At 26.7% G+C, this 72,089-nt stretch overlaps 1 protein-coding gene, 1 long non-coding RNA gene and 1 pseudogene across 7 annotated transcripts; 2 read left to right on the top strand and 1 right to left on the bottom strand.

Annotated features, from left to right (window-relative positions):
- Positions 1–7,469, bottom strand: part of LOC112591949 — a 9,082-nt pseudogene extending 1,613 nt beyond the window's left edge.
- Positions 7,470–10,872: 3,403 nt separating this feature from the next.
- On the top strand, positions 10,873–13,975 carry LOC112591941. 3 transcript variants are annotated; one of them, XR_003114534.1, is made up of 6 exons: positions 10,873–11,046; positions 11,202–11,386; positions 11,453–11,531; positions 11,593–11,717; positions 12,464–12,704; positions 13,773–13,975. It is a non-coding gene; the product is annotated as an uncharacterized LOC112591941 (long non-coding RNA). The 3 variants fall into 3 exon arrangements; XR_003114536.1 differs by having other exon boundaries at positions 11,160–11,386; XR_003114535.1 differs by having other exon boundaries at positions 11,217–11,386; positions 13,773–13,974.
- A 15,379-nt stretch (positions 13,976–29,354) lies between these two features.
- LOC112591939 (myelin regulatory factor-like protein) lies at positions 29,355–56,737 on the top strand. 4 transcript variants are annotated; one of them, XM_025335900.1, is made up of 21 exons: positions 29,355–29,384; positions 39,894–40,210; positions 42,014–42,110; positions 42,679–42,882; positions 42,959–43,032; positions 43,132–43,311; positions 43,433–43,594; positions 43,712–43,901; positions 45,456–45,549; positions 45,616–45,794; positions 46,453–46,666; positions 46,785–46,985; positions 48,656–48,877; positions 50,049–50,202; positions 50,752–50,896; positions 50,965–51,042; positions 51,181–51,343; positions 51,721–51,829; positions 52,887–53,079; positions 54,519–54,738; positions 55,644–56,737. In XM_025335900.1, the coding sequence occupies exons 2-21, from the start codon at positions 39,970–39,972 to the stop codon at positions 55,731–55,733; spliced, it is 3,210 nt and encodes a 1,069-aa protein (XP_025191685.1). In that variant the 5' UTR covers positions 29,355–29,384; positions 39,894–39,969; the 3' UTR covers positions 55,734–56,737. The 4 variants fall into 4 exon arrangements, with proteins under 4 accessions (XP_025191685.1, XP_025191683.1, XP_025191686.1 ...); XM_025335898.1 differs by lacking the exon at positions 29,355–29,384 and adding an exon at positions 30,028–30,328; XM_025335901.1 differs by lacking the exon at positions 29,355–29,384 and adding an exon at positions 30,029–30,328 and having other exon boundaries at positions 46,453–46,657.
- The last annotated feature ends 15,352 nt before the right edge of the window (positions 56,738–72,089 follow it).

Here is a 72,089-nt window from a genome sequence, read left to right as displayed (position 1 = left end):
AAAGTAATCTTGATCTATATTTGTGATTCAATCTTTAAATTCAGGTTCATCTAAATGTAAGATATTGAAAATGAAAAAAATATATATAGAAATCTAATAAAACATTTGTCAAGTACAATACTTACAAAATTAAAAAACCGAGGATTATATTTTTTTGAAATAATAACATTGGCTGTGCTGGTCGATCATCATTAAATACTTTGATTGTCTGTATTGCATCAATTGAAAGTTCTGAAAATTAAATAATGTTGAATGTGAACCATACAAATAAATAATGTAAAAAAGGAAATTGAATGCTTTGTACGTAAACTTGTTTTATTAATTTCAACAAGCAAACATTAATTTGATTATTTACCTTTAACTAATAGTGTTTTTCGATAATTAATTTAGTAAATTTTCAATCTTGGAATGCGACACAGATCAGACAATTACTCAGAACGCTTCTGTCGTTTACGCACATTCCAGTGTAGACATTCAGCTAATGAATCAAACCAATCAGATAATTGATCTTGAACACATATCGATGGTAATGGAAATATAGATGTAGTTACTGTAAACTGCAAATAAAATATTTGTTAATCTAATCAAATATAATATAGAAGGAAGTTTAAGCATAATTGAAAGCAAATATTCATACAAATTAATGCACATGATCATCATTGTCATAAGTCCTAAAATTATTTACATAATTTTTTTGTAATATGGTTAAACGATTGAAACAGTTATAATAATAAATGTGTATGTACTTAATAACTGTTACATTTGATATAAAAGTATATGCAAATAAAAAATCATTGAAGTCTTATTTATTAGATACACCCAGGTTAGGTTAGGTCATTGATTAAATAATTTATACACTAAAAATATAATTTTACTGTGCACATTGCACCTATTATTCATCACCAAATAATAATCTATATTTTTTTATTGACTGACCTATCATCTGCACACAACTCCTGTTGATTTTGGCCGTCAAATGAAACCTAAGCTGTTGATCTCGCATCCGGACTCAACATAATCTGCAAACAGTATTCAAATTAATTATAATTTAACATTGATTATCATCATTCATAAAGCCGTTTGACTTACGTTTCAATAAACATAATATATAATAAACTAGATTTAATTAAGTTTCTTAAACCAAAATAGCATCAATTTTAATACTCAAATGCTCATAGGTATATATAAATATTTTTAATAAATATTTCAATATTTAGGTAACCATATGCACTTTAAAAGTATTTAATATTATTTTCAAAATTAATATCTTTATTATTGAAACATAACTTACAATACATATGCAATATAATAAGTTATTTTATATTTATCTGTAATTTAGTTTAAAATCTTTTTTGTGAGTTAATCATAATTAGTTTTTTCAACTGCTATGAAGTAACCTAAAATATTGTTAGCAACTGACTAAATATTACAAATTATGTAGAACATTAGAAATAGATGAATTTATTATTCATGATACTGGCTTTATTGTAAGAAAAATCAACAGATAAAGAACAGCTAAGGCCATATTTCCTAAAAATGAGTTTATATTACAAGATTCCCATTTTAAAGTACGTAAGTAATTATAATTAATTACAGGGGTGACCACTAACTTTAACTTTGGAAGCGACAAATTTATAAAGCTTATTTAAAGTGAGCCACATGTAAAGCAATGTTTAATAAATGAAGACACATTTTTCATTTTAAATCAAATGAAGGAACATTTATTTTTTAGATTACACAAAAGATTATTTTTAATATCATCATTGTTTTACTTATGAGAAGTGCTTTTATGAGTGTTCATTTTTTCTTTAAGTTTTTTGAAATCTAGCTGATGATTTGTAAGTACAGTTTGCACAAGTTTACTAATATTATGTTCATCTGTTAGTTCAAATCGCAATTAAGATTAATTAAATGTAAGCATTGAATACAATGATTCACACACATAATTAGTACAAAAGATAGAAATAAGTCTCATATCATAGCATACATTTTTGTTAATGGGTATTTTTCTTCTGGAACATTTTTCCAAAATTCTAGGTCGAAACACACTATGACTATTTTTGACTACACATACTAAAAGCACTATCACCATCACCGTGTCAATCTATACCTAATAATGACTATAATGATAAAAAAACCGATGGAAATAAAAATAATATCTAATAATTCTAATAGAGTTATATATTTATTAATTTTAGTTTAAGCTTAGTTTAAGAGCAGTATGCGACTTACGAGCTACATTGTGGCCACCCTTGCTATAGTTCTTATAATAAATTATATTAGTGAGTAATTTTGCAATTTTTGAATAATTATAACTATCAATATGATTGTAGATATATAAAAATCTTCTTTAATTGTTGAAAATTTATAGATATACATAGCCAATTAAAAAATTATGAATACAAAATAATTTGACAATCCGGTCATATTCTTATTATTTGATTGTTTAGTTACTTAAGAAAAACAAATTATATAAATATTTGATAGCTTAAACAATTTCTATAATACTCGGTTTAATCTAATGAACCAAACTATTTAATCAGATCCAATATTTTTAACTATTCAAATAATATTAAATTTAATAATAGTTGAACTGTTCAGTGATCCATAAAAATATTCTAATCAAGTATTTGATAGTTGCACGATGTTAATAGTACCTATTATTAACTTAATTATAAACTATGTGTAGGACTTAAATAAGTATTTAAAGACTAATTTAATGTTTTTGAACAAAATCCAATCATGTTAAAAAGTAAGTAATACTTGATAATGTTGAATTTAAAACTGCTTGTATATTTTTCATCACCAAATGTGGAATTATTTTAAAATAATAATTTACTTTTAATTCAACTCCAGCTGGTACTACTATTGGCCTGAAAGACAATGAATGAGGACATATAGGTGTCACCATGATGGCTGGAACACTTGGGTGAATCATTGATGCACCTGCCACAACTGCATATGCTGTACTTCCCGTTGGTGTTGAGACAATCAAATCTAATAACAAAAATTATGTTTTATTTAATAAATTATAAAAATTTAATTTAAATATCTAAAAAGATTAAAATAATAGACATATTTTTAATTAAAAAAAAATCCCTTAAAATTTCCTACATACACAAAATATACCTTAAATTTTAAATGTGTATGTGTTGAATTATTTAGTTTCAAATAATCTATTTTTTGTTATACTAGTCAAATGAGTATAAAAAAGTTCTTAAATCTGTTTATTGGTAGTTTTTTTTTTTATACTAAAAGTAAACAATTATCTTAAATAGCATGGTATATGTAAAAATAGTTTCTAAAAAAATTTAAATTAATATAAATTTTAAAATTTTATAAATTGTTTAAAATATTCATTTTTTTTTTTTTTACAATTTATTACAATAGTGATCAAGGACGATTGGGCCATTGGGAAATTCCCAATGGGCTGTGTACTAACTAAACAATGGGTACACTGCTCGCTATATAACCTTCACTGCTGTAGTCTGTTAAAAACTTATTACGATTAGGGATATACAGTTTTCTTTATTATTAGTATTTAATTTAATTATTTTTATTTATCATAATTTAATTATTTTTCATGGCAATAATTGCAATTTGTAGAACAGCAAACTAGAAAGCAATAGACTAATATTTTATATGGCTAATAAATATTAGTATAACGTAACAGCATAACAGAAATTCAATAATAAACTATAATATAATATAACTATATTAACTATAATATACTGAACAATAACTCTAATCAAAAAATTAACTTCCGTGGACAGTAGTCTATAATACATTTTATTGCTAATAACGTTTTATACTGGGCAACATTGTATTATTATATTGTTGATATTGTCTATAGATACTCTATAATATTTCTAATAATAAAATATGTATTTTAGTATGTAAGTAAATAGTAATATTGTAGTATTTTTCAAACAGTATATTAGTACATTGTACATATACATTTAAAGTAAATTGATTTTTAACTAAAAATTACATCTAATCACAACTGAGTATCTATTAAATCTATTTATATGTAAACCTCATTAATATATTATAATAGGTATAATAATTTTTATTAAAACAATGAAAACACCATAAATTATCAATAAATAATTTTTTGCACCTTTAAAGAATAAAAAAAAAATTATCATCTTCAATACACTTGGTATACTTGCGCTTAAACCCCCAACCCAACAAATGACTGCTAGTACAGGACCGGTAGAAAGTTATTTTCCCAGGCTAGTTTGAAATTCCAATCTGTTCCTGATAGTGATTATTGTAGCTATACTCATTTAAATTTAAGAAACATACTCAGTGAAAACTAGTTTTTATCAAGTGACAGCTAAATAATACCTATTTGTATCACTCATTGAATCAATTACATGAATGGCTAACATGTATTATCTTGCTTATAAGTTAGCTACAAAATGTTTCTTTAGTTAAATAGAGTATGATATATCTTAACATTAAATATTACAAATTTTGTAACTCATAAATAATTTAAAAGTTATAACTGTATGTTAATGTAAATGTTGATAAAATTTAATATTTCAATAATATAATTTATGCATTTAATATATTATACATATATTAGTATTTTATTTAATAAAAATATATTCATTACCATCTCCTTGAACAGATGTTATGTACTTTCCATCTAAAAATAAGTCAATGTTTGATAGATATGACGATGGTCTACGGCCAATAACTACTTCATTAAGTACCAGTAAATTTGATTGAGGTTTTTCTTCATTTTTCTTAACAATTATATACTGAAGTCTACTGCGTAACATTAACGTAAAATTTCCTTCAAATACATTGGTCACTTGCTGTTGGAAATTATCAAATTTAAAAGGTGCTAAAAAACCAAGGGAGCCTAAATGGAATGCCATAGCTGGTGGTACGGATTGCTAAAAAAGAAAAAAAGAAATTATTTAATAAATAATAATAGAATTAATGTAGAAATATTAATTTTGAAAATACTTGAAACAAATGACTAGCGTAGAGCAAAGTACCATCTCCACCTAAACAAAAGATTAAGTCTATTTTGTCTGGTAGATCATCTTTGCCAATTTGGAAAGAGTTTAATTTCTCTTGTATTTTCATGAAACTCGAGTTATTAGAAAGCATTGTATCTTCTATCACAGAATGTTCCACAAATACTAATGTGCTTTTTTCCTAAGAACAAATAAAATGGTTTTAAAACAACAATTGATATTATCTTCCCCAAATACCCAATTAAAGATATTAGTACTTGTATAAGCCATCTGATAAGTTCTATGAATGGTGGTAAAACAGACATGTCTCTAACTTTTTTTATCACCAATACAGAGCATGTCGAGCGTTGAATGGCTAGATTTTGAATTGTTCTGGACAAACAGAAAACAGAAAACAAAAAATATAAATACATGACAATAAATCATACAACTAACACACTAAAATAATCAGTGTGTTTTATCTCATTAGTTATTAATTCAACATTGTTAAGTTTCTTAAACATTAAACTTTATTTTACATTATAATTGTCTTATATGACTATATGAAAAACATAAACTATGTGCATGATGTCTGTTGCAACAATACAACAAATATAATAAGAGACGTTACAGTGTTATTTATTTACTTTATTTTTTTTTAAATATTTAACAGAAAATCGTATAAATATTATTTAAGTTATACAATTTTAATCTATACCTAAATAAACAGAATATGACAAGAAAATGATTATTGCTGACTGCAACTTAAATCAAAACTAAAATAAAATATCATTCTACTATATATTATAAAACATGTTTTTATAATAAGTAAATTTGTACTTGTATAATTAGCTATAACTCATATCTAACAACTTTTTTTACTCTACAACCATATCTAGTTACAATTTTTTCATTATTTACCATCTTGTCATGTTCAACTATTTCATCACTCTTTTCACTATTAATACTCTTTCTGTCTTTTTCTTTCTTCTTCATCAAATTCATTTAAATCCTTATAATTTTTTACTTTTTTAAGAATTTAATATTTCTTCTCGCTTATTTTCTTTAATTATTTTTTAAAAGATAAGACATAGGATATCCAGATTTTTTATTATTGTACCAGGAAGTCAAATTTTAGTAAACAGGTTTTGTAACACTACTTCTCACTTGGAAAAAATTGACTAACTTCTTTCCCAGCACAGTTTGGTTATAATGTGCTATTTGTTTATCTTTATTTATACTAATATTATTTTTAGTAAAAACTACTTCTGCTTTTAAATATTTTTCATTGTAATTACTAAGTATGTGCACATTTTATTATTTTTATTTCTTACAGTAACTTTAACTTTACTTAATGATTCTATTTGAGGTCCACTAAATGGTCTAATTACCACTGTACTTTTTTCCCAAATTCTTATTTAATTTATTAAATTGTTTTATAGGTGCCTAATACATTTAGTAGTGCTTCTGTTTCTAATTTTATTACCATTTCTTCATCATCAACTTTTACTATATCTGTCCAATTTTTACATTTTTCTGTTTCAATAGTATTCAATGTAAAAAACGATACCTCTTTTTCCTCATTTATTTGTACCTCATTAACAATACCCATCTTACAATTTATAGTAAAATGATTTTTTTTCCATAAAAGTTACAATTTTGGACATTGATTTATACTGATGATTTCCACATTTAAAACAAATAAACATTTATTTATTTACATTTTGGTCTACATACCTATTATTACTTGGATTTTCACTGCCATGACCACCTTGTCTGTATTTTTGAATTGTTTGATTCTGTTTTATATCTTCTCCTATTTGATCAACACTTATCGTTTTCTTTTGTACCAGGCGACAATTCGGTACCTCTTGCTCAATTGTTTGACAATACTTAATTACTGTTGCCAGTGGTAGATCTTCACGCAGTAACCTTGTTTGTAATTTTTTGTCTTTAATTCCAAGAACTACTTGTGTTCACAGAAGTATTTCTTCACATTTACCGAATGAACATGACTTGATGAGTTCACGTAGGTCAGTATAAAATTTGTCAAATGATTCATTGTCATCTTGTTTTCTGGTAAAGTATTTGTAATGCTTCATTAATTCATTCTTTTTAGAAACACAATATTCTTCGAAGAATTTGAAAATTGTTTCAATAGTTAAATCTTCTATATTAAATGTGTTAAACAATTTCAAACCATCTGGTCCTAAAAGGTTGAGTAGACGTGCCACCTGAACTTCAATTGGTTTTTGATATGTTTCAGTAGCCATAAAGTAAATTTCTATTTCTTGTTTAAATTTTTTAAAATTGTAATTTAAATTACCGATCAATTTAAGGTTTTTCGGTTTATTGAATTCATCCATTTTCAATTTTTTTTTTCAATATGAATTCAAGCACTTAGACAAATATCACGTAGGATGTAGGTACTTTTTTAACTTCAAAGACTGCGCCACGTTTTATCTTGTTAATTATTCATTAAACAATATCATTAAGTATTTTAAATATTCTTTATTAAACTTTAATTTACATTATATTATTCAATTATTGCCTTATATTATGACTATAATATGAAAAACATAAACAATTTTAATTTTTAAACAACTTGCACGATGACGATATATTGATATTGGATGCCTATCGCAACAACAACAAATATGATAAAAAACGGTACGGTTTTAAAACAACTACGGTCCTGATTGTAATGCGTTTTTGATATTTTCCACCTGGGGACACTGAACCGGCCAAAAAAGAGACTTATCTAATACGGAAGCAGCTTATAAACAACGTGATAACAATAATAAATATAAAATTATGTAATAAATAATAATATGGATATTAGGAAAAAAAGTCTCTCGTTGCATTTAAATAAAAATATATAAAGTATGAAATTATAATAAATTAATTAAAAATAAAAAAAATAAAAATATCTTATAATAATATTTTTTAAAAATATAAAATGTATTTATTCAGTTATAAAAGATCTCTTTCTTATACTTTGATCTATTTGTTTTAAAAAATTAAGAATAGATATCTGCAGATTTATCTTTATAAAAATGTTGACATAAATCAATGTTCAATGGAACCTTAGTTTTCTTTACTAGCTTTCGTTTTTTTTTCCGATTAATTTCTCTTACTTCAACCAATTTCATTCTTGCTTTGTCCGTTTCAACTTCCTTACATATTTTTGTTAGTAATGTTTAATGCGCCAACGAGAGTGGAAAACCCATTGTTCCATCCTTCACAAGTATTGTTAGTTCTATGCGGATTTGTTGACAGAGTTTATTCGCACTGTCGAGCTCTTTTCTACTTATATATTAAAGTTATTTACTTTAATTCAAATGATGTGTACTTAACTGTAAAAAATGTTCGGGCGCTAAACCAAAGTTCCTATCAATAAACCAAATATCGGCAATTGCTTACTGTTCTAAAGAACTATTTAACACGAAAAATAAATATTATAATGCGTTAATCTGACTTTGGAACATTATCTTTCAACAAAAATTTCTCATTCCCACAACGTATAGAATCATCTAAAGCCATAATAAAAATAATGATGAATTTTAATTTATTTTCCTGTTAGTACCTAATACTCTACATTATATAAATTTATTATAATTCATATCCCATATAGGTTTAAGTATTTTTTTTTAAATTCAATACTCGAATGCCTTAAAAAGCTGAAATGGTAACGCTAATAACATAACACGTTAAAAAAATAGCAACAGAGTTACAGTAACGCGTTAGTTTCATTACGTTAGGTACCTACTATTCATTACCCAACACTGGTAATAGTGTAATATTACCTATATTAAGTTTTTTTGTTTTAATTGTGTGATGTGATAATTATATACCTATTAAATATTATATTAATACAGCGCCGTATAGAGAAGTATTTGATGAAATTAACAACATTTTGATAAAATATATTAGTTAAACTAAACAAAAAATAAAAATATTAAATCAAATAATTTTTAATTTTTATTTGGAGACTGATCATATCACCGCCGTTTGCGACCATCGTTCACTGGCTCTTGAACCTGGAACAGAGACCACATATTACTTAGGCAAGGTGCTCTGACTTGCATATCGAATTAGGACAATAGAACCTACTGAAATCTGAATGCTGATATTTGCTGGTTTTAATTTAAATTTTCTTGTGTTTTAACCAATTATCATAACCTACGATTCAGTTTTAAATCTTTGCCGTGTAATTTTTATTTTTTCTTATTTTATTATGTTCAATTAGATTTATTAAAGGTTTTGGAAAAGGTAAAATATATTTTTATACCTAACAAAATATAATAGATATACATAATAATATAATACCTACTTATATAGGATATAAAAATTGGTTCTTGATTTGATGATTTCATTCTGTTTTATCTAATATATTATATAGTTAAATAAGAGTTTTAGATTTTTCAATAATATTCATAAATAAAGAAAATACCTAGGTATATATAGGTTTGATAACCATATTAAAATATTAAAAAGAATATTACATATAAAAAAAGTATATACATATATATCTGTATATATGAACGAGACTGGACTGATTCGTAGTCAATGCAGAGCTGAACCTATTAGAGTTATCGATTTGAAATTTTGAGGGTAGATTAATATTATAATTTCATTATGTTCTTAGAGAGGATTTTAAAATTTTTTGATTTTAAAGGGTTGAAATTGGAAAAACAAAATTTTACGAGTAAATTGTATACCTATTTATACCGATTAGTAAGCACTTAGAAGCCGTGAGCCTTTAGCTCACATTTTTAGACTCTTTTTCACACGCAGGACAATTTTATGTGGCATGCCCTAGAATCAGTACGCCTACAAGTTTAAAAATGTTGTGCCAAATGACAATACATCAAAATGTAGTTAATAAGGAAGTTTATGATAAAACTGTTGTCATAAATTATTATTTTTTATTATATAAGTACCTACCTATTAAAATTTCGAAAGCAAAGCTGTGACTAGTAATCCGCTAGTACGTATATAATATATATTTATATATGCATACAATTAATTATTAATTATTGTAGGTATAAACTAACGTAATAAATAGAATATAAAGATACCTATGTAATAAACTTTATATACATAATTATTTAAACTATTACATATTATATATGTAGTATTTTAAAAATTAAAGAATAAAAAAATATAGAGTTTATTTAGGTACCTAGGTACTAGGTACAATATAATATTAGGAAAATAGGTGCAATACTCGTAGTTATGCTCTAGGTAAATTATGAATTTTGGTTGATATTATTATATAAATTGAGTTTTTTTTTTAATTATTTTTTTTCTATGCGATCTTTAAGTTGTGCCAAATATAATTTTATTTGGCTTATACTTTTTGTTCAAGTACATTTTAATACATAACATTTTTCCATGAACAATTGAGAGAACGCAGATAACTCTAATGCGTTCGAGGTACGTTTGTGAGTTGTATGTACTTATGTAACATAAATCGATCCGCGACTACTTTCCATTGTTACTTTTGATTATAATTTTGAGAATGAATTTAGACTACGTTGTTTGTGTCTAGGTTTCGGATAAATAACTGATATGTATTGTATAATATTTATATATAATGTAATAGCATAATTGAAATTGAAATTTTATAATTTTTATTACAATTCCGTAATAATATATTATTCTATAATTATAAATTACTATTAATTAATCTTCTATGTTATACAGTATCACATATGTACACTCTTTGCTCGAAAAGCCGCTAATATTTTTATATAAAGTATGTGATAACACTGATAACTTATAATTAAAGATAACATTTTTGGTACCGTAATTGACTGTACTTATAATGACCTCCAGTACAACTTTACTGTTCCAATGATAACCACACTTAATGATAAGTTGATAACGATGAAAACAGAAAAGGGACGACAGCTATATAAGACGTTCAATACGCGATGTCAATACTCGTTCAACTTACTGGCCAGGGTGTTTATAAAGATCCTTATTTACTATAATATATTCAATGATTAATATAGATCTTGATTCTTGTCGACGACGACGGTGTTTAATACTTATCGTTCTATGGGAGGTAGGTATATCGTGACCTTTTCTATTATTGTTAGGTAATTGTACGTTTCATTTCATTGTCAAGTTGTTGATTGAATTGAATATTAATTGTTTAAAATATTCAAATTATCGTAGTTTTAGCAGTTGTCAATTATTGTTTCATTAATTTAAATGCAGTTCTATTTTATCAAGATCTGTCACGCTGATATACATTTGCGATCGCCAGTGAAGAATACAACTAGAATTGAATAATGATTTATTAAGAAATAGTATCATGGACTGTGGAGTCTTTGACCTGGAGAGTGCAGATGCTACAGACTACAGCATGATAATAGTATTTGTTGCTGAAATCAAATTACAAAGTTTGTGATAATTACTATTTATTGTACATTGTATCACATCACTATATTCCTGTATTATTTGCATAGATTTGTTGTTCGTTGGTTGTATATCAGATCATATCATTGAAGTTGAATGACAATTCTATTCATCAATGAAAGCATCAAAGTAAAATCTGTCTCATGACTTTTTTCATCATGATACTAATTCGAGTTAAATTGTTTTTCAGAGCCAGAAAATTGTTTGGTTGAAATAAAATTTGAATTAAGAAAAAGGAAAAGGAAAAAAAAAACACTTACTTACTTAGTGGCGTTGTAAACAAACCTGCCAATTGTCAAATACAAAAATTATTGGGTAGTTGAATAGTTTCAATACTAGAACAATGTTTATGCTATTAGATAAGTATACCTATTAATATTCAAATCCAATCACTTTTTATGGATAGTTGCTGTAGTAAATAGGATATATTGTGTAAAGTTATAACATAAATAATTTAAATAATGATAAATATAATATTTATATTTAATTATTGAGAAGATAAAAAACCACATTAAACATGTTGTGAGCTACAAAACTTAAGTATATATAAATATATAATAACACATTGTGATAATACATAGCGTATGTTGAGATCGATCGAAATATGTTATTAAGTTCACTATTTTGGACAATATACTTCATGTTGTACAATGCACACGTGTTGTTGATTAAGAATCAAAATGCATTATCAAAGTTACTATTTACAATCACAATTTCCACATACTCTAAGGATACCTGCAGAGTGCAAGGCAACTGATTCCTTGTATACAAAAGCTCAGAGAGCAGCAGTGGAAATGTATTAAAATAATGAAATAAAATACAATTAAATTTGTTGTTCTATAAAATTCTTAAAATAATTTTATATATATTAAACTATGCTTTTAAAACTGTTTTTGTTCAAATATGTAAATTATACATTCTTGGTCATTAGTTATTATTTATTAATAACATAAAAATATATTTTATTTACTAATATTAGATCTGAATTTGAACTATTAATTGTAATTATATACTTATTATTATTATTATTTTTTATTCATAATTTATTTTTTTAATTACAGTGAAACCTGACTTAATAGATATCTCTCTTAACGGATTAAACGATCAGATCATGGCAATAAGATATGTATCTCAATGTATTTCGACCTGTTTATAATAGACACTAGTATTACGGACACGGACACTAATATTTATTTTGGTGATTTCAAAACGAACAAAAATCCTAGTTCAAATCCAAATGTTCATGTCATATATATGTACTAACTACAAAACATCGTCAATACGGAATGCAATTAAGTACAGGTGAAAACACAGATTACGACCGATTACATTATCGTTGATTGCAATAATATTAATTGCAAGCACCTATTAAATTTATGAAGTTGAAATACATACATACAATTTAACAGAAATAAATCCATGTATAAATTGCAAATATGTATAAATGATAATCATAAGTAAATCTAATGATTTTATTCAGTTTCTATCGGTTTGCAGTTGGAGTTGTACATATTTTTTTTAGCAATGCCACCTCCCGCACCGCATAAAGCTTTTAATTTAAAACAAAATGTAGACATTATTTGTTGTAAAGACTTAACTTTAGTATTTTGTACTTATTATTTACAATATTAATAAAATGTAGGTTCAAAATTTTCATTTTTCATTAAATATTTAATGTTTGTAGATTAATTTTATTTTTAAAACATTGAAACCTGTTTATAATAATTATTTTGGTCCCATAACTGTCTGTTATATACAGGTTTCACTGTACTAAAAAAGCTTTTAACATTATAATCATTATTAACTATCAACATGTTGACTGCCATGTGATAATCAAGGGTCACACCAATATATATTATCGACACGTAAAATATATTTTTTCTTCATGTCATTCCTAATTTGTGTATACTATTTTATTTTAAATGAAAAAGCATTAAAAATTTGTTTATTGTATCGAAAAAATTGTAATTATTTCTGTTATTCCATTGCACTTTTTTTTAGTATATTATTGTTACTGTAGTGCTATTGAAAAGTTAAAAATTTAAGATTGTATGTTTATGAATAAAAACATGGTACGACTGTCAGTATTTGTAAAAGTAATGGTTTTTTAATTTAAGTTTAAACTTTATTAATTTAATTAGGTGGTCTGAGTGATAATAAATTCTAGTAAAATGCAGTTTTTTTTTCTCTACAAGCATATGACAAATTTTATTTTATAATTTTATATAAAGGTAATTTTTTGGTGAAAAAACAATATTTCTTATAATAGTACTATATTTTTGGCGTATGTGAATTTAATAATAGTCTAAATAATAAAATAGAATGTTACCTATTTATTTACTAATGTCTTAAATAATATATATATTTCAGTATTTATCTCTCAATGAATCAACCTACAATCACAGTGGATTCAAAATAAAACATACTTTCGTCAAACATCTTTATACAGCAGAAAAATTGTTTGACTAAAAATAAATTTTAGCTATCAAATAATATTAATAATTAGTTGTCTTGTCTAAATATTTGTATTGTAGTTAGTCAAATTGAATGGTTTTGAATATGTTATGTAAATACATGTTGAGTATGTTATATTAAGTATAGAAAAGAATAAAAAAGATTAACTTTTAATTATTTAGAATTGTTCATTTTATTTTTCTATTAAGTTTATCTGCAAGAAGTTGCTCACTGTTAATGTATTTAACTAAGAACCAATGAAGTTAAATTCTTGCATTTTATCTGTATGATTAACTGTTATTTTTTCTTAATATACTATAAGCGTAGAGCAGTGGTTTTCAACCTTTTTAACAATGTAGCACACTTCTTCTTCTACAAAATTTTTGTGGCACACCAATTCATATAATACGTGAAGCATATATTTTTATATATAATACATACATATATATACATATATATATAATTATATATACACACAAAATTAACTCCATCAATAGATTTATCACGGCACACTTCAAAGGCGCTCGCGGCATACTGGTGTGCCGCGACACACCGGTTGAAAACCACTGGCGTAAAGGATTAAAAAGTTGTGTATTACATTTTTTTATTATTTTCAGTATTATATAGGTAATTACATGTAGGCAATTATACAAATAATATAATGTATTATTAGGTAATGTAATGTATTTAATACATTTTTAAACTAGGATTTAAAACAAAATGATTAACGCTGTAAAATTTAACAATATGTCCTAATAAAATTGAATAACACACCTTATACCCCTTATAACTTATAAACTAAAATTTAGTGGAAATAGATTACATAAATTCTAATTACTTTTATCTTCTTTAAATACTACAATGCATATTACTTAAATATATGGCATTTATTTTGGATAGGTAAATAGTATGTAGGTACTTTTTTTATTTTATTAAATAAGTAATTAATAAAATATATTACCTCTTCAAAGTGCAAACTAGAATCAATTTTCTATCCAAAACAACCTCTAAAGTTGAAAATCGAAGCTTTTTCAATTACTTATCTTGTACACAAACACACACACATACACAAAGAACAACTTTGTAAATTAATACATTTATTACTCATAATCTAAAACTTAAGATTCGATTTTTTCTTTTATCTGGTCAGATTAACCATTGAATGTTTATCACAAATAAGACTCATTTACCAGGTTTAGTGTAACTAATATATTTTAAACTAATATTATTGATAAATCATATAAACGTTTAAAAATTACCTTATTATATTTTAAGGGTTAGATGTGTAAGTGCATAAAATTATTCCACTGTGTTTGTATGCACAAAAAATAACCAAATATGCATGCATTTATGCACTAAAAATACCGAATTTGCATGTAGGTAAATAATTTAAAAATATACTTTATTTAGGTATTTATAATATTGTCAGTTTTTATAGGAATAAAAAATCGTATTTGAGATTTTAATGATACAAGTACTAGTGAAATTATCAAGTGGTATCTCTTGAAAATAGTAATTTGTTTTATCATTTATTATTTTATTAGTCTAATAAATGTTTATTTATCATAAAATATTATACAACTAATCCATTAACACGAGACTTCTATAGCGTTAAAGTTATTTATTTTTACCTAACCTGTTGTAAAGACTTAAATTTATTTCATAAAGTGTTTAAAATAATTTTAAAACTCAATTTCATAAATATATATGTAGTATATAATATATATAATATATATATATTATATTTTTGTGTTTATTTGAATTGTTAATTAACTATTATTACTTTATATGTGAATTTTATCTCGTATCAATGTTTCAATTTTCTTTTTATGGCCTGATAAATTGAATGATTTTTGCTTGCAGTTTCATCATTCACATGTCTATTGGTAATTATTTTTATTCAGATTGTTACTACTTGGTTGTTACATTCTAATGGATTCTATGCTATATAACTTAATAATTATACTTAATCTATTTTTTGTTCATTGCATAACTACCATATAGATGTGCTCAACTTTTGTAGACTTACTCCTAAAACAATTATGTTTCATCTATTATATCATCTGATTATGTTTTGGTTTTTTTTTTTTATTATATAGTTAAGTTATTATTATATATTACTTTTCTTATTATTTATTTGATAGGTTTATCATATATGTTATTATGAACAATACCAGAATCAAAAAACTTATTGATCAGTCATTTATATTATTTGAATGATTCTCCTTGCTCAATAATTGTATATTGTAATTCTGATTAATTAGTTAAAAAATACCATATTTTACGTTATTAGCAGTCTTGATGAGTATTCTAATAGGTAGGTACTTTAAAAATAATTTTTTTTTTGTATTTTTTATTCTAGAATGCTTACATTTTTTTTTTTGTTTTATTATTGTATTTCAACTTATGATTCTTATATTTTACTATTTCAAATTTTTTTTTCAAAATAATATTTTATAGTGATTTTAAAAATGTTTAATTAGAGCTTTAATCAAATCATTAGAATAGTTAAAAAATATACAAATAGCTGAAGTTTAACTTAATGTGATTGATCAATATTTATATTAAAATAATAAATATCTGAAATTCTTGAACCTATTAAAATATGTATCTATTAAATATTTAATTTGAATATTTATAAACAAGTTTTAAAATATCTATTTATTGAACGTAAAAATGTATTAAATTAAACAAAAAAGTATTTGTGGAGTATTTTGAAGACTATTAATTAGCGTTTTTTAGCGATTACAAATATTTATTCTTGGAGATTGTTTATAACCAAATTGGCACGGAATTTAATCGTTAAAATTGTATCAATTAAAATATTAAATGTTTTGAAAACCACAATGTTTTTAAGATGATGTTATACCCGCATCTATTGTTATCATCTTACTAATGTCTAACAAGGAACTTTCTTTTCTGTTTTACTACTTTTACTGTATAATTTTTAATACGTAGATAGGTAGGTACTTATTACAGTATTTCATATATATTGACTTTAAATAAGTTATAAACATTTTAAAATTTACAAAAATCCCGAATCTAATGTCAAAAATATTAAATTTTAACAGAGATCAACTTTACTTATAAAAATTGTATTAAAAATGTTAAATGCTGTGCATGTGTGTCATGTATTTTTTTCTCTCTGATATGGTGACCACTTGGGTTATTCTATATCAATATTGTGACTATAGTAATACATTTTTAAATAATATTTCATAGTTACGATTCTAATCAATATAAAATACACGTATTTAACACTACATTCGATTTGATTTTTAGACATTTGAATATTGTGCATACCTATAATAAATATTTGATTATTCAGTTTAGGTACGCCATAGCCCGTAGATACGATGGTTTTAATTCAATTCATATAATGTGTATTTTGTTTATGTCCAAAATTATGTAGATGCTTATTTTTTTAATAGCATGGCGTGACGTTTATATATGCAGGCATAACCTACCTAACTTATCCATATAAAAGTAGATTAATGAAGTATTACACACGCACACATTTTAGAATTTATTAGCTATGACGTATTTTAAAGAAATTTTATTTTCTATTTTATTCGTTAAAAATAACGAATGAGTTAAGCCAGGGCATAATATTATAATCTATTTATTGCACGAAAATGTTATATATTAAGGTACAATTTACTGAAATTACATACATTATTCTTCCTTCGAGTTAGTAGAGAATAGGACTCTAAATATTTTGTAGGTCTGAAAAACGACAATGCAAAAGAAAAAATAATGTCATTATTGAATACTTCACATAAAATAAATAGGTAAACCGCATATTTCATTTTTAAAGTGTCTATCAAAAGCTTTCTATACGCTCAATAGATAACTGGCCTATTTAATATATTATAATATTATTGTGTAATTGAAAATTACAGGTAAATATATCACGTGCTTGCAGTTTTAGTATTTAAAAAGTGTTAGTATAGCTGATTTTTTTTGTTAATTTGTCTTTATTATGGATTTGCTATATTATTTACATTAATTTTTCATTGGTATATATATATATATATATTATATTTATAACTTAAAATGAGTATGGATTGCACTAAAAACACGAAAGAAAGAAACTATATCTCTATAGACCCATTAGACCCGTGTGTCTTACGAATTTTGACTAGCACATTATTATTAGAATTCAATCTTAAAACGTAATGATGTTAATGTCAGCTGCATTCATATTTATCAATAGTGATTGAGAGTAGAGTTTGAATTTTCAAAAATAGATAAAGGTTTCAGATTTATCTCAGCTCAAAATCGTATTTGTATGCTATGATTTATCATCGAATTTAAAATTTACGCTTATCTCTTTCTGTACAGCACGGTAATTACCTAATTTCCCCTTTTTTAGTTATAAATTACTCTTATATTTGAGATATTGAAATGAAATAGTTAATTTTTAAATTTTTTTTCAATAAATTTAATATAATTATTTCAATTATATTTATCAATAAATAATGGTGTACCTATTGTAATTTCTATTTAAAAAACCATAGTACCTATTAACTTTTTAATATAACTACTCGTAAATGCTATTCAATTGTTTTTTGGAATTTCGATGTTTTTATTTTATTATACGAACAATAGTTTATTTTTATAAAAAATGTATGCATTATTATTAGACAGTTATATTTTTTATTATTATATTAGACTAGTTAAAATATCAGTATTTAAATAAACACAGAGAAAGTTTTCGATGACAATATTCCATAATAACGGGCTAGGAAATTGTAACATTTGTATTTTATTTAGTATAAACACATATCTAATACAAAAGTGTTTACATTAAATTTTATTTCACGTTTTTCTCGGGATCGCATTGAAATATGTTTTTTGATAACTATGATATAATTTTTGTATTTTATAAAGTTATATAACATAATATTATACTATTATTCTTGAAATATTATACAGTATTATTTTTGTTTTTTATTCATTCTATATGAAAAGTATGGAAATAAAAAAAAAGTAAAATTATCTTTCTATAACTTATAACTCCATTGATGAAGTTCTTAGAAAATAAAAAATAAAAAAATTTTAATTTTAATTATTTTTATTATCAGAGATGATGATTGTGTAAACACTATACAGGATAATTTTAGCTTTTCTCAATGTTTTTTATTTATTTATCGTCTATCATGTCAAAACGAAATAGTATGTACCTAGGTACTTATTTACTGCAACTGCGAAGTAATAAAATAATGTAACTATAATTTAAAAACGTTTTCGTTTATCTATTTTATGTATAATGGGCCTATCTATATCTAACACTGAATAACTTTTACAATGTAATGCATACGAGTACGTTAAAGTATATTATATTATGTATTAAGATTTTAAATTATTATATACGAACATCATATAATATGACAGTTCATCAAATTGTGTGATTTAGTCTTGAAATTCACGTAGGATTATAAAGGTAGGTATATATTTCATGGAGATTTTATTTGTTATGTGCGTGTGTGCCAATGTGTATATAAATATGAAGTTTATATTACCTATGAATTTTTAAACAAGCGCCATCGTTATAACGTGTAGAACACATATTATTATACATTATAATATTTATTAGATTATACGTACTTAAATTATATTCATACGCATTCAATATAATTATATAAGCGTGAAAATAATATTTTATTTAGTAATTATATTATGATATAGTATCATATAATGCATTGTGACACAGGATTGTAATGTGTAGGTACTAAAAAATAAATGACTACAAATTCTAATATTTAGTTTTAGAAACAAAGATTAATAATTAAGTACCTAACAATTATTACACGAATTTTTTTAAAATATATGTTCGTAGATATTAACTATAGATTTACTATAGAAATACTATACTTATACAAAATATCCAAGAATATGATACAAGAATTTGATTTTAACTGGTTTGAATACTCAGGGGGATACAGATGTTATCGATTTAACTTTCATGTACCTACGCAAATACAACAATTATTTTATATTAGACACTAGTAAGACACTACCTAACTAGATTCAATTATAAAAAGTTGATTAAAAATTAGAGAATTTAAAAATAAGTACGATATTGGATGTATAAAAGTCGATATGATGTCTTATTATGGTTTGAACTCTATCTATTTTTTTGACCAAGCAATAAAAATATATAAAATAAATGTTTAAATATCTGGACAATAAATAAAACCGCATATACATTTATTATAAACAGCTTATGCCTATATCAATACCTCTCCTATAAACATAAAAAATAAATTTATTAGTTATAACACAGTTTATACACGCTTATTATACTCTACAATATTCACCCTAAATAGTAAAATATAAAAATAATATTGTATATTATCTACTTTGTTTACGATCATAATAGTTTTTTTTCTAATTAAACACGACGACGAAGTTTATTGTATACTGCTTATTTGTTTTGTTTTATTTTATTTTTTGCTGCTAATTCGTTACGCACGCATCCCCTCGTTTCCGGATCACCTACCTCATAGAAAAATGCCTGTTTGCCGTCATGTGTATACGAAATCGCTCCTATAATACACCGAAACATTATTACACGTGGCACATCGCCACGATAAAGGGTTGACGACATGTTTATGATATATATGTGATATATATGATATATATATACGCGTGTGTGTTTGTGTATAAGTTACAGTTTTGGCATAATATATTAGTGCGTGTATTATATACATATTATATAATAATGCTAATAATAATGACAACGTCGACGCGGCTGAGGTAGAATAACAGCAAACGATAATATGCTATTAATACTTAGGTACCTACCCATATAATAATATATCATGTACATTAAACATGTACCTATCAAACTGTAGGTCGCATTTCGTTACTCTCCCTCCCCGGCCTAGACATGCACCCTGACGACCGTTTTGCCGATTGATCAAACATCCTTCACTATATTTTATTTTACGCTCTCACCCGCGCCCCGATCGAAGTGTTTTTAGATACTGGGTCACCCAGGTCGCCTATAGACTCAAACACACTCACATGCTACACGTACGTACATTGTAATATTTTAGTCCATTTATATAGATTAAACAGGTACTTATAGACTTGGAGACGTATGGTGTAGGCGGAAATCACCCCACTTTGGTGTCCAAATCTATTTTACAAGCTCGAAGAAATATTTGAAATTTTTGAAATATGACAAAATGATTTCTTACAAAACATTTTCAGTATAGATTAACATAGGCTGTCATAACGGGTACGTTTATCTGACCCCAATTGTACTCTAAACGCTAAAAAATTTAACTTGTTTTGATTTTTACTGTTGTTTAGGCGATAAATGATAATTTAAATAACCTAACTTGCGCGACCATGTATATAATGTATATTTTATTGTAAATATTATAATTTATGATATACATCATAACATTGAGGAAATGTGGTAGAGTTACATAGCAATGGCGTTTACTTCACTGTAAAGACTTTATCGAAGATGTAATATTTTTTCGAAACTAAGTTGTTCATGCAGCTGGGGAGGGGGGGGTGGTGGTGATCTTTGCAATAGAAAACGTGAAGAATGAGAATTTCCTAATAATATATCATTGTTATTATCTGCGTCATGGTTTTTATAGGTATCCATTATCCAACTATATTCTGTGTAGTGTATCTGTGTTATAATGTGACTGCAAGATTCCACGGGGAAACTTTTTATGTTTATATCTATAAAAGAAATGTATAGGAATTTTTTTTATGTATGACTAATAGAATAAACAATTAGGTTCAAAAGTTCTGAGATCAATGTCTTGCATGATCTTATAATCCATATACTCTAATATATGCTGTAAACTTGCATATATATATTATACAATATTAAACTATAATAGAAATCTAAATCAGGTGTCTATAAGATGATTAAATCGTAGTGGAAATTTGAGAAATAGATTATTATCTACCATAATATGTACGAACACCGAGAAACACGTCATAAGTTTTTCGAACAAACCATGACTGACTATCTTGGCGTATGAATTAATAAAACTAATATTTAATTGAACAACACAAATAAGAACACGAAACATAACTATAGTAACTACGAGTATATCGTAAATATGTTATATTCGTATTTCATAATAACTAAAGCTAGGCATCAAGTATGAAACGTGCCTAATACCTATTGATAGATATAGATAGGTATTATACTCGCTGACAATACTTAGGTAGGTAGCTCGAAAATTAATGATTCGAAACTATCGATCCCCTTCAAACCGTCAAAACTAATAAGCCATTATGTAATTCGTTGACACGAAGTTCTCGATGATTCTGATTATTTTTTTATTTTCCTTGAACTTTAAGTTGCCGAGGGTTATTGAATGCCATTTAGGTTGGGTAAATTACTTTATTCTTTACTTGTAAGCAATAGAGTAAAATCAAAAGCAACTTAATTCAATAACAATAACTATTTACCAATTTTATTTTTGAAAAATTAATGCAAAAAAATCGCATAATTATTATAATATAAGAAAGTTAATATACCTATGATATAACTAATACACACAATATGAATAAAATATGATATTTTAGATATACTTAACTAACCTATGTCATAATTATCAGTTATCACACGATTAATACAAATTTAATATTGAAGATAATGTGTATATTATATATAGTAAAAATAAATATAAATTATCAACTATAAGAGTAAGCATGCGAGATGTGACTGCAGATTTTAATGATATGATAGGTACAATAATTACGAGAAAATGATTCACAGAATATAAAGGACCGTAAATTATGTACAAATCCATCTTCAGTTAATAAGTTTTATAAATTCAAATTAAGTCGATAATTGTTGTTTTGTTAGAACATATTATGAATTGTTAAAAAAAAAAAAAAGGTAGTAAGTGTTTGAAAAAATAATTACAAGACTTAGATTTATGTCAATGTTTGTGTTTATGTATTTAAATAATATTATTAAATATTAGTTGTTTATTTACGTACGAGTATATACAATCATAATATTATTGCTGCTATGATTGTAACTATCGTGCTTTACTACCATTGTGTGATTGCGTGAGTCTGGCCTAACTCGATCTATAGTCTATAATAATATAATATTGCGTATAAATGTATAAAAAATACTACGCTATACTAAATAATATTTAATAGAGAATAATTTTAATTTAACCATATTGGTATATTATTACTAGTATACTCGTTTGTTGTATAATATGTGTGTATTATAATCTTATGGGAAATATTTACCAATATGTATTATAATAAAATAATTATACTTTTAAATGAAAATAAAAAATAATATTATAATTTTAATCTTTTTTGAAAAAAATCATTATTTATTTTGAAAAATAAAGCATTGGAGGAATTCTGCTCTCATATTCTCCTCTCACTTTCCGAATTAACATTAAACCCCTGATTATAATTAATTAAAATATTCAATGTAATTTAAAGTTGTTTAGTAAAATGATTATATTCTATCTGTAATATTTTTATATATTATCAGAATATGGTACGATATTGAATAAAATAGGGCTATTGTCATATTAATGAAATGGGTAAATTAATAAAAATTAAATCATAAAATTGGTAGGTAATTAATTATTTTATAATATTTTTTATGTCATCACCATTATTATATTAACAGTTTTAGAAAATTAATTTACAGTATGATTTAATAAGTCGTCAACTAGATGAAATAAAACAAATAAATACTTAAATATATAACTCAACCATTAATACAGTTTTAATTTTTTAGTAAAAAACAAATTTCTATGAATTATATCATTAAAGTTTTTATTTTAGAGATATGTATAACCTATTTTCTAGAAAGCAAAATATAATCGAAATGTCATCAAAGTTCAATTCTTATGTAGAATGTGGCACTAGTAAAATATATTTGTTAAAATTTAACAGATATTTTTTTTATATAAGTCCTAATAAAATATTTTGCAGTAAGATACTAAAAACTTTAATCTTAAAAAAGAACCACAGTATAAAATCACGTTTAAAGATAAAGTATTGTATTATATGTATAATTAATATATTTTGAATTTTTATCACGTTGAAAAAAACGATAATCAAAGACGTTTCGATGTATATCGTCGATGTGTTTGCATAATATTATTAAACGCATTTTATAAAGAAATTTTGATTTATACTTATTAGTGATCCAATGGTCTGGTATCTATAGTTGTATAACCACATTTAATTGTTGTGCAATAACGAAATAATTATCGTTCGAAAAATACGTTTTCACTTTCATTGGCGGTTGCCAAAAAAAGAACATTCATTCTTTACATATTTAATCAATTTTTTTTCTCTACAAAGAAGAGAGGAATAATTAATCTAGATTTATTCTCACTAGGCGCGACAGCATTAAATTAAAATCGTTTAGTATACATTTACGAGTATATTTGTAAATCACAATATGGCTTTTTGACTGACGATTCTACGCGGAGTTCTAAAAGTGATATTCTTGATAAAATTTATTTTCGTAAATATTTTTTTAATAATTATAAAGTACATATTTGATTTTTGCTATGTCAGAACAATACAATAAGCATACCAATAGCGGACATGATAAATTAAATGTAATGAAATGTAGGTACATGATGTATTAATTATTTTGTTGTACAATAATAATGAAAGTTTTTATTTTTAATTTGAGCCCTAATGTGGGTTGGATATAAATCTTAACAATCTGAGAGATATGCGTTTTTATTAATTAGATTTCGTTTATAATTTATTATTATTATGACTGTTTGAATTTTTTTATATTTATACGCATGTGTGTTTCGTATATTTATTTAAACGACTGGTTTCTACTAATAGTTAGATCACACATTAGAATAAAATATTATTCGCGCAAAAACTACTGTTTAAGATATATTGTGCTTATCGCGTTACCGAGCACATCGACCTTTGTACGCGATAAGCTCATCGAACTCAAACGTCGCCTTTCTCTCCTCTTGTTTATGCGAAATCGGCGTATGTCCAGCGGTGGACGTAATATAAGTAAGCTGAGCTCTCTCTCGCACGACCGTCGTACGAGACGTCGCCCTTGCCACGTGTGTGCGGCGTTCAGTGTTTTTGATATTGGCCTTTGTTTTTTATGTTCCGTTGTACCGGGTATCGGAAAGCTCTTGAATTTCGTGACACCAGTGCGCGAGATTTATCCTACCATTATTATTTGTTTTCTTCGATCGAATTTACCGTGTCGGAAACTAAAACCCTTTTGTTCTGTTCGATAAAACGCGCCGTCGGACGTCCGACATGATATTTTTTTTATAATCTCCTTCGAAGCATACACACGAGCAGTAGTTAGCGTTGGTGACGCGGACGACCGGACGGTTTGTACTATCATTATTTACTTTGGCATATTTGTAATAACAATCACGCACTAAAAATTATTATTTATCTGTAATGTGTATACGGTTGTTATATTAATTATTATAATACATGTATAGTTTCTTATTTGGGCGACCATCTTTATATACTATTATTTTTTATATTGTAATATTTAATTTTATACATCTGTTGCTTATAATATATAGTTGTAGCACGGCGGTGCATTAAAAATTTGAGTATATTCTTGTATAATGACTTTGGTCATCTGTCCTTTGCCGATATAGTGAACTATTATTGAGATAGTGTCTGGGTAGTGTTTTATTATACTTTTTTATCACCATCTAAGGCCAACCACCATCTCCGTAGGAGCCTTGTGGTACAACTACCTGCCTTAATACATTGATAATAATTTTTGTGATTATAATATTATACTGTACTAACTTTAAATTATTTATACCATGAATTTGTTATTCACACCGATCTATAGGTAACTAAACAATATTTACTTAATAACAATAATACAATAAAACCTCCTTATGATGAATTCTCTAGGGAAAAACTTATTTTTACGCTATGAAATAGTTTTTGTTAAGATCCTAAAATATATGGGATATTATATAAGTTATATGAGACTAGTTGTATGGAGTTTTCCGTCTTAAAGGGGATTCCTTATAAAGAAGTTTTACTGTACATATAACCTATTTATGATATAATATTATAATTTAAGCAATGTTTTTAAAAAAAATTAGTCCGATATACTATATTATTAATAGTAGGTAATAAATTAAATATCCTTAGAAACATGGCCAGGTATGGATGGTTCCTGTTTGTGTTTAGAGTTATTTTTCGTATGCAATGATTTATTTTTTCCAAATTCACTTTTTTTTTGACCTATTTGACCTATCTATTACAGTGGTCAGCACCAGTGACAAGGTACATTCGAAATTTACTATACAGTAAAACTACTACCTCTTAAAAATGTTATTTGCATGATAAAAATAGATATTTTATTATTTATATGGTCAGTATGGATTTAGTTATACAATTGAAAACTTTTAGACTCTGATGGTACAAGGTAATATTAATAAATTATAATATCTAATACTTAATAGATATTACTATAGAATAACTACTTTATTAACTTTGACTACTTCTATTTTCAAAGTTAATAATTACAATTATATTATAAATACATATTATTAATAACACCATGTTTTGAAAGAAAGTAAGACTCAAATGTTATTTTATTATTAAATGTTAATATTTGGTAAAATTAAAATTAATTTAAACAATTTATACTTTTATTCAAGATCCAATAGGTTTTACATCGGTATTTTTTTGAACATTTTAGAAAGTGTCTAACTTGTGAACTGAAAAATTATAGTTACACTAGCGATGTAGGAATAATTACCTATAGTTGTATTTAGACGACCAGAATTCACTCACTCATAGGCTAAATTTCTAACTAAAAATATGTATTATAAATCATATTATACATATTTTGTATGAGGGAGGTTCTAGAAACAAAAAACTACATCCATAAAAACAAAATATATTGTTATGTCGTCGTCAAGTATTTATATGCATGATTTAGATATTAACTTATTTGCATGCTCGTGAGTTATTAACAAATATAATATAATATCGTTGTATCAACCAAATCTTCTATTTGTCTTTTAATCTAAAGTAATTATTGTTATATTCGTTTAAATAGTATTTTATTATTTTACTATAGCGTGGTGTTTTTCGCCCACAAACATAAAAAATGAATAGCACAAATAATACCCAACATTAAAATGTATAAATTACAATAAAATATTACGTTTTTTTTATTAGTATTCAATATAATATTGATAATTATCGTCACGCGGAATACGATTTACGCTTATGATATTTTATAATAAAATATCATTAAATATTTCGTGACAATTGTTTAACTAACAATTATGCCTTTATTAGACACCTTTAATAATAATTTTTAGTAATAACACTTTAATAATGCAATATCTAGAATTTCATCAAAAATAAAAGTTCATAATAAGGCTGTTGATTAAATATAAAATGTGTTAAAAATATAATTTATCGAATAAAATACATTTTTGTTTTGGTTTGTATTTACACAAGACCAAAGTCACAATAACGATTTTTAATCGGTATCGCGAGTGATTAAAACACTTTGTACAGTAACAAGCAACAATCACCTTAAAAGTATAATTTTTTTAGATTTGTTGAGGTGCCAATTTCTATGGGAAAGTACCTATATACATTACATATAGTATTTCCTACACGGAAAGTGTGATAAGCATAAATGTAGAATGATGTAGGGAGGGTAGCTCCATAGGAATTTTCTGATTAAATATCGTCTGGGTGGTTACCAAAATATTATTTAAACACTAAATTATTCAAACATTATTATTTTGTAAAAATTGAATAACTACAATAAGTTTTAAAACACATATAAGTACCTAAATTATCTAAAAAAAAAAGTTAAAAATTAGTTTGTGTTTTATTAAACTATTTGATTTTCATTAAACTTTAGGGTTTATACCACGAATGGAAAATTTTTGGCCCACGTTGGCCAAATTAAACGACAAGGAAAACATTTTTTAATTCATTGTTTAATTTTGTATTGAATAAATATTGTGAACAGATTCCTTATTATTTCTGAAAAATAAAGTTACCAATTATAAAGTATGTAATTCATCAGTTTTCAAACATAATATTTTGTATGCTTTAAAGTTTAAAGCAATAGTAGCTTATTCCAAATTACTCAATATTTTCCATAGTTAATTGTTTTAAATCAAAACAGAAGAGTAATACATTTTAAGTAAAGCTAATTCTGCTGTGCTCCATTAAAGTATTTAAAAAAACCAAGACTAACGTCATATACAATTGATATAAAAATGATAGTGAATTTCCCTGGTTTATATGTTTTTAATCTAAATTGCTTATCTATATACATTTTTATGACTCACAAACGTATTTATTTTCTTTAGATTTTATTCTATAGGTTGTGAATGACTGAATAATTTGGAAAACCTCACATTAGGGCTATATAAAAGTTTTGCATATTTCGTTTAAACTAAAATTTATTTCTAGGACTCATTTATTGTACGTATGCTCATTTTTTTAACGCATAGGGCTCATTGTGGGCGCAAAAACTATAAAAATAATATTGTATACAATATACTTAAAATATAATTAATTATTAAAACTAATAAAACTAAATCGACATTCGAAATCTACAATAGATTTAAAATAATTGAAAAAAAAAAACCGAACGTAAATTTTACCATTCAATACAAAAATAAAGTGTTCAAAAAATACTATCAAAAAATACTTAACGTCAATGGATAAAAAAAAAAAAAAAATAAATAAATAAAAAAACATTTGAATATTTTTTCTCAATTACTTCACAACACTGCAATGGTACCTATAATACATCGTATTACATCGTAATTATACGCACTAGTCATTACTGCGCGGGCTGTGGTATTCCAGCGACACTCTAGCTCGCAGGGTTTTTATAAACAAAATGTATACCTGACGTCGTCATTTGAGTACAATATCGCGCTATACAAAACAATTGTAATGGATTGAGTAGTACTCGTGTAACACACAATTATTATGCTCACACGACGATATATTATATAATTGTACGTGCTTTCGCGTACCTATATGCCATGCTAACTATACGCCTGTACGTACACTCGACGCGGCGGAGGAGTGGACGGCAGCTAGCGAGAGGGGGTCGAAGAGTCTAGCTTAAAGTGTGTTTTCCAGGTATAGCATACGATAATAATTACATCGATACGATGTGCGCGAGTGCGTGGGCAGGTAAAACGCGTAGTTATTCTACGGGGTTAATGAATCGTTCGACGCGTTGCACCTGGCCTCCATGTCATCCGCGATTTTACGCCTCCCGGCTGTTTCTCTGGAACTTCTCGTGTTCGAGATACTGTGCTACCGTGTGATAATCGTCGACCGCAATGCGCGCCCGTGTGTATGTGTGTGTGGGGAGAGGGGGGGAGCGAGCTAAAAAATTGGCGTAGTCGTCAATAATAGTTGCGACCGGTATGCGCGATGGGACCGCGGATTTGCAGAGTTCCGACCGTACGTCGTTGGCGTGACCGACGGGATCGAGACGCGTTGAATATAGCTGCAGTTATATAGGTAGGTACCACTATAGATAGATTTGAAATATCATTGTTTTCAGTCGAACGTATGTCAAATTCTCGTATTGAAATGTAATTACTCTAAAACTAAAAATTAACACTATACATCAGTACCTACCTACGTATTTGAAACCGGACGAGACATATTTTTGAATAACCCTGTGTATTTAAAAAAGAAATAATAAAAACAAATTGTGACGATAATAATAATATCATCGTCATCGTCGTCAACCTGCCGCAGAAACGGGGGAAAATAAGTAAGTAAATAACAGAAATCGGTTGATAGGGAAAGCTCGCCGCCGCCGCGGTCTTGATGCGCTGCCGAATCAGGTGTAGGGGCGGATTCTCCTTTATCGAACTACGCGCGTGCACTGTGTTTACGCTACGCGACACTGCAGTACGTTCTGTTTGTCGTCAAACGCGATCTAAATAATAATAATAATAAATATTATTATTATTATACCTAACGCATAATATTGTAATATTATTATTAGTGTTAAACGCGTTTATTGTATAGTATCATATCACCGCACAATCGACGCTGCCGTCGCCGCTGTCGTTTTATATTCGATACATTTCACACAATTATTATACATAGTATCAGTAATAATTATTATTTTAATTTTCGTAACAATGAAATAAAACGTTATTGTGATTGTGTTAACGTTACGTGCGTTATTGTTACGATAACATGTCGTTGTCGTTACGTCGCGCGGTTTGTCATAGTTTTTAGACATTTTTTTCGAAACCTCATACTCACACTTCTTGATTTATAACACGCTTATGTAATTTTTCTTTCGCGACGAACGCTCGGACTTTAAAATCTGCCGTACTTCAATAATTTATTTACCCGTCGTGCACACACAATGCCGTCCCTATTTCGAACGTCTGCCGGTGCACGGGACCGGTGACTTGAACACCGGACGTTTCAAAAACCAAACGGTAAGAGTACTGTATACCTAAGTCTTTTCGTCTTTATATGTCGACGATGTCGTATTTTGTATCCGTAAAAAACGGTTATCCTGGCTGCTGACGACACGCCGAACCAACAAACACGTAGTATGTAGGTACGTAATATTGTATGTGTCCTCAGAATCGAGTATTGTATAATCTGTTCTAATTATAAGTTTTCGGGCACTTCATCGTATTAGGTACCTACCTATACCGACATAACATTAAACCGTATAATATATACGGTAATCGGACGGTGTAGTAATAGTAGGTATATAATATCATATGTATATAGCTGACGTGGACACGGGTTGTGTCAAGGTATGTGCACATTGTGCACATATATACCACACGCGGCCTTATTTCGATATCGAAAATTAAGAGACCATAATGTGGTTGTCTTATTGTTTTAATTATAGAAATATGAGTTTAGTAAGACATTGGGAAGGAATGTGTGAGCTGCGAACGATGTCTTGCGCACGCACCCATCGCAGCCACTGCAGGTCGGCGTATATAGTTTATATACGAGTATAAAAGAAGGTGTGATCGGAATTAAAAGTATAATAACACTATGCCTAAAATAATATATAAACACACACACACACACACTTATATATATTTATGTATGTTCCGGTTTCGTCCTGGTCGTTTCGGTCACTGCAGTAGGCGCGTGGCGCGACTTGACACAAAATATATAATATCTTGACGGCTAATAAATAATGCACGCGCGTAGAGTGACTCCGCAGATCGGGTCAGTATAGACTGGACTCACCTGCAGCGGGATAGAAGAAAACGATTTTTTCCGTTTAATCCGACGGGCGTGGAGATAAGTTTGCTTAGGAATCCCGACTAGATGCGCACACGTCCAGCGTGCGCCAACGTCGGAATGTTTTTATTTTTATTTTGTGTGCAGGTACCTAAATAGCTTGGTCTATACGCAAAATATTTACATAATAATATATGCGTGTTATAATATATTATTAGTTGTCTTCTACTAGATATTTAATCATCCACTGACTACCTACGCGATGCTAACGAGATATAACACTGTCGTTTCATTTCAGTATATTATTATAGGTACACGTCATAGTATTTTAAAAAATACTCGTAAAATTGTTTTTAAATATAGATACAAAATAAATATTGTTAAGTATTTAAGAACCAATGCCCATAGATATAAGTAGATATAAGGTACTTGGTGTACATTTAAATATTTTTTTAATTTTACTTATTTAATTACTAAAATATTTTACAAAACTGATTAATTATATTAAAACGAATCGTGCATATACATATTATGATATATAAAATCTGGGTAAAAGCGACTTAAAAAGTTAAAGTTAAATAATTAGTTGATCTTAACTTTTAGTATTTAAAATTATCAACTTTCAAGTTAATTTTTTTCAGAGTTACTTTAAATCAAATCCAAGTTACATTTATATAAAAATGATAAAATAATAAAATGGTTATATTGATACATTATAGGATATTATTAAAAATGTAATTATTAAATCTACTACTATTGCTTATCATCATTAGCCAAAATTGTTTAATACAAATAACTTATTTATTAAAACTATGTCTTGACAATTTATACTACTATATATTTAAAAAATAATAAATTAACAAGCTAGTTAGTTAATTATAGAACGCTTAACTGAATCGATAAAAAAAAAAAAAGTAAACTTGTTATTTGAAATTTTTCGAAATATTCCTATCAACTTAACACAACTTAAATAAATTGTCCAGCTTTGTTATAATATAGTGAATAATATATAATTAAATAAGTGTACACTTTGCGCTGCAGTCCCAAAACCGTAAGTAAACGGCCGCAGTTGCCGGTGCCTCTATAAGAAGATATTTGTTTTTTTTTCTAAAATGCGTCCGTTGTCTCGGGTTAAGCTCATTTCGTCGGTTTTAAATGGTTAAGTCCTAGCACGTATGCAATATTATGCTCCTATAAAGTAAGCGTCTACTGGAGAAAAAACGTAGACGATTAAAGGCGGTTTCGGGTTTGTGTAATAAATTATGTGCACTTGTATAGTACAAAATTAACAGGAGTACATATTTTCGTGGCTCTCTTGAGGGGGGGGGGGTATTTCGGTGAATGAGGAGGAACCTAGCTGTGTCGACCCGATCGCAGTTTTTTTTTTATTCGAATCGAAACGGTCGTGTTGCTTAACATCCAGGCGAGGGTTTTTTCCTATTTATTCGTATTACTTATTGTAGATGCTTGTATAATTATTAACACGTCAATCTAACAAAATAGTTTACAGTATATAGAGTTTGAGTCGTCGCAGTATTTTTATTTGTCCATCATTGTTTCGTGCGTAGCCCGCCTACGATTTACGTCGTGTCGTGATGTAGGCAATATCATAAATATATATATATATTATATAGTGTGTGTGTGTGTGTGTGTGTGTACGACAACGAACCATTTAATGACCAAACGTGTTTGTTATTGATGATGATAAACGGTCGCATCTATGGCAACGGGCGATGATGTTATACCTATACGTTACCTATATAATAATAATATTATGTGTTATTATACGGCGGGATACGCAAAGCGAATCGCTAGAATAATATAATACAACGTGACTACGACGTGAAACCCATTTTCCCGGCCGTGAACGCGCGTGTGCGGGGTAAAAAACACGTCGCCGCGTCGCCGGCAAAAGTATACCTACGACATATCCAATAAGTATCGAGCATGACGTTCGGTTGAAGAGTTTTTTTTGTTAGTTAGTTTGTTTGTTTGTTTTTTTTTCTTTTTCACATGTTCTCGAATAGCTTACAATAACAGTCGTTGTTGCGATACGCGCGGAAATCGTTTCATTTGTACATGGGTAGTGGGTACCAACGCCAAACGACCGCAGCGCATGACGATAGGACGATGTAACCTATGTACTATAATAGGTATAAACTATATACACGACGTATTGTAAAATATACGATAAATCGTGAGTAAACCATATTTTACATTTCACGGTCAAACGGTAATTCTATATTATTTAAAAATATACGATATCACTATAATATATTATTATACCACAATTTTAATTGATTTAACTATCGAACGATAACAATAATAATTATTGCCGTGACTGTGCTACTGACAATATTATATTCTGTTGCTTTTCAAACAATCACATTAAACATATTACATTGTATTTGCCTATATTTTTTCAAGCTTTTCAAAACAAACAAAGTCTTTGGCTTTTGGACACTGTTTCTCCTTCAATTCTTCCTTATACATTTGAACATACTGTTATGGATATCAAATACCGCCGAAATTTATTATGCTTGAAATTAGACCATTAATTTTAGTGTTTAAAAAAAGAAAAAAACAATTCATTACCTAAAAGCTTCCATAAAATATGCACTTATAACGTATTTTTATTTTTGATAATATAATAGAATTATTAGATTAATTAAATATTTATGAATTTGGTTTAAGTTAAAAAACAAATTATTTTACTTCTCATGTAATAGCGTGTGATTCAACCAAAACGAATATTTTTTTTTTCGTATTCATAAAAATAGATCAAAAATTACAAAAAAATCAAAAAAAAAAAATCATATCATTTTGTGAAATATATAAGCTAAAAATTAAAAACACCACATCAAGCATTAAAAAAAAAAATGCAATTAAAATCTGAACCTTAAATTTAAAAAGACATAATATATCAAGTATATCATTTAAATATGAAATATTTAATATTCTGTTTTGTATGGAAAATTATTTTTGATATTACTCAAGTCTCTCAAATTCAAATGTTATAGTTACGTTCAGTAATATATTATAAAATAGGTATACACTTCGCTATTATAACCAATTGCCTATACATGTTAATAAAACGTACACATATTTGATACATTTTGATTCAAAATTGTTTATTAAAATAAATAGATTGTATAAGTTAGTTTTTTTTTTATCAATTAGTCTATTACTCTTCAACAGTTTAGATTCAATATTATACTCGTATCGCGTTTCATTAACATCGTGTGGACCTGGCTTAACAAGTTATAGATTGGTGCTATGATACTTTAATATGCAGTGTGTTTGTGTATTATATACTATATTGCAATGTTTCCTGAGTGTTTTCTTATGTAGATCCACAAATTTACTTTTTTAATAAGGTAATACCCTACTAAAACAAAAATCAATTATATCGTAATATTATTATTATTATTATTTTTATTATAAGTATTTTTTTTATCATTTAATTTTAATAACATATAGCAAAATATTGAATAATAAATACTCAATTATACATAGATTATTTTTAAATTAAAATTATTTTTATTTTCTCATTGTAATAAGCTTTCGAGAGCGACCCATAAAAAATATTTTACGACTTAGTTTTGGGTCTTGAATGGTTGGGAAATACTACTATACTATAATTACTATGTGTACTATAGGTATAGAGTATAATATAGTGTTAGTACTATATACAATCTGTATATTGCTACTATAATATGTGAAAATTTATTATACAAAGAAACAATTACATTTTTTTTTTTTTATGAAAAGCAATATTACATATTTAAATGTTTCATAAAAAAATAGAATTTTAAATAACTCATTTTAAAGAAAAGGTCAGTGTTTTAATCTTTAAATCCAAACCTTGGATTTTTATGTTCTTGAATATAATAGTATAAATTTACTTATCCTAAAAATCAATAAAATATTCAAAAAAAAAAAATAAAAAAAATATTATCTTATACTCCTATGTTATAATATATTTCATCTTTAAAAACATTTATATTTTAATTTCTTTACCTAAAATTGGATTCAGGCGATTTTTTGGGATGAAACAATATATTTATATTCATAGGAAAACCACTACACACGAAGTAATGCCGCATAACTGACACTTAATGTTTCAATTTCGAAGTTTTTTTAATATAAATTTGTAAATTTCATAAAGATCAAAATAGTTTGTAAGTAAAGACGATACATAATTTATAAATTTGGTATAGGAGCTTATGTACTGGTGTATTAATACGTATACATGTGCATGACACATGAGAATATTCAAAAGAACATTTAGGTCATAGGTATATAGCTTTAGTGTGGTATTATTGAGCTCGCTATAAATCGTAAAAACAACCAATGAACCTAAAATACTTAGCTTATAGATTAAGCTTAAAAGGCTTTTTTTTCTTAATTGAAATATTTATTTTGTAAATAACGTTAATAATGCGTATTAATTACCATTAAGTGTACCTATTGTTTGATATTTTTGTGGCTGGTTATAGTGGCCTTCATGTAATCGGTACTTTTGGTTTCCAACCATAATCTACTCTCTATTTAAAATGTCGGTTTAACTGTTGTGTCACCATTAGGTTCTGTCAGTTTAATGATAATTTGAACTGACATTGAATTGTATGTGTATCCAGTGGAATAAATCGTTTTTACGATAATTATTAATTAATTTATCTAATATATAACAGTATTTAATAAACATAAATATCTGATTTATATTAAATTCATCAAAATTTTAATTTTAAAAGCATGTGTCAAATTTCGATAAAATATATATTCAAACGTAAAATAACGATTTGTTTTAAAACAGAATTTTGCTATACTGTTATTTAAAAAATATTAATATATAGTAAGAATTTAAAAGTTGAAACATACTATTAATTACTAGGTATTGCTTATATAAATATTTTCAATAAATAATTTTCAAAATAATTATTCCAATTTTAGTCATTTATACCATATATCTATTTTCAATAATAAATATAATATTATAACGCAGTTTTGGAAAAATTAATTCTTCCTTACGCGTATTACAAATCATAATATAATTAGATTAGAAAACATTTAAAATAAATCCCGTTTAGAATCGTTTTTTAATTGTAATGATTTATCATTGAACCCAAATTTAATACATATTATGTATTAAAACTAACTAACTTAATAATGAGGTACGTGTACTAGACTAAATAGCAGAGCAACTTTTCGTCTTTGGGTTTTAATGCTATAAATATTTGCTATTATAGAATTATTTATATCATCGAATAAAATGTAAAATATTATTGTTGTTTTTTCTTAGTTATATTTTTAATCTTATTTCTTAGTAATAATAAATAAATAAATATATATTATATAAATATTTTAAGTTGTAAAATGTTTGATCGAATTTGATTATACTTCCACGAAGTAGCAAGGTAAAAGTACAGCTACTCAATATTTATTGCGTGTTGATGTCTATTGGAAACACTCTTTAACTTATTCAAAGTACATTTAATTGCTTATCAAAAAAAAAAAAAAAAAGTGGTAAAAAGAAATTGTTTTCTAATTATTCGATTGCTCTAGAATAGTTTTAATTTTATAAAATTGTAAAAATACGTGGAATTGTACAATACATTAAATTTATAATTATATACGTTTATAACATGAAATACTATGTTAAGCATATAAAATAATATCTTATTTTGTACTTTTAAACTTATGTTTATAATAATGACTTATTATGTCATAAATATAAAAGTATCCATGGAGAAAAGTATACTCAAACGTATAAATATTTGTTTTTAAATATAAGTAAAAATAAAAATATTGTAATCGACTTTTTAAAATTAAAATTAATTTTGTTCACCCTAAGTCAAAGTTGTAATTAATCATAAGTGCCAAGAAGTTAGATAATGAAGCTGAAATTGATGATAACAAATAAACTACAAATGACTATTATAAAGTTTTGTGTCTATATTTATTTAAATATATATATAGCAGGGAATTCATAATATTTTATTATTTTGAATAACCGATGATTTTAAATAATTAATAATTATTGCAATAATAATAATAATAAAAAAAAATGCATTTGAGTATCTTGATAATGATTAAAATAAATTTTATTTTAACTGTTATCATGATTCTTTAAAATTAAATATTAAATAATTTACAATACAATTTATCAATTCTAAAAAAATATTGATTATACATATTTATTCTAAGCTTATGCTCAACACTAAGTAGCATCAATAAATTATAAAAATTATCAAATATAAATATTTTAAACTATTTGTGACTTACATACCTATTTTAATTTGTATAATATAAAATTTTAAATTATTATCATAAAAATCATTGTGTAGTGTATTATAATATGTTTTAATCATAATTTAAATTAAAGATTGTTTGTAATTTTATTATATAAATTATATTTCAAAATGTTTCAATTATTGTTTAGCGTGTTTAGTAATTAAAATTTGTTTCGTTGGTAGCAATCGAATATTTGTTCGAGATATAAAAAACTTTATTTTAATTCAGTATTTAATTTCTCCAATTGTTAATATATATATATAATTATGAAGTATATGGAAATACCTATGATAAAAAAAAGGATTAACAATGATAATCGGAATCATTGTGCATTACAATATTTTAAAAGTATTATTGTTTTATATTGAAAAAGCTAACAATATTGTACTAAAAACAAAGTTTTTACTTAAAAATGCATTATAAAATATAAACTGGCTATATTGTTTTTTGCTATAATATAAATATCGTTATATATTAACGATGAAAGAGCTACAAAATTATTTAACTTACACGAATTTCGAATTTTAAGAGACATCTAAAGAAAAGTTTTTTGTATGTACTTTAATAAGTCCATAATATAGTAGTAAAACTTATAATATTATATATTATGAAGGTTTTATTAGTTGTACAAAATAATAGAGCAAACATTTATAAAAGTTTATTTTAGTTTTTTCTTTTTATGTAGAACCTAAATACATAATATACACGTAAATGCGTAATATAAAATAAGAATAGAAACAATACCGAAAAAAAATGTTTATATTGTTCCATAGAAATTTTTTTTCAATATATTATTATTATTAAAAATTAGAATGGTTTTATATTTTATAATATTATGTGCATACTGTATTTATTTTTAACTTTTAGAAGTAAAACACGAATGTTTCATTAGAAACTCAAAATATTATAGGGGCTGAAAATATTTTCAGTAAACTAGGTTTAAATCCGAGATCCGTGTCATGTGATTTTGAATTATTGGTAAATAAACACTATAAAAAAATATATGCTGACGCTAAAATTTACTGTTGCTTGTATCATTTAACAAAAAACTTTCATGAAAAACGAACGAAATGGGTTTTGCTACAAAATATAAAAATTAAGCTTATTTTGTAATATTTATAAACATTGTCGTAATACTCTTTCATTTGTTACAATTGGAAACCTAGATGTCGCTATAGAGAACAGTTCGACAATTATTTATCAGAGTTCTCATAACCTTTACTTGACTGGATTGATGATATTTATTATGTTAGGAAAGTTAAAAAAAATTTAAGAGGTCGTCGGGCAGCATTATTTTCACCATACATTTGGAATTTACACCTACGAGTTTTAAATAGTAAAGATAATTAATCATGTTGAAACAGCTAATAAATAATTAAATGTCAAAATTCTGTTCAACACCTTAATTTGAGGTAGTTTATCAATTTTTTGAGCTAGGTGAGATGTACTGTATGGCCAATTTGAAGCAGGCAACAGTCTCCCCAAAAAATTAAAGAAATTTATTGATGCAGATAAACAAATTTTAAGAATCGTTTAAAGTTTTAAAACCAGAATCACCCAAAATATTTCTTTTCATGAATATAAAATGTTGATTATTTTTTAATATAATAACATAAGATTGTATAAATAACTATTTTTGAAATTAAAAATTTTAAATGTATAATAGTTATTATATTTTTTTTATATTTTATATACATTTCTGACGTACCATAATATATATAATTAGTATATAATAATTATGTTTGATATTGTATTTAAATTGTTGATGTACCTAGGATAGTAAAAAAATGGTTTAAGATTACTTTAGACTTGTATTTTAATATTTTTTGTTTGGGTATTTTTATAGGTACATAATTTTTGACGTATTATAATCAATATAAATATTATAAATACTTTATAATTTTTTTAAATAATTTATAATTTTTTTTGGCATTTGCTTGTCACCGCGTCATAACGGCTACATCCAAACAGTTACATCCAAACGGCTACGTCAATTTGTCCTAAATCGGAAAAATTAAACCAAAGTTAAATTATTTTATTACACGAAGAACTCAGATAGAAACCGTTGCATAGTTATTGTTCGATTTAAAAAGAAACAATAATAAAAAAAAAAAAAAATCAATTCAATGAAATAAAAATGTAATATGGATAAACAACTAATGATAATTTTAATTAAAGTGTCTAAATAATAATTATTGGTCAAGTGAAATATATTATGAATAAAAAATGTATTTTAACTATCTATATTTTAGATTAAAAAGGGAGCATTTTGTATTTATATATCGATGAATGCGGCCAATTGTATCGTTTAATAGAATTATAACTATCAAATTATTTTTGTTAAAATCAGTAGATAGGTCAAGTTAATAGATGGGTATTGACTATTAGGCAATAGGCGTGTTAAAATATTATTATAGATAGTCGTTCTGTATTATGCTGAGATTCAAGTCGTTTCATTTTTGCAATCGATGTAAAACTATAAAAAATATTTTTCAGATGCCTGTTGACCAGTTCATTTGTTGCTCTTCAATTCTGGTTTTAACCGGTTAGTTATCTGAAAACTTTAAACAGTATGGAGTACACGTGGACGCTGGTGTCTAACACTGACGATCAAGGTTTAGGCAGCGAAACAAGTCTGTTGAATTGTAATGTTCAAGGACCACATTCGGGTCAAATATTAATACTCTCGAATGAGTCCAGTACTCAAGCTATACAAAATCAAACTTTACCTGATATTACAAGTCCTCTGGAAAAAGATTATGGGGCCAGCCGGCTACATTCAAATGAACCCAGGAAACTTCATCTCATGCATAGTAAGTTGTTTATTAAATTCTGAATATTTTAATAATTTGCAAAAATTGCTCAACACCATTTTTTAAACGTGTTGTCGTTATATTTAATTGGTAAATTTAATATTTTAATCCGGACATTATGTTTAGAGATAATATACCTACAATTTAATAAAAATTCAAACGAATAAGTAAATTAAAACTATTAATAAACAATCAATATTATTGGTACATTATGATAAATATATTATTATGTAATTTGGAGACATACTAGTACCATATATTTAATAACGAGAATTAATTATTAAATTAATCAAATTACCAATTATAAATACCGTTCATAATTTTTAAATGAAAAATGTATACGAGTACAATATAAAAAATAAACATTATGAAATTAATCTTATTTATAGTTAAAAATATTGAATACTATATTTTTTTAAACCCATATTTAACTTAAATCGTAGTTGGGCAAGTAGATGCCGCTACTTTTTTGTATAGTAAGTATCAAGTGGGTCACTGTAATTCAATGATAATATATTATAGCATTGTATAAAAACAACGATTTTTAGCGGAGATGGTTTATTAGCCTATACCATTAAATATATTTCATGTTGGAGATTTTTTTTTTTTTATGATAAAGTTAAGATATAAATTTGGTGAACATTATAATTACAAGTTATAGAAAATTAAAGCATTTAAGTACATTCAACAGTTACAATTATAATAAACATTTATCTTAAAACATATCTAAGAAAACTAGTAGTGTTGATAACAAAAATATTTTTTATATAAATATGATATACATTTATTTAACTGTATTAAATTGCCAGATGTATTTGATTTTGTTCATTTATAATATATTTTTTGTATAATTTAAATATTATCTTCTATTTGGGGTAATGAGATAGCCGCTTTCCTAATATATTTAAAAATATAATTTTTATTATTTTTGTTAAAATAAATATGAATTTAGATTTTACGATGTTGTGTATTTTTATTTTTAAATCTGTTATCACTTTTGGAGCAATAAATATGCTTTTAAAGTTGTAAAGTTATTTCTGACAGTGAATTATATTTAGCAAGTACTTTATTATTTATATAATTGATTATTTATTAGTAATTATAATAAATGCTTAAATTTATTATTAGTTACCTACCTAAAAAATTTAGCGCTAGCAGTTAAAGAGATATTATAAAAACATGGCTGTGCCGAATGATTATGTTTGCTTAATATATTATATCAATTGATAATTTTATATATTTATATATATTTCATGACAATTTTTTTTAATGATAAATCTTGTTTTATACTTCATAGAATATTATTATTATTATTCTACTTTACCTTTGTAAATTGTAAGTACTCGTATATACTCACTTGTTGGGGTACATATATACTTAGCCATAATATTTTTATTCATTGAAATTTAAAAATATCACAGGTATGAAATTATTTTTTAAAATATTTTGACTCGTTTTAGATATTTATAAATATTCAAAATGTTTAACTTTAATGCATTTTTTAAAATTTATATGAAACAATATTATATAATTAATAACTAATATTATTATAAATTCGTGGTTTCGTAAAAAAAAAAAAAAACTCAACCTAAATATAAATGTGTGATCAAATACTTAGTAATATAATAATAGGCCGACACATCGTCTTTGTTCAAAATCATTTTTTATACACAATGATTCATCATTAAATTCAAATTTAACATACACTTTACAATGAACTATTCAATGCTGTGGTATATTCGATATTTATTACACAGCAGAGCAGTAACTATTCGTTCACTCTTTATATTTTGTTTTTTACAGATAGGAGTGATTTTGTAGGTGGTATTGATAACGAAGCATTGGATTTCAGTCATTTGACTGACGAGTTCATTCAAAATAATAATACAGAAGCTAATCAGTAAGTATATATTGTAAATAGTGTATTGATTAAATTATAATGTTTTATAATACTATGGGTGCTTGGTATAATTAGTAATATGCTATGATGGCCTATGACTTCGATGGAATACATTAATATTATTTAAATAAGTTGATAATAGGTGATTCATTTAAATTAAAACAGATAGATAATTATAATAAAATATTGATTGAATTAATAATTAACGTACTAAATTATTGTTAATGCATTAACCTACGAATGACTGATTATTGATTATAATAATTTATATTAACAAAATACATCAAATAATAATTTAACATCAGCGTGGTATTCAACTTATATCAGTTCAATATTAGCAAGTTGATACACGAATAATATGTTTTGATTAATAATTAGTTATAATTTTATTTCTGGCTCTAACCCTAATTGTTTTAGTATATTTTTCAAAAACAAAAATCTAAAAACTAACTGTAGGTTGTAATTATAGTACTTTGTACTTTCATCATCCCCGACGTAAATAATGAGCAATCGTGTTTAAATTCTTTTCTGTTTTTAAAATTGTTATACCTGATTTTTGTTTTTAAAGATTCTTCCACGAAACCGTCGATCAAAACGATCACGTGATGGTTCGAATAAACACGCCATACCAACAAGAATCACCTCAACTTTTCTTGAAAAACGCATCGATACCGCCAATCGCCGACTTGTCATTTCACAGTAACAGTGTTTTATCCAATGCCGGTTTGCCTAGTAAGCCAATCAAGGATAAGTCACACAATTACACCAACAGGTTCGGTCAGTTTATATGCGCATTTACGAAAATGTACTATTTTTTTTTTTTTTTTTTTTATTATTCGTTCACGTAGGCACAACTTACCAGAAAGTCCACCAGACTCCGAGCCACCATATTCGCCGGCTGATGGCGTTGGCCAATCTCCGCGTAAGACAGACGATTTTATTTAATTTGTTCCGTTTACCATCATAATAATTCTTGTTTCCAAAAACTGTTAAGCATTACAGTACTTTTTTCGATTTCTAGATCGAAGAACGCCGAATTTGCAATGTCTCATTTCTGCCAATAAGGGTCAAATACCGATGAACTCCGGCACCACCGGGCTCTATCAAAAACAACCCGGAACCGCTAAAATACCACACCCGTTGTCTGTTCAACCGTTAATGATAAATCAACCAGGATCATCGTCTCACGTCACACATTTAGGTCGGTACAACTAAATTCTATAATTGAAAGTCGGTTTTCAATCCGATGCCTTACGTAGTGGCTTAAAAAATATTTACGTTTTTGCTACAAAATATCCTATTGTCGTTTTTGACGGTTTTAGATTTTAATCAAATGCCATCAAATGCGAGGGCAATCGATATACCGGAGCCTGAATACACGGACTTGTTAAACGTGACTGTGTCGGAAAAGAAGCGAAAACTTTGTACGGAAATTATTGGAGGAAACACCGGTGGTAACAGCGTCCGCGTTAAAAAAGAAACTGGTAAATAACAAAACTATGACATAGTCGCATGCGTAGTATAATTAGGCGTCATCTATGTAAAACGATCTACGAACTAATCTAAAACGATTAGCTATGACGTATGCATCTTATGTTTAGAAAATTGCGGTAAAAAACCTATCACTCACGTGTCTCCATCGGGAAGATCGGTTTGCAGCGAAGACAGTTACACGTACCAGGATAGCTGCGAATCGGGCTTGTATAACGACACGAGCTTTCAGTGCATCCGTTTCCAACCATTTCAAGAATCATCGTGGAACACGCTATGTGATCACTCTTTAAAGGAACTGTACGTATAGCTTATATTTATAAATATTTTTGTACGATTGTCATTATATTATTATTTACAATAAGCATTATTCCCCGTTGTAAACTTTGCACGTTTGTGGACTTAATTATTAGAGGTTTTTACTTCAAAATTCAAAGCATAGTGTTTATGTTATTATTAATGTTTTTTTAAATGAAAAATCTGCTGTGAGTTGATTATTGTTATAGTTTAAAAGTGGCAACATCGTAAAACAATTTTTTTAAAAGTCAAAAAACCTTTGAAAAAATATCTTAAAAATCCTAGAAAATGCATAATTTTGTTGTTAAAAAAAAAAAAAAAAATTCAAAATTAATAACAAAAAATAAATAAATATTTTTCGTTATAAAATCAATTAAATATTGTTTTATTTAAAGTATGAAATATACAATTTATGTTTAGAACAAATACATATTAAAATTCTATGTTATTTTTTTTTTATAAAATGTGTAGAGAAAATTGAGTAACTAAAACCATTGTACACGATAAATACTTATGTGCAAGATTAAATTGTTGGGATTGCGTGATTGCTATAGATTGAAATAAAAGAAAGACATTATTTCTAGGGAATTTGTAAAGTTTTTCGATGGTAAATTCTCTCGGGTCTACTTCAATACTAGTACCTGACGGCTACATGTTAAGTCTCCTAGGTCTATTTTAGTACTACCATGAAAAATACGTATACATTCTCTTTGGTCTATAATAATTTAGTTAATATAAAGTGTGTTTCACGATGAATTGACAACTGCAATAACTTTTGTTCTATTAAGCATTTTCAACATTTTTATTTTTAAATTGTCAATTGTCGTCTGCTCTGCGTTTTTTTTATCATTTAGTAATTAGTATGCAAAACTGCAAAATTAAAAAAAAATTCTGTTTGATATTTAAAAAAATCATCAAGATAGTCATTTTGTAAAGTTTGGTTTCAAGAACTTTTATTAAGGAAAAGTCAATAATTTTTAAACAATTTTTAAAGTTTGCTTAAATTCAAATTTATTTCTTATTTATTAGTGTTACAGCGATTATCGATTATCAATTATCCAGAAAATCTATTTGAAATAATATAAAATTGTAGAAAATAAATGGCTAAACATTTTTCGTATTTTTTTTTTGCGAACATGTTTTAAAAACTATTTCAACAAAATGGCTATTTTGATTTTAAATATCAAGTAGAACATTTTTTAATTTCTTAATTTTTTATACAAAATTTAAAAAAAAAATTTGGATCAAGTACGAAGCAAATTTTTTCTGTTGTGGAGGCATTATAAAAGCTAATGTGATATGTGAATATAAACATTCCAAACATCATTCTAATCTATGAAAACTTATCCATTTAAATATAATGTAGCCATTTCTTATTTCGCTAGTGTCGTCTCTGTACATTTAAAATAACTCGGGAGAGTTTACATTTTTCTTCAGGTAAACATAATTTTGATCTAAGTAGCTTACCATCAGGAAAATTTACTAATTTTAAAAATCGTGAGAGTTTACCACTACTTTATTTTTATCCTAAGTATGTATATTTAAAATTTACTTTAGGCCAGTACCACATTATAGAGTGGATGCAGATAAAGGCTTTAATTTTTCAAACGTCGACGACGCATTTGTTTGTCAAAAGAAAAATCATTTTCAGGTAAATATTATATATTAAAGATTTTTTCATAAAAGTTTTAAACTGAATCACGAATTTAATGTTTAGATAACATGTCATACACAACTCCAAGGTGATGCACAGTTCGTTAGAACTACAGAAGGAATTCATAAAGTTGGCAGTTTTCATTTACACTTTTACGGTGTTAAGGTCGAATCGCCTAGTCAAACAATTAAAGTGGAACAGTCGCAGAGTGACCGAAGCAAAAAAGCTTTTCACCCAGTCTTGTAAGTATAAACAACTATTATTACTCTAATATTAGTCGTTTTATATACGTAAGATGATAAATTGAGCAAACTAAAAATTATAAAAAAATCAAAAATATCTTTGCATTACTAATATAGATTAGGCTAATCTAACTTATTATCACACTATATTTTGCGTTATATTTATGACAGTCGCTATATTGTTAAAGATAATCAAAATAAAATTATAAAATTTATACCAGCTTAGTCGGTAGACTTAGTTGCAAATAGTCTTTTATATTTGTAATAAAATACTTAAATACATCGCATTTAGTCTGATATTAGTCTAAAGTACCAATGGTTTAAAGATTTGTACTATGTAATTTATAAGTTATAATAATAACGTAAATCGACTAAATTCTGACCGCGTCAATCTTATAATAAAGTAAACGTAAATTATTGGATAGATAATATTAAAATATAATATATATATATTATATAATACATGTTTATCTCTATGCACTACTCGACAATACGTAAACTCCATTAATTTATGAATATTTTTCGTTTATTTCTGAAATATTTCCAAAGAGGTTTGTTCTCTGGCACGATCATATTGCCGTAATAAGATGGTAACTGGTAGACTAATATATTGTAGAACCTATTTGTGTTACTGATGTTTACGTGTTTATTATAATAGGCTGGACTTGCGCGAAGAACAAGTGTCTAAGGTGACGGTGGGCCGATTGCATTTTAGCGAGACCACATGCAACAACATGAGGAAAAAAGGAAAGCCGAACCCGGACCAGAGGTATTTTTACCTTGTGGTGGGCCTGCACGCGCACTGCATCAACGACCACGACTATCCGATCGTCTCGTACGCTTCCGAGCGGATAATTGTCAGGGTAATCCAAGTAATTATGCTAGACTGATTATATGTTGCTTACGACCCGTTGCAACGGGAAATGGCGTTTCGATATGTATACAGCGGTCAGTGGCATTTTTTCTTGTTTTTTTTTTCTATCACCAAAGGCTTCGAATCCGGGTCAGTTCGAGAGCGATGCGGAACTGTGCTGGCAACGGGGCACCACACCAGAGTCGATTGTGCATGCCGGAAAGGTGGGCATCAACACGGACCGGCCGGACGAGGCGCTGGTGGTGCACGGAAACGTCAAGCTTACAGGACACATAATTCAACCGTCAGACATCAGGATCAAACAACACATACAAAAAGTGAGTTTTAAAACTATACGAGTATAGGCTCAAATAGCGTTTCAATTGTTATTTCTCGGGGCGAGGTCCCGATCAACTCAGATCAGTTCGATATATTATAATATGATATATAATTAATTACATCATAGAAGTAATGAGGACTTCGTAAAAGTTTTTCTCTGCTCAGTTCACAATGTGATTACTTTATAAGGTACCATTACTACCGCTATTCATTTTTTTTAAATATTAAATTTTTAAATATTATTAATAAAATAATATAGACTAGTTTATATTAAATTAAAAAATAACATTATGTTGTTCGATTTTGTTATTCAATTCATCATAGCCGATTCCTACGCAATTAAGTTAACATAACTCGTAAATAATTGTATAATAAATTATAATTAATCATAAATTATACTGCTATAATAGTATGAGTATAAATAATGTGCTTTATGTATTCAACTATTTACAGCAACCATTGGCAAAAATTCATTAATATTTTTAGCAGTTTTGATTCATTTTAAAATGCTGTTACCATTATTAAAATGTGTACTTCATTTTGTAAATAGGATAAGACAATTTTTAGTTTATTAAAGGAATCCAAGGTGTTACTAGATAAATTAATTATAATTCATACAATACGTACTTCACCATACCTATTAAGGTTATGTGGTAAAATAAACGGGCACCATGAATATATATGTTGCTGCGGCAATCCAGAGTTTGAAAAGGAAAATATCGTATATTATAATAGATATATTAAATTTGTTTAAATTAATAATATATAATTTTATTATAGAAAAACAATATTTTTAATTTTAATTCATAATAGGTAGGTAGTTGTATTAGTATCAAATCCAGTGAAGTTATAATGTATGTTATGTCGTAGCCACTTTATAAAACCGATGTTTTCATTAAAATTCGTTAATTTTATAGAATTAAAATGGCTTTTTCACAATATTTGAAATACTAAATATATTTCATGAAATGGTTAATCTAACTTGATATTACATGATTGTTTTCAAAATGCTGTCATCCACGTTGTGACTTGTGAATTGAATGAATAATAAAACATTTATTGTATTTAACTATTAATTTATTATTTATGATATATTTTAAGTATCAAATAATGTTACATATATAAACTTAAGTTATATTTATTTAAAATAAAATTAATACTTCATGGTAAATAATTTAAATCTTATATTTAGATAAGTAATTGTTATTGATAATCAATTTTTTTTTAACATTTGCAAAAAAAAAATAAGAAAGGAGTTAATTATATATTGATTATTTAATTTTTTTATTCAAGCAAGACAATTGAGTTATAAACCAACCGTAGTTATACAAAGTGGATAACTGAAATGTTAAAAAAAAAGACTCGATATTATGTTTGAATAATCATTTTATAGAAAAGTAACAATTTTTATTTTATAAAATGGAAATTTTTCATGAAAAGATCAATTTCACGAAAAATATGTAAAAAATGCATTTGGAGAGATAGTCAGACTGTGGATAATAGGTGGACATTTAAAACAACCTATGAACAATTTTTTTTGAAAACGTATTGATATTCTACATTTACTTGATGGGCATTATTTTTTTAAAGGAATAATTTAAGATCAAGTACTTTGCTGTTCAAGTTCTAATCTAAAAGAAAAATAATATCTATATGTTTTTTAAAACAGTGCGACACGAGTGAACAGTTGCGGAACGTGCAGAAAATAAATGTGGTACATTTTAGCTACAAGCCGGAATTTTCATCGTTGTTCGGGTTATCTCTGAAGGAAGCCGATACCGGGATCATAGCACAGGAGGTGCAAGCCGTACTACCAGAAGCCGTCACCAACGCCGGCGGCATAGCCTTGCCGAACGGAATTGTGTACGACGACTTTTTGGTTGTCAACAAAGTGCGTTTTGTCGATTTGCTTACATTATTTTTATATGCCAGTAGTGTTTCCATTGGGTATATCATAGGCAGATATTTGATTGAATTTTAGGAGGAGACTTAAATCTTTCTTTGCATTGTTTGTTGCAAAATATGCACCTCTTTTATTCTTTGAAAAATGTTCAATAATTTTGGGAGGAGCTTTCGATTATTATTTTTTTTTTTGGGGGGGGGGAAGGTTAGCTCCCAAGCACCTCCAATCACCGCCTATATACCATATAGTATTTGAAGTGGTACACGCTTTCGAAATTTCGTTCTTACGTACAGTGTCGTACTATTTCCGTCAGGGAGGGGGGCTGAAATAAAACTTCAAAGCTACACTAACAAATTGAAAATTAATGTTTTTAAAATTTTAACATTCAAAATTGTTTTATTATTATCACTTCTGTGCTAATTTTATTCACTATACCATGAAAATACTGTTGTTATACTCGACGGATAAAAATGTATGTATACTATAACGATTGAATGCGTTTAATAAAATGTGTCTCATTAATGAATAATGAAATAATATTATCATGTTAAATATTTTATAATTTCTCCGCAATTAATTTCTAAGGACTTTTAAATTGTAATGGAATTCAATACAGGTACGTGATAGGTAAAAACTCAAACGTAAAATTAAAGATCAAAAGTTAGATTAAAATCATCGGAAACAACACGTACTGTTGGAAATATCACGTACATTTAGCGTTAGTACTACATACCCAGTGATTTGAGAAAAAAAAATTATTAATTAACGCAGGACGGATCGATCGGTCTTTCTGACTGATTTTATGTTAAAGTTTGAATCTTGTCTGAGTGGGTTGACTTTGAAATTGCAACTTCTGCGAAAATAATATAGCATTTAATGGAGATACTCTGATGAAGATGCTCTGTCAACTTATATATTTCATTCGTTTTTATAAATTTTGTACAGACTTAACAGAATAATTTAAGTTTAATTTTATTCGTAGTCCTAACCCCTCTCACGTAATGATCATCAGTAAAATAGACTCGACGACTTATTATACTTTTAAAATGATTTGTGGGAATATCACTGGATCTACATAATTTGCTTGTATACAATCTTCAACGCATACCAAGAGTGGTAATAAAACATATTACATAACGTATTTATTTTTCACACACAGGATCGAATCTTCATGGAAAACGTTGGAGCCGTAAAAGAGCTGAGCAAGATCACCAGCCATTTGGAAGCTAGGATCAGTGAGTTGGAACAAGACCACAAGCGGTGTTTGCTGTTAGAAAAATATCATCCAGGCATAGCGTTATCAGATTTATCAAGTTAGTATCGATCAATAATTGATGAATTATTCATCATCACGATTTAAAACCAAATAGGTGATTTAGGTTTTAAATATTTAAAGCTTAAATAAGTATTTTTGTAATTGGTTGGCTCCCAAACTTCTTATCCGATCGTCACGTGATATTATTTTTAAATTCACAGTATACACTTCGGAGCATGTTTAGACAATTTTTATTTATGATTTCATTTGTTTCAGGTACTAATTGAAATTAGTTCAAATCATAAAATCTATACTTGCCTCTTATTTACCTATGCGCGATAATATAATATTATAATGTTCAAAATTAACGACAGGCGTATCTGGTTTTTTTTTTGTATTGGTTTAAGAATCTTAAAAATATTTATTGTTTATATTTATTCATCATATAATATGTAAACATTTCACATACTATCGCGTGCATCGTAGCGATTGAAATATTGAATCAAAAGTTATATTTACGAACAAACACAGTAATTTATGTAATGCGCTGTATTTATTGTGTTTGACATTTTTGTTCAATTTTTTTTATTATTTGTTTCTATTTTAGCCACAACATACTCTAGCAAGCACAACGATTGCGATGGTACTGTTGAAAAACGTAAACTGTTAAAACCGACGAGTTCGAGTGATGTTTACTATGGTAAATTTGTGCAAATTTCCATTATATCTCTAACTGTTGTTATTGCGTGTTGGTAAGCAAACGTTCGGCTTAATAACAATACTTCATCAGCTAACAAATTCATAATATCTTCATTTTCAGTTTGATTTTTATAACTGGACTTTTTTTTATGGAACATCACTACAGAAATCAAATAACATTCACAAGTGAACATGAACTGTGAGTACTCATTCGACTTTTCGTATTTTTACTATTTATTTCTTTTATAATGGTTTATAAGTATTATTCTATTAGTGACGCGAATACAAACAGTAATTTTATTTAATCATTTATTTTTTATTTTTAATTACCCTACAGTATTGTCAAACCGTTTAATATAAATGCAATACGGGCACACGAAAGTGTTCAGCCAAAGGACACCGGTCAATTACCGTTGGAAATAGACGGGTTTTTGGATAAAGACAAACATTTGACTTGTATGCGGCTCAGACGACTTGTAGCCAACAGCAGAAGTTGTGAAGTATGATAATACTTTTATAAGAGATAATAAATTAACTCCATAAGGCCTCTGACATAGGTGAACATTTTTTAAAATCTCTGGATAGCTGACTGCCAAATTTATTTTTGTTCCATATACGATATACCTAATACAGGTCGCTCACTACGTCTATGGTCCACCAATGTTCAATGATTATTCATTGCCGAAATTATATTCTATATAATGTATAAATACATTTATGCGTTGTTAATATTTTAAGTCAGTTTGCATACGGTGAGAAGGATAAATAATTATCGTATATGTTATGGGTTTCCCCGATTTCTACCTATTATAAACATCTGACGTGTTCGGAATATAGATTAAATGATGAAAACGTGGTTTTTTTGTATTGATTATAGTACGGCAAGATCAAAGCGAAAATGAATAAAAACATTGAAAGAAAAAAGGAAGAGGGTAAAAATACCGACGAGTTCATTAGTTTTATCATTAAAATTGATCGTGTAGTGGGTACGTATATTTTTGTTATCTAATGAAATTATATTTTATCATATTATTAGTGGTACTAAGAATACTCCGTTATTAATAATTAAAAACAGTAGGTTACTTACTTGTAAGTACTAGCTAGTAGTGGTTGTTTAATTAGTACACTCAAACAGTTGTGTATCTTAGGCAATTTTTCAGATAATTTTTAGACAAAGCTTACTCGCAAGAGGTTCTGCCTTTACTATCTCTCTTAAAACTATAGTCACTAATTTATTTAAGTATAATTCAAACATAAGAAAATTCTATGATGTTAACACTTGATTATTTTTTATAACTCGTTAGTTGTAGATACATATATGTTATAGTACTTACACGTTTTGAATTAAACTTATCGCAATATCAATTATGACGTTGGTCAGTGGACAGGAAAATTAATTGCTAAAAAATAAAAATAATTTTTTATAAACAAATGAGTAACGATTTTATATTATTATTTTATCTATAGTGTAGTACCAAAAAAAAAACATTACTAAAAATTCATTATAGAAATCATAATATCTTACCAAATATTGAACAACCACAAGTGTTTCTAAAACAGATTACAGATGAGGCAATTAATTAATTAATGGAATTATTTTTTTAATATTTTTGTAGTATAAATATAAATATTTTATTAAGTCGTGAGAAATAAAATTGTCTACATTTTTCAAAAATTCTTAAATAAGTTTCAAGGATAACCTCACTCTTCTCCCACAAAAAAATCGTCAATTCGAGTTTTGCAGTTTTAGCTTTTTTTTGTTCGATACAGTAATTAAATATTATCGAAATCATAGAGTAACGATTATTCATTGTTGTAGTTAGAGATTGAAATAAAATATTATTGTTGATTTGGATATAATTATTTACGCGAACCAATAGTTTCTGTGTTTAATTTGTTTTCAAAAGCCTCTTGGGTTGTATAGGGAAGAGGTATGAGGAAACATTTTTGCGTACTGTACCAGAATGGTAAATCTGCCATACAGTCATTTTCCGGAAGGGACCGTTTTAACTTTTGATCAATTGAAATAAACTATTTGTTTAGACATTGTATACAAAGATGTTACGATCGGCGTGTATGGGAGCTACAGCAACTTCACGGCAGAAACTAACATCACGGACGAATGCGGTCAATCGGAACTGCTCCAACAATGTAGTGACAAGTCACTGTTCGTGTACGGGTTCCAACTTCCGGTCACTAAACAACTTACTGATTATTTTATCAGCGTGTCTTATCGGTAAGTCCAATAAATATTGATAATATTACATATTTTATAATTGTTTTATACATCAATGCGTACGTACCTATGGCTGTAGCCCAAAAGTGCAAAATATGACCCAAACACAACCCAAAAGCGCAAAAATAAATATTCTATAAGGTTAGGTTATGAATAAATTTTTCAAAAATTAAGTATATTTCATAAGTTAGATATAAGTTTATACTGTATATTGTATATTATTAGTATTATCTTAAATGATTATCAAACTTCATCGTAATTCATTACGATAACACTAAACTTTAACTGAACTCGATCACTGTTGATATATTTTCGAATTATAAAAATACTATATATTTAATTAAAATGAATAATTCAATTTAATAATTAATAATTTTAAAATTAAACTTATAGTGTAATGGGTACAATATTTATTTTTGTACTTTTATCCCACTAAGGTACAAAAACACAAAATGAATTTGCGCTTTTGGGTTTTACCGTTATCTAAATCGTAGAGTATATGAATTTCCACTTATGTCAGTCTCATGGGAAAACGGAAAACACCGCATTTCGACTACATTTATATTTACGATTATAAAATTATATGGTTGCGTCCCAAAAACAATATTGATTTTGATAAAAAATTCTAATTTCATGACAGCTAATAAGATACGTCTCATATACATTCTTAATTACTATTTTTAAGTTGATATTTTATTTTTATATTAATTGGCGAGAGATAACTTTCATTAGTCACCTCTAACAAATATGTTGTTATTGTATTATAATACAATAACAGCTATCTCACCAAACAAAAAAATAATAGTTATTCATAGTTCTATTCACGTGTTATTAATGTTTATTAATAATACTTCCCACATTTAATATAAAAACAAAATTGTATGATGTAAGAATGAGCATAAAGAAATATTTTTAATTCATAGAAAAGTTAAGCAATCTAAAAATTATTCTTTCGATTCGTAAAAAAATGATAAATGTTTAAAAACAAAAAGTTTATATTGTTACAAGGCACTCCTCTTTTAATGGTATAAAAATTTAAATTATTTGAAATATAATCCATAAGTGTAGGTACTAAAGAGCTCAAAAAAATCAAAATTTGAATAAATTCATTATTAGAACAAAGTGGGAAAATATAGGCATCTAACCGCTCTACAAGACATTTAGTCAAGTCTTTGAGTGGTCGCTGAAATATGTTAAATTTTAATTCAATGATAAACCATTGTACATGAACAATGATTCGAGAAGACAGTTTATATTACTATTAAATAAATATTTAAATTGATATTATAGTATTTAAGCAATTAAAGCTTAACCATAACTGACTTAACAGCTAACATTTACATAATATTATGGATCAAAACCACTGATGCAATATAACTTTTATTGTATCGTAAACAAATAAGTAATTAGTAATTACAGTTCGTGTTAACGTATTTCAGTATCAGCAAAGGCAGCTTGAACGGTTGTCTGACAAGCATGTCCGTGTCAACGACTTGTCCGTCAGACCCGTACACCAATCTATGGGCGGCGAACGGCACCCGATGGAATTCGTCGGACACGTCATACGAATGGCAGACCAACAAGTATTCCGTTTCCGAAGACTCGGAATCGATAATCATAATCGTCCGGTACAAGCCTTGGCCGTACGAACGATTAAAGGTAAATTAAATCTATGTCACATGTAGTTTTAGTTTGTTTGATTTAATGTGTAAAATGATATGTAAGCATACTAAACGATAGCATGTTATGTCTTAGGACCGATAATAATGACTAATATTAATTATAACTTTTTTTTCTGTATTATTTTTTTATAGAATAAATATAAAAATAAAAAAAATATTGACATTATTGTGCTTTAAAATAATTATCTTCAATAAAAAAGTACAAATCGTGTATGCATTTTATTATCTTAAAGCACTAAAAATATGAAAAATATACTGAATATATAAATTTTATTAAAAGATGTTTAAATTGATATATTATAGAAGTATAATATTATATTAAATTTATTGACTAATTATAGTAGGTATGATGAATATATTTTATAATATATAATTTAAATGCATGTTTAAAACTTACTTATTGCGAAAAAAAAGAAAATTAATTAAAAAAAAGTTTTAATCTAGTTTTTTGTGAATTAAATCAGCCTAACAATGTTCATTATAATACTTTTGATCAGATAAGACTGTGTTATTATGTGTAATATCATTTTTTTTTTAAAGTTTGAATGTTTATCAATATAATAAATATGTTTATTTTATACTATCAAAAAATATTTATTTTTAAAATTAATTGATAAAAATGTTACAAATACTCACAATGTCATGCACGTATAAACATTTTGTTATCATAATACATGAATATTAAATACTATATCGATCACTTTTAGCAAAATAGAAAAAATAGTTTTCGTAGGTAGTGTTTAAAATTCTTAAATATCATATTCTTACATATCATTGTGTATGGTCGCGTTCCTTTTTTCCAAATATATATGCATACTTACGGTATGGTATATGAAAATTTGTTACTCAGTAGATATTATACGATCGATTTTTGATTTACAGGCATCGTGCAGGTCACCGGAAGATAAACAGACTTTAGCCATCGTCGAGTATACCGTCTCTTTGCACAAGGATTTTAGCGAGATCGTGTAAACCAATATTAACATAATAATAAAATGTAAATGTACCTACCCGACATATCTCCAAACACGGCGATAAAATGATCGAAGACGAGACGGAGATAATTTGGGAAGCCGTTTAATTGGTCACATGTGTGGGATGTTGGCAAACTATTAGAAATAATCGCGGTCAATACATTTTGAATTTAAACTCTTCGTTAATATTCATTTTGTAACGGCTCTTGTTTTTGGAACCATAGATATAAGTATACGTTAATCTCGTTTCCGTCGGTGTTGTTTTCGTTTTATTCATTAATGTAATTATTAAAGAAAAAATGTTCAGCCGTCACAGCGGCGTCGTGTAAATTTGATCTATTTCGAGATTTTATTGCACCTGTCAGGCACATCGCACGTCGTCTTATTTACCTTCACACGCTGTTTTTTTGCTCACCTTAGTGGTTGAAAACTATTTAATATCATAGGTACCTAAGGCGCCTAACAATGCGCACACCTTTTTTTCGTCGTAACAGTTTAAATTCGCTATTTACACATTTTATCTATTCTCATATAATACGTACAATGGACGATGTATAATTTTTTAACGAATTTGAGTTCGCACAAAATATAACCGTATACAAAAAATTACTAATTTTATCAAATTGAACATTGGTAACTCGAGTGTTGTAGTGAAAGAACCGTTTATCTAAAATAACAAATTAAAATATAATTAATGTGTTATTATGTTTATTTGTATGTTTGTCGCCATACGAAATGAATGGCCTTTAGAACTCGAGACATTTTTAAATGTAATATTTTTTTTTATTTTTAGTTAGAAATTAGAAAAATTAATTTTACTGTAGGCTAACATGTGTACAAACTGTTGTTTTGAACAGCATTATAATATTACGTTGTGTGAAAGGAGAAATCCAAAATGTTGTTTTAGTTGAGTTTTTTTGATCATGTTTTCTCTTTGTTATTTAAAAAAAATCTAAACTGATTTTTAACATAGTACTATTATACGAGAACACAATACTAATGTGTAGCTTTAGAAAATTAAAAAAAACATATATACATTTTTACATATTCTGTTCTTTTTTTTTTTTTTTTTTTAAATAAAATATTGTATTAAAAACCAAAATAAATATTATATTGTGATTTATTTTCTTATTAGAATAAGATTGTTGGTGTATTTTTAACAGTAAATCTATAGATTTCAAGCATTATTTTGCATGTATTGGCATATAAACGTACATATTATTGGCGAATACATAAATAAAGTAAAAGTAACAGTTAACAACATTTCAATTAAGCACAAGTCATTGATTTAAGTCTGATTATTTGTTTTCTCAAATCAAGTTCTTAGATTTTTCTACTGTACTAGGTAACATCTTAAAAATTAATAATTAAATATAACAAATATTATAATTTAGTTTAGTAAAATGTCTCCTCAATATTATTATGCAATAGATTAAAAAACAATTGTGCAATTGATTTTCAAATTTTAAATAAGCGGATTGTCATAATGTCGTTTGTATAAAATGACGGTTCTTGCATGATTTTCAAATGTCCAAATAAATGGTAGGGTTATGACAATTTTGTGGTTTATATAAATTATAACTTATAACAGTCTGTCACTAGTACTTCAGTAACGAATAATGATTAAAAGATTTCATCGTTGCGAACAAAGACATATAGGGTATTGCGACAGATGTACGGTGAAATTAATAATTATTCACAATGAAAATGTTATAAGCTTATGAGTTATGACTTAATAAAACAAGTATTCTGAAATATTTTTAAGCATATTTATAGAAAAGCTTTTATCGGCATTAACAATATAGATAAATAAAGAGTATAAATATAAGTTAATATGTTTAGTTAATATAGTATGCAGGTTAGGTTAGTTAAACCTATATATTTAAGAATTTGTGTTAATTATTATTTATGTACTTCTTAATTTTTTATATTATTGGGAAAAGGTTAAAGTTATTTAAGATTTTTCATTGTGCGTCGACTTAAGGGACTATTATTCCGGCATTTAGGGAAATAAAATAGTACTGACGAAATTGATTAAATATAGTTACTTAGACACTCTTATCATACAACACATCCATAATTCACAATGAAATTGACTGTATAAAGCTTTACATTAAATCGTAAGTTATCTGAAGACTTTTACGAGTTCTATCAGTATGGTTTAAAATATTATTTAAAATTTTTCAAGAAGGTCTATACAATTTAACAGCACTATTTGTGTGTTATTTACTTTTTATATTTTTGAAAATTCAACATTTTAAATTACAATTATTAATATTATAACCTACAAGTCAGAGACCCACCGATAAATTTATTATAAACTCAACATTTCTGAATTAAATCATTATGTCTAGATTGTACTTAACTTTCGCAGATGTCCACGTTTAATTAAACAAACGGAATGCTGCTGTTAACCATCGTCAAATGGTTCGATTTTAATTTGCGACAATTCGGTTAGTTTATTTAGACACACACTGCATAAACAGTGAGTCAACAGCAGAAGTAGATGTGAAATACAGCTACGTATCCATAATCTATAGAGGGGGAAGGGGGTCATATACTGAATATATTTTTGATATTATTTCTAGTATTTCGTAGTATAATATTATGATTAGTAAAGGTAATTAGGTAGTTGACAAAAAATAAAAATAATAATAAATTGTTACTGAAACCCATAATTAAATTGGAACGAGTGAAATGCGCGTTAACACACTTTACCCACCCCCAAAATTCGCGTATGACACACGGTCGTTTCGTCGAAACGTTTTAAATTTAAATTTCTATCCAGGATCCTGTCTGTCTGCCGGTGACGTTTTGACGGCAGATACACGCAACGCGGCCGATTCGATTAATCATTAGCCCCTCATGCAACACTTGGTCCCGGCCAACTGGCATGCATCTATATGCACATGGGGTATGGTAATTGATGACTCAAATTGCTCGAGAGAGTGCATATAAGTGCATTAATTATCGAAACGTTTGACGATCGCACTGATGGGAACTATGCACCACTCCTGCACTACGTCATGTATCTGCGTCATCACACATTCGTGAATCGCATCATCTGAGTATCGGAATTCGAAATACGCCACCTGCAGTTTGACCACAAACAACTTTTCACTCACAACGTATAATATCCAGTCTTTTAATGTTTAGGTATTTGGGTAAAAAACGTATTTAAGTAAAAGTATTCAAATACGTATTTTAAATATATTTAAAAAAAAGTATTTGGACTTCCTATTTACAATTCAATGACATACAAGAAAATATACATACATATATATAATAGTCATATAAAATAATATTTTTTTTTTTGTGTGGCTTACATCCAAACGAAAATTAAAATACTCCAACAAAGAAAACAATGAAAATTATATCGTTTAAAATGCTCTCCTAGAAAAATAAAATTAATATGAAACATAGAAATGTTGGAAAAAATCGGTTCAATTGATTAATTAAAAAGGAAAAAAACAAAAGCAATACAAAAGTATTTGAAAGTTTCTATGAATATATATATTTTTTAATGTCTGTATTTGTACTTGTACTTATACAAATACGTTTTTTTTTTTACAGAATATTCAATTATGTACTTTAAATACTTTTCATAGTAAGTATCTGCAACTACTAACCAGCATCTGCACTTGAATGCTTTTAAAAAGTATCTTTTACAACTTTACAAGACTACATATGTATAGTTTATGTTCTTCATTATAGTGCATAGAATTCCAAGTAACACAATAGATCGAAAACAAATCACCATCAAATGGATCGCAATTGAAATTGTAGGCAAAACAATATATTCGCAGTAATTTCGCTCAATGTTCGTTGCTTCAAGTGGCGGAATATTATTACGAGTATTTATTTGACGAACATATCACTCTTGTTATACATACTTATTCTTTCCCTCGTTAGCTGTAACTACGTATAATTAAGTTCAGTTGACTAACGAAGCTAGATTGTGCTAAGTCTAGCTTTTACTGATTATTAATCATTAATTGTGCTGTATAAAATATTTAAACAATAGTTTAATTCAAGCTTTTTACCAAAGATATATTTTTTAAATAAAATGTACAAACCATGGCAGTAAAAGCGGATTTATCCATAACAGACAACTTATGTGTATTTATTTCTAATAATTAAAAAATAAATACCAAGTTATGTAATATTAAATCAAATAATTAAACATATTTCATTTATTTACATACAGTTATTTTGTATATTAAAATCGTAATTATAAATAATAAATAATATTACAAAATGAAAATAAATAGGTACCTATATATACCAATATTTGTATAAATTAGTAATTATTTACTATTACTATTACTTGGTATATTAGTAAGACAACACTTGTATTTTTTTGTTGTACATTTTTTTCTCTATTCATATTTTCTTCATTTCGTTTTTTAAATTGTTTATCATAACATAATTTAAAAGTCTTGTGGTACTACGCCATGCATAACATCGCGTATGTACCTATTTGTGTACATAATCGTTTATTTGACGACGTAGGACATAATAAAGCGATACACGTATAGACTAACTAAAGCCTAAATAAAATTATATTTTTCAGCTTTCAAAATTAGGAAATCCTAATGGTAAAAATTCTTTTACTTATAGTGATCGATTTTAATGATAGCATATAAACATTTAGACTTATATTGCTTATACATAAGTGCTTAAGTACAGTACGTCTGTATCATATTATAATAAGTTTAAGTATTCAATCTGGATGGTTTTTAAAATATATCAATTTTAATTTATATATTAAAATCATGATATTATGCAGGTTATAATAGAGTATTAAATGATTAAGTTGAACACGGAAAATTTCTTATTTTATAGCTTCGAAAATATACTGGCAAAGATGGACTTGTGACGGTGTTGTAATAGACTTCACGTTAAAATCGAGTGCTACCATTTAATTATAATTTATAACTATTTAATAAAAGACGATCAAACCTTTTATGAATCTTTAATCTTTGATTATATTTCACTATAGAAATTATTAATATTTTAATTTTATTTATTATTGACAATATAGTAAACCCCGAGCCTTTCTTCGAATTACATTATACCTACTTCGTTTTAGGAATCTAATCATTGATTGAAAATCTATAAATAATTTTGGCAGCTACACTAGCAATTACCACAATAAATTAGTATTAATTTGCGTTTCTGTATCACTGCATCTGTTTTGTACCGTTTTCGACATTATTCATTATAGGTAAGACGTACATTGATCAATGGAATAAGGATGTATAATAATATAGATAACAGATTGTATAATATCACTATATTAAGTCAGATTTACTTATAGGTACTATCTTTAGTAAACGTTATAAGTACTGATTTAACACCATAAAATTATTAGGATTGACCGATCAACCGAATGGATACGGCGCCGCAGAGTGGACTTAATATTGGCAAGTATAGTTAGTTAACGCTTAAGCATACGTAATATCGTTCTAGAACGGAATTTTTCGACGTAAATTACATTTTATTTAAACAATTTATAATCGATAATATATATTTTATTTATTAAATATTTCATTTTGAAATGTTTGTGCTCAGTAGCGTATTTAGGTTTTTGTCATGGGGGGGGGGGGGGAATATGGCTTTATAAATTAAGATACCAATGAGAATATTGTACAATATATTATAATATTTTAATTCTTGCAAATTTAATCAATTATTGATAAAAAAAAAAATAATTATAATAATAATTATAATATGATGACTATAATTATTTGTGTGTATACAACCTATGGGGGAGATTTATTCCTTTGATCCCCCCTCCCGCAATACGCCACTGTTTGTGCCGCACTGAATTATCGAATTTAACCTCAATGCTGAGACAATGTTCCGCGGACACGATTGGGTCTCTGATGGTAAAAGACAAAATAATTCGTAAAATTTTTATTGAATCTTTTGTTTTTATTTTAGCTATATTATACATCAGTCGGCAGACTACCATACGAATCAAGAATCGGAATTGTTTTCTGACGTGGAATTTACAACGTAAACGACTGCATTTTTGCCTTTCTAAATTGATTTATTTTTTTTACCGTTACGGTGTAATAATGGGTTTTTTTCGGTACGCGTATTTTATAGAATTGCGCTACGAGACTATGGCAAGCGTCTTATCCAAGATAAATGTACCCATTGGAGGGAAAAATATTAAAACGACTGTCGGACGATCCGATCTGTGAATAATGTTTATTAGATATTTCGATGTTATTATATTTTATATTCGTTCGATGGGATTAATTATTAAAAACAGTCGATTTTTCGATTTTGTTTAATAAAAGTTTACTTAAATCTTAATCGTCATGTAATAGCTGCAGTCAGGCAGGTCCTGGTTAGGTTACGTCATCTACGATACGAAACGAAAGAACGAGTACTGATCGGTGATGAACACCGTTTGCTGGTTAATAAGTATCTACTTACTTATCTCGACTCACGACCGGTAAGCTCAGAAATATGTGTGATTGTAGAAAAAGTTATATCCTAACAGTTTATCAGGGTGTACAGTATTCAGTCAAAACGCGCAGCGCAACCTCATTTTTCCAAATTATTTTCAAATTTCCTCGGTAGATCAGATCAACACAAGATCGACACACTCTGACTTCTAGAGACTGCACATATTCATAGTGTAATCGGTAGTGGTTTTAACCTTGTCTGCGGTTTTCGAACTCAAATCTCAGAGATTGGTCGACGGTAACGTCCACCGAATACATAAATACGAACAGAAAAATGAATGACCCACGCGATATGGTTCCGTTATTGACGAATCGCGCACGCAGACCCATTAATTCGTAGACTCTATCAAAAGCCATGTTTTTGGGCAATTTTATAGATTTACTCGTTCTCTGTAATAGATTTTTTATATAAAGTATTTAAGTTTCGTCAATTAGTCGAAATCGTTTATGGATGAATTTAACGTTTGCATATCAATAAATGAAATAAAACAACAGAATTGTAGTGCCCAAAATCGTACGTCTCTACGTATGGCGTATGCCGTATAATAATTCCGGTAGTTTTCAACTTTTTTTATTTTCAATTCCTCTAGTACATTTTCAAAAATCTCACGCCCTCTCCCCTTAAATTAGAGTTCAGATGACCTTTTTTTTTTTTAGTGATACAAAATAACTGCGTACAAATAATGACACTTATTTCATTATTTAAAAAATAAAATATAAATAAACTTAATAATTAGTGATTGTAAAATGGCATAGTTATTTTAACAAACAAATTCTTGTTACTTCATCATTATTATAATATTCTCTCACATTAGATGCTCTCCTGCCGCCTTGGTTAGACACTTCTGATATAGCCATATGAAACGAATCAGACGTAACGTAACTGTCAATCAACGATCGAGTTCTTGTTCATTTGCGTGTCTATCGTGTCAAACGTGGTATTCGTCAAAATGAATTTTTCGCGAATTTTAATATTTAATACACGAACGAATGTTACATATTACAAATATTATTAGTGTTTTCTTGATTACGAGAAATAAAATTTTTAACGAGTCAATTTAATTCTATAAATTAATTTATGTAAAAAAAAAGTATAATGATAATAATAATGTTGACTTGACAAAGTTATCACTATAGAATACCTACAGCACTTCATAGGATTTTTTCGTCGTATAAAATAAATTGGTCATAAACTGCTAGCAATATAATAAAGTTTTTGCATTATAAAAATTAAAATATAATTTACTTTGTTATTTATTTTTGTTTACTTTCAAGTATCAACTTTGAAACACTAATTAAAAATATCATAATTTGTGTTGGATATTATCTGTTTACTGTGTTCAATGCGGTATAATGATATTAAAGCTTCCCAAAGTTCACGTTTGAGTAATTTTAATTATTCATAAAAATAGAGAAAAGTTGCTTTTTATTAAATAGCAAGCTTATTGAAAGTGAAGGTTAAGTATATTTTGGTGTTCCATAAAAATAAAAAATATACATACATGGTTTTATTTGCATATGCACAGTGGTGCGTATACTAAATTAATACATTTTTGTTTTATAATTTATAGTTGGGACGTAGTCAGGAAAAAAAATATTTAAATATTTATTAAATATTTTAAGTTAGGATTTGTCAAATATGTAATTAATTGAATTACCAATTGCAATACATTTTTAGATTTAGACGTGATCAAATAGTGATTTCTTATAGCTTAAGATTAAAAAAAAAATATGTCATATAAGTATAGCTAGTATTGGCTTATATCACTTAAAAGGTAGGGAGGAGGCAAATAACTTTGATATGACGTATGGAATGTGTTTTTTAGATAGTTCATTTCTATGCCTTACAAAATTATTAGAAATCAGGATTTTTATAAAAAAGAAAATTTGTCAAAATCATTAAAACTGACAAACTACTAATAGATTGTAGCTAAAAATTAATAACTCCTTAAATATTTATACCTAAAAATAAAAAATAAAAGAAGGTTGTCTATACATTGTTCATGTTAAAATAAAAATATCTAACGAATATTTAATCAATATTATGTTTTTATAGACGTTTGAAGTTTAAATTATAACAAAATTACACATTTTAACAATTTTAATTATTTTGTTTTAATTAAAAACATTTTTCGTAATAACTTACAATTTGTACGTATATTATGAATTTTACTTTACACAATGATATTTTCAAAATATGTCGATTAGTTTTAAGGTATTATTAATAATTTGTTTCATGAACTTATTTGTACTGTTTTACGGTTAAGTGGTATTGACTCAAAAGTTAATAAAAATAATATAACAATGTGGTATAAAATAATATATTATATTATTATTTTAGTAATTAAAATTAAATACTTATATTATAATAAATTATATGTTTTCAGAAAAAATTAAATCGACTTACCATATTACTATAAACAGTAAAATAAATTGCTTCTTTTTATAGAAATATCAATAAATATATCATAAAATTATTATAGTAGTATTACGTAATTGTTAAAAGAGGTAAACTTATTTTTACGTTGTTTTTTATCTTTGGAATTTCAAAAGTTAAAAATTGTATTTTTAATTCCAACGGCTGTCACGTTTACCCCTTTTTATCCCTCAGGGTTAAGCTTGGAGTAAAATCCTTTTTATCTCATCCCACCATTATATATGCCATTGGAGGTATACACCTCCAAATTTAAAGTCTCTAGACCCATCGGTTTGGTTTGAGCGTGCATGAGTGAAGGGAGTGTACTGGACATATTCCTTTATATAAATGGACTGTTCATACATTTATATACTAGTACCCATCTATCAGGTAGTCTGTGTTCGTTGTATAGTTAAAATTTAAAGCTACATTTACTATAGTCGATAGACATTTAAATTCAAATATTATAATTATTATTGAGACGTCAGATAATGAAAATACATTATTATTATTATTTAAGAAAGAAAAAGTATTGTCTGGTAGTCGAAAATTAGGTCCCTTGAGTAGGAAATATAAGAGAGACTCGGTGACAAAGCATAAAATATAAAGACATAAAGTTCACATCTAATAAAAAAAAAACCAAACTACTGTTCGACGACCATTAAACTACAGTGACTCAACCCATGAAAAACGCGGAAACATATACAATATGTGTTGACAATTTGTTTTATCTACCTACCTAGAAACAGTGGAAACTATTATTTTATGTACGTTCGAGATCATATCATATTTATGTTTTGTTATAAATTACTCGAGATATTTATTTTAATACTATCGTCTGGTAAAATGTTAACATGATATATTCGTTTTATCATTTTGAATGAACACATCACTACACAACATCATCACCTATTTTATTTACATATTTTATACCATGCATGTAATTTATTATATAACTTGGTATCTAGTGACAATTACCTACTTAAATAATATGCTATATACAGTTGACAAGTAGATGAATGGGTTAATCATGTTTTCACAATATTACCAATTTTAAGAATTTGTTTTCTAATAAATAATGTATCTATGAAATTAGCTAATATCGATTTCAAAAGTGTAATTAGAAGATATTTCTGGTTTTTTTTGAGTGGACGAAGGAGTAGGGTGAAGATCAAACACGAAATATATTTTTTATACTTATTTTGAATTGAATGAATTACATTTTTTTTCCACATTTTTAAATCGTTTAGAGTTAAACATATTATTTGGTATTTACATTAAGTTATTAATCAACATAATTTTAGATGATGACTTTACTAAATTTACTCAAATTTATTGACCATATTATTAACATGTTGATAACTAGCTAGTAATTACATGAAACAAAAATCTCAGAAAAAAAATACTTAAGTATAATTTTTAAAACGAATGCGTTATAAGTATTGTCATTGCTTAAATCAGGGAGTGACAAACTAATAACTTAACTCCCATTAGAAAACTCAGAGAGAAATGATCCTCCTCACCTTCTTTCTACAGATACGCCTATAATTGACTTGATTCGAAATCAAAGATTACCCTATAATGATCGTATCATAAATCATAATGTTTGTACAAATATAAATTTAAGTATGTGATTTACGATGTGCCTACCTAACAATATAATTTATGACGTTTACCATATCAAATTTCTATCCATTAGCAACACTATTCAATTCGTTAGTTATTGTTTAATGCACTTAATTGAATAAATTATGAAATGAATGACATAAGTGCTGGAAGAAATTGACGTCATAATCGAGACTGAGAACTTTATAGATAGCCAAAAGAAACTCTTATCTAATAAATTCCTCTTCTGAAATATAATTTCAGAACTTTCAAACATTCTAATTGAATTATATATAATATATATTATATGATATGAATATTTAATAGAAGTTTACACGTTTCTATACACTCTTCGTAAGCTGAGAGTATGTTGTTGTGTGATAATATTATTATTATACTAAATTTGAAAACAACTATTATATAACATACATTTGATGATTTTCTGCGGTGCTAAGTGTTTTATAAGACATATTTCTATGAAGTCGACGTACAATATAATATGTAAAGTCATAATAATATAGGATCTACATTGATTAAAGCATACATTAATGCATCGCAACTAGTTTGTGATGTTTAGATATAAATTATGTCTGTAGGCGATTACTTTTATCATTAACGTATAATTATGACATTTAAGAATCATAAAAAATTGAATTTAAACTAAATGTACCCTTTTTTAAGATCATAAAAGGGGCGCTGGAAACCACTACTGTAAGATTGCATGTAATACGTATAATATATTTGTTTCAAAAATGTAATACAGCAACAGCGTTGGATCGCTTGGAGCATAAATCCCAAGTGAAACACATTATAATAATATTATACAATTTATTTATATAACTACCCACTGGGGCACTTATCCTTAGCGAGTGCAGAGTAGAAAAATAATATACATTAGCGCAGTGGAACAAATAGTCGCATCAACAGGCGCTGGCCTTTATCGTGGACACGATATTGTAGTATTAATTATAATACTTACATGACGTGTCGAATTAATAGATCTGACGTCCGGATATATATTTTTTAATATAAATTTATTGATCTAATAAAATTACCTATTGCCAAAAATTAAGTAAATAACAATAATCGCAATTTTAAAAATTTATTCATTTATAACTATATTATAGCAGTGAAGACATAAAGAAATTATTTTATAAAATATAAAAATGCGATAATTTACCAAGTACGTTAACTCCATTTTTTCTTAAATGATAAATTTATTCAAATTCTGATTTTCGAGATTTACATCCTCAAGTACACTTGAGAATCATATTATAAAATACATATAAATTCTGTATTTATTAAATTTAGTAATACTAAATTATTTATTTTAAATGAGAATCACAATTTGTTTTGTAAATTGATAAGGAAATTACTTTTTTAAACATTTAGAAATATCTACAACGAAATTTGAATGAATAATTTTTGAACTACCTATTTAAATTTAATTTTTAATGTACAAAAAAAAAAAAAAAAACAAATGGGTCTATATATCTTTAATATTTTTATATAGGTATCAGGACGGATTTACTTATGTAAGATCTTGTACTGAATTTTCAAGATCTATGATTTGGAAAATAATTATTTTTATAAATCGATCAAAAGAATTAAAATATTTAGAAAATTATATTATACATATATAATTCTAACATAAATATATAGTGAAAATTTAAAGTATTTATTTGTTTTTTAATCATAACAAAATTAAGAAGTCAATTTCGTCAAAAACTGGTTTTAAAAATTCATGTTTTCTACTTAGTTGTTTTATATTTTATTTTGAAAAGTAATTGGAATTTTTTTACTTTATACACTCCAAAGTACGCATTAAATCCAATTTTATTCCTAGATATTACAACTAAAGTTGAAAATCGAAACATTTTTATTGCTCCTATAAGTTATTTTACACTAAAAAACTCACACATCATTATAAAACCAATACATTAATAACTCCGTTCAGAATTTAAAATATTTGTTAACTGTATTATAATAGGAAAATAAAATTTTAATTTTTTTAAATAAAAAAAAGATCTAAATATACACAATTTTTTTCTATTAATTATATCTGCATTTCCATAGATACCATACAAAGTTGAATTAAAAATATGAATATTTAACTAAATTAGTTATTGAATTATTAAAATCAATTAATTAGACAATTTAAAATCGAACCTATGTGTAAATGTAGTATTACTTTTTATAGTTTGTGGACATAAAAGTAGATATGTGTATATGATTATTATACAATGCTATATTACCAAAGTTTATAATTGTATGCACGTTTAATTAATGATAATGATGATTGAATTTATAAGCTACAGAATTCTTAATATTATTAAATATAAATTTAAAGAAAAAAAATAATTTTTAAGATTCGAAACAATTTGTATTTAAAAAAACTTACATTCAAAATAGAAAGATGAGCTTTAAACTTTTTGATAAAAATGTGGTGATGATTTATTTATTTTTTTTAAATTTTTAATTTCAACAAAAAACTGATTTTGTTGAAAATGGTTTACGTAAAATTTCCTATTTTTGTTATTCCAGGTTATTCTGATGATTACAGAGAATTTTCTGCTCTTGACTTTTCTCCTCATCTCGCAATTATAAACTAAATCAAATTTATTAGTTGTTCACTCCAAATACTAATGAAAAAAACACATACAAAAATAAAAAAATAAATTAATATATTCGTCATTATAAACAAAATTTAAAATATTGAAAACACGGTCTAATGACATTGTTTTAAGTAATAATAAAAAAAAAAATAGTTATTGTTATTTTGACTCCATAGAACAATGTAATATAGGTATCTACTAGAAAAATAAACTGGTTATTAAATCAATGAAAATTTGAAATACTGATGAACAAAGTGTAATTAAATTTTCTATGCGAGGTGCTGTTTGTATTTATGATTTTAATAATTATGTTTATTAAAAATGTTAAACGTGTGGGTTTAGTACATTGATAATTAGTCAGCTTTCGTTAAATTATAGTTTGATTAAAAGTATAATAAGTTACATAAGTATTTGTATTATTAGAAACTACAATTCACATAGAGTATCTAAACTATCCAACAATTGACGTGGCAGGTTGAAACATTTATATTATATTGTGTGAGCTTCTCCGCAAAAAAACTTGAATAAGTAAATTTAAATTAGGTATTAAAAATATAAAAGAATTATTAAATAACACGAATCAAATATAAAAGTTTTATTACAATTTCGAATGTAATTGTGTTCACTAAATCTCATTTATGCGAAAAATCAATTGAATTCAATTGTCAGAAACATAAATGTTTCTCTCCGACAAATAACTCTTTTTATTGACAAGAAAAAAAAAATTATTAACCGCGTAATTTAGAAACTTAACACGGCTATTCATAGGTACTTAATATTTTATTGCATATTTTATTCATGATTTGTATTTGTCTTTTTACCATCAAAATTAAATCGGATTTGTATAAAATTATAAAAATAAAAAAAACTATTATTGTCATTGGTTTTATTTTTGTTGAATTTCAAAACAATATTTCAGAGTGTAAGAATGTACAAAAGTAGTTTGATGAATCGTTTAATGTTTAACATTATTGATAAAGTTAATCCGAATGATACATAACATTAATACCAAATAAAATTTGTATAAATTATTAATTCGAACGAAAAAAAAAAACGAATTCACTGTAAGGCACAAAATGTTCTACAGTTGTCGTTATTATTATTCAATGAAGAATGATAGTAGGTGAAATACATTTAATGGGGCGGGTATAGAGGAGTAATTTTTTTTCTTCATAAATTACTTAGGTGATGCGGCTAAAAAAAAGAAGTAATGTGTGTTTGAATAATGGACTAGTTGGGACTGGGACCATCTATAGGGAATCGGTTGGGCCGTTGGGCGGGATGTTTTACGCGCGTTGGATAAACAATTCGTCGAAATCCATTTAGCGGAGTCTCATTGCGATGCTGAAACAGCACGTACCGACGGTATTTCGTAACCATATTGATGTAAGAGATTTTTAGAAAAATGTGAAATCCACCGCCGCCGGATAGGGTTGTCTACCGACTGTCATTATTAAGTCAATAATAAATTATATGTTTAAATATATCGTTTTGCATTCAACCGGAGAACGATAATTTTACTTGTCATGAATGTTATCGATTCCATGCGCACCGGTAATGACTATACAGTGTCGTTAAGCGTTATGTATTTCATTTATTGTCCCAGAAAAATCACTTTTTTTTATTTATAGATATTGTGTTAATAGTTTCATTATAAAAATTAACATAATATATATATAAAACATAGGTGTCTTATAAAAAACTTAATTCCACAGCGGCACTTTTCAGGAAGATTGACAATTTACAATCTACAATATAGTAAAATTTTAAAATACATATTTTTGTTTATAATTTAAATCACTATGTATCTTAATGCACTACTTTTTATTCGCAGTTAATATTTATAGTTTGTGGTGACTTGCAATAATATTATTGAAATATTATATAGCCACATAATTTTGTGGTTTATCGACTATTTTATCAACATCGTCTGTGCATTATTAATTTCGATTTGGAAATCAAGCCCAATTAATAATAGTATACTATCAACGAACCACACATAGTATTTGATGTCACTCGGTCAATTATCAATGCTCGCAGGTCGCTGAAGTATTTTCTTCGAATAAAGTAAATATATGATTACTCTACTCGCGTAGGTACTACTTCTATGTTTTCCGTTGCAACAATAGCAAAAAACATATCATGATTTTAATTCATTTTTCAACAAATTTGAATTAATAAAATATATTTATTGGTTTTAATATTTTTAAAATGTTCTAATTATTGAGTTAAATTTTGAATGGGCATTTAAAAGTTGGAAGTTTTGAGATTTTAAGACACTTCGTTGAAGTATAAACATTTAATCCATCTTAAAATAATTTTGTGAAGGGACTAAACTGGTAACATTATCTTAATATATAAATCCGATTAATCTATACTGCGAGTGGTGGTAATTTATTACACTTTCTGATAAGTACTAAAAACTATACGGACTAACGTTTTCAAAAGTGTAATATTTTTATTTAGTTGAAATTGCATGTCGTAAGTTATTTAATTTACTATATTTCTTTAAAAGAATAGTAATATTTAACATTAATTGCAACATCAATTCGTTTATTTTTTCAGACAATTTTTATCAGTTATGTAAAAAAATTAAAAAAATGTAATTCTTATTATTGTCATTATTGCCATTCTTGTGGTGTTTGTAACTTAATTTAAGTATAGGACGACGTGATTGTACGACGAGAGATCTGTCTTCTCGTTGTTAGCGTTAGTGACGTATTACAGATAGTATAACAAATATATAACAATGTTATGTTCTTATCCCATTATAGTAAATCCAAAATGTATAGTTATATTGGATGGCGCACGTGCAGTATGAATAAGTATAGTTCTTAATATTGAGCGTGCAAGCGTTTAAGCACTTTTTTTTTGTCGATGGTAATATTATAATATTACTATTCTCGAAATAAGCTCGGTAATCATTATATTAAAACAAAAAAAGTTGTCAAAATGGATCAAAACAATATCACATCAGTGCATCACTAATACATCATTTTTTTCATCACATTTGATCTGTAGACTCGCTATTATCTGTTAGCGTTGACTGACGTCCGACATCATCATACAATAGGTTAAATTGCCACGGGTCCAAGTAAATCCCAATTATGAAAAATTAAATGTCATTACTCATTAAACAATCATTGGTTTATCGCAAGCGTACCCAACCTTTTTTAATTCGCGGGTCACAATAAAAATTTATATTTTTACTACGGGCAATATAGACTTTACGGGGT

This window comes from Melanaphis sacchari, unplaced genomic scaffold, assembly GCF_002803265.2.
Source record: "Melanaphis sacchari strain LSU unplaced genomic scaffold, SCAv2.0 Contig14_pilon_pilon, whole genome shotgun sequence".
In the NCBI taxonomy this organism is placed as follows: domain Eukaryota; kingdom Metazoa; phylum Arthropoda; class Insecta; order Hemiptera; family Aphididae; genus Melanaphis; species Melanaphis sacchari.
This window is presented reverse-complemented; position numbering and strand designations above follow the sequence as displayed.

Excerpts from the sequence above, each read along its gene's own strand:
- LOC112591939 (XM_025335900.1), top strand. The coding sequence starts at position 39,970 with ATGGAGTACACGTGGACGCTGGTGTCTAACACTGACGATCAAGGTTTA. Across the intron at positions 42,883-42,958 it reads TCACACAATTACACCAACAG|GCACAACTTACCAGAAAGTC; the intron begins GTTCGGTCAGTT and ends TCGTTCACGTAG. Across the intron at positions 50,897-50,964 it reads ACTGTTGTTATTGCGTGTTG|TTTGATTTTTATAACTGGAC; the intron begins GTAAGCAAACGT and ends CTTCATTTTCAG.